The 72,089-nt window shown below is 46.3% G+C and overlaps 1 protein-coding gene across 2 annotated transcripts; it reads left to right on the forward strand.

The window, feature by feature from the left end:
* Positions 1 to 7,433: 7,433 nt before the first annotated feature.
* Positions 7,434 to 12,941, forward strand: LOC124649590 (transcription initiation factor IIA subunit 1-like). 2 transcript variants are annotated; one of them, XM_047189193.1, is made up of 11 exons: positions 7,434 to 7,608; positions 7,700 to 7,879; positions 7,975 to 8,142; positions 8,226 to 8,277; positions 8,382 to 8,440; positions 9,387 to 9,512; positions 11,341 to 11,472; positions 11,550 to 11,604; positions 11,684 to 11,865; positions 11,964 to 12,047; positions 12,658 to 12,941. In XM_047189193.1, the coding sequence occupies exons 1-11, from the start codon at positions 7,489 to 7,491 to the stop codon at positions 12,679 to 12,681; spliced, it is 1,182 nt and encodes a 393-aa protein (XP_047045149.1). In that variant the 5' UTR covers positions 7,434 to 7,488; the 3' UTR covers positions 12,682 to 12,941. The 2 variants fall into 2 exon arrangements, with proteins under 2 accessions (XP_047045149.1, XP_047045148.1); XM_047189192.1 differs by having other exon boundaries at positions 7,436 to 7,608; positions 8,223 to 8,277.
* Positions 12,942 to 72,089: the final 59,148 nt, after the last annotated feature.

Genomic DNA, 72,089 nt, shown 5'->3' on the forward strand with positions numbered 1-72,089 from the left:
AACCGACGCTCCAAGCAAAGCACATAAGATGTGATGGAATAAAAATATAGTTTCAGGGGAGGAACCTGATAATGTTGTCGATGAAGAAGGGGATGCCTTGGGCATCCCCAAGCTTAGACGCTTGAGTCTTCTTAAAATATGCAGGGGTGAACCACCGGGGCATCCCCAAGCTTAGAGATTTCACTTTGCTTGATCATATTGTATCATCTCCCTCTCTTGATCCTTGAAAACTTCCTCCACACCAAACTCGAAACAACTCATTAGAGGGTTAGTGCATAATAAAAATTCACATGTTCAGAGGTGACATAATCATTCTTAACACTTCTGGACATTGCACAAAGCTACTGGACATTAATGAAACAAAGAAATTCATCCATCATAGCAAAAGGGGCAATGCGAAATAAAAGGCAGAATCTGTCAAAACAGAACAGTCCGTAAAGACGGATTTTATTGAGGCACCAGACTTGCTCAAATGAAAATGCTCAAATTGAATGAAAGTTGCGTACATATCTGAGGATTACGCACGTGAATTTTCATATTTTTCTGAGCTACCTACAGAGAGGCAGGTCGAAATTCGTGACAGCAAAGAAATCTGTTTCTGGCAGTAATCCAAATCTAGTATGAACCTTACTATCAAAGACTTTACTTGGCACAACAATGCACAAACTAAGATAAGGAGAGGTTGCTACATTAGTAAACAACTTCCAAGACTCAAATATAAAATAAAAGTACTGTAGTAAAAACATGGGTTGTCTCCCATAAGCGCTTTTCTTTAACGCCTTTCAGCTAGGCGCAGAAAGTGTTTATCAAGTGTTATCAAGAGATGATGCATCGACAGCAGGGTTTGGAGTTTTCTCAACCATGCATAGTATTTTGGATACATAAGTTTCAGCGGCTCCCTTTTCATTAGTCTTGGGCTTGCTACTCTCATCAAACAAATTTTCGTGAACAAGCCAAGCGTAATTATCATCTAGAGCTTCATGCATCGCTAGGAGCTTACATGGTATTGGTGCTTTAATCTCCCCACCATTATTAACACTATTAGTGTACTTAATTCTATCCATATCCATTTTTTCAAGTGTTCTTTTAAAATCGGTGATCGTACCAAGCCTCTCATGCTTACTAAAAACTTTTCTAGCTTCTTTAGCTATATCCGCAAATTCTCGCACTAAGACTTTTAGAACAAAATCTCTCTTCTCTCCCCGCTCCATATCGAAAGTGTAAGAAACATGTGTTGTATCATGGGGTTGAGACTAATAAATCTAGCTTCCATCATGCGTACCAAACAAACAGAGGCATATTCATAAGTAGGGACAGCTTTTGCAAGGGGTATATCTTTAAGATCTTCATGCATACTAACATGGGTGAAAAATTCTTCTATATTATCTCTTCCAATTATAGACCCTTGTCCCACAGGTATATCGTTTATAGTAAAATTAAAAGGAAACATGTTGAAATAAGTAAAGCGAATGCAAGTAACTAATTTTTTTTGTGTTTTTAATATAGAGTGCAAGACAGTAAATAAAGTAGAACTAGCAACTAATTTTTTTGTGTTTTGATTTAGTGCAGCAAACAAGAAAGTAAATAAAATAAAGCAAGACAAAAACAAAGTAAAGAGATTGGATTGTGGAGACTCCCCTTGCAGCATGTCTTGATCTCCCCGGTAACGGCGCCGTAAAAATACTATGCATGGAAATTAAAAGGGACGGAAAGTCTAGTTTGTTGTTTCTTAGTCGGAAACGTACATTGAGAAAGTTCTTCATCGTTTTAATATGCATGATGCAAAGTCGAGTTACTACTCCTATTGCTTCTCATTTCAAGTTGTCGACTTTACAATGTCCTAGCTCGAAGATGATATTGAGTACATGTCTCGAGTTCCCTATTCTAGTGCTGTTGGTTCCTTGATGTATGCCATGGTTTGTTCTCGTCCTGATCTGTCATATGCTATGAGTTTGGTAAGTCGATATATGGCTAATCCTGGTAAAGAACATTGGAAAGCTGTTCAGTGGATTTTCAGGTACCTTCGCGGCACATCAAAAGCTTGCTTGAGGTTTGGAAGGATTGGTGAGGGGCTCGCCGGATATGTGGATTCAGATTATGCTGGCGATTTGGATAAGAGAAGGTCCCTCACAGAGTTATGTGTTTACTCGTTGGTGGATGTGCTCGTTAGCTGGAAGGCTACTTTGCAGGATGTCGTTGCACAATCTACTACCGAGGCTGAGTACATGGCTATTGCTGAGGCGAGTAAAGAGGCTCGTTTGGCTGAAAGGTTTATATGCTGAGCTTTGTGGAGATAATTCTTGCATTAAGTTGTTCAGTGACAGTCAAAGTGCTATTTATCTTACTAAAGATCAGATGTTCCATGAGAGGACAAAGCACATTGATATTAATTAAGTACCACGCAATCAGAGATGTGGTTGCAAAAGGTAAAGTGAAGGTATGCAAGATTAGTACTCATGATAATCCTGCTGATATGATGACTAAGCCTGTCCTCGTGTCCAAGTTTGAGCTTTGCTCAAGCTTGGTTGGTATAACTGTTTAGTCCAAGTGGCTATTGGCGTCAGCAAGTGTTTTCTTTGTTGATTCAGGTGATTGTTGAAGTTCATGCTACAAGGAATTTGTCTCAAGGTGGAGTTTGTTATATTGTGATCCAAATTCCAAGAAGAGGCTAACTTCTGACGAGCGGAGAGAGGGTACGGATCGTTTCCACCGTCTATATATATTCCCTGTAAGCCGCCGCTAGGGTTTTGGTCACATCATTGTACACCCACGGTGTTTGTAAACACCATCGAAATAGTGAAGTTTTGCTGGCTGGCGCCCGTGGTTTTTCCCTTGTGTGTTGCAAGGGTTTTCCACGTTAAAATCTCGTGTCCCTGCAATGTTTTACTTTTCGTTCTTCGTTTATTGTGCATCTCGATTATAACACTTGTCACATAGCAGTCCATTAGCCAACCACGTATCAGTCCAGAATTTAGTGTTGCGCCCATTATTCACTTTGTTCTCAGCATCCAATTTGAAAAGATGCTTTACCCTTTGGATGTTGTTCCAAACTTGGGACCCTTTTTGTGGCATGGCCATGAAAATGTCCCCATCCTGAGTTACTTGGAACGAACAAGATCTGCCCAGAGGCCTTGCTTGTTCTGGCTAAGCTTCCAAACTCATTTTAGAAGCAGATCCACATTCGTGAGCTTAGTGTTAATAATCCCCAAACCTCGGAGGTCCTTAGGTTTGCACATCGTAGCCCATTGACCATATGACGTTTCCTCTTGTCCCCCACCCCCTCCCAAATGAACCTGCATCCGAACTTGTCCATACTCGAAGTTTTATTCAGATATATGCATGTTTAAACATCAGTTTTGTGGACCGCTGGGATTATGTTGTTGTAGAAAAAAAGCCACACAGAACATCCACATATGAGCTCAGTTGCACTTTTGTGGCCCTCACATGTAGCAAACCCAAATAGAAATCCAAAGACAAAAAACCACTAATAAACTGTAAAATATGCAAGACCTGGTTTGAAAATTCGGATCGCTTGATTAAAATGTCACATGGAGTCTAGACCCTTCGATTTAAATAAATAAAAATAATATTTAATAAAAATGACTCGTAGCAATGCACGAGAATTTTTTCTAGCAGGAATCCAACAATAGGAAAACACTCACTAGTAAAATGTAAAATATGCAAGCCCTTGTTAGAAGAGTAGGACTACCATATTGGAATATCACATGGAGTCTAGACTCTTCAATCAAATTAAATAATGTACAATTCAAATTTCATCAAATTTCAATAGATATTATTTCATTTCTTTAGTCACAAAATCTTATTAATTTTTCCTATTAACCACTTTCAAGATTCCACCAAATTCTAGGAGGCTTTGTGCATGAGTCTAATATGGTGTCCATATTAATGCATGACATGAGTATCTATAATTTATATGTGGTGTGTCCAAACACCAATTGGTGGTTTCAAACTTATATTTGTTTTAAAGTTAAAATATTTACACTTTTACGGTTGTTGTGGGAAACAATAATAGCCAGGATCCCTCCTATGCCTATATGGAACTTACGTGAATGACCTTCATGCAAAGTAAATAAAAAAATCAAACCAAGTCAAGTCAACATAGGCCTAGGCCATTGGTCCATAAAAACATAGGCCTAGGGCAAATGCATGGTCAACTAGTCAAAAAAAAAGGAACAAATGATAATCCCAAAGGTGAAGCCTCGTGAAGAAAGACATACATTGGGTGTGATGATAGATGGCCTAGCTCACCATGGACATGGACTAGACTCTCTCCCCTCAAAATGCCTCCTAGACTGGGAATTAAATTTTAGCGGTGTATCGTTTCCATTTACTACAACCAACCTTTAGTCTGTTTGTCAAGGACTCCTGCTGATGTGGGCATTACCCTTCGGGTAACTGGTATTACGCTACCTCCTACAGCCCGACCAGGGGCCCATGAAGATTATCCATCGACCAAGGTGGGCCGTTATGTCGGTTCCAAAGAAGGATTCTTGAAGAACAAGGCAAGAAGACGAAGAGAACAAGGAAAGTTTAGACATGGACTCTTTGTAACCTAGTCGTACCCGGACAGACCTCTCGAGACCTGACTCACAATATAAGGGCCAAGAGAGGGTCTGCCGAGGGACACACAATCAACTTAGCCATAACCACCGTAGGTCTAGAGCTAGGACATGCGAAACCTTAGCCTCTCGACGATATCATAGTCAAAGCCTTCGGCACCCCATTGTAACCCGATATTCTCAATAATCAAGATCAGACAAGCAGGAAGTAAGGGTTTTACCTCACCGAGGGCCCCGAACCTGGGTAAACTCTCTCCCCGTTTGTTTGGTATCTGATGTCTCGAGTTAGCCTGCAGGATTCCGTCAACCCTAAGCCCCAAAAGGTCGGCATTACCGAGGAGCACCCTCGACACCTGCCTTATATAACTCTTAAAGGGATGGGAGCTCAAACACATCCAACTCAAATACATAGAAGGGGTAAGAGAGCTTCAAGACTGTTCGAGAAGTTCTAGTTTCAGAACTGAGAAGTCTGGCGATGCTCGAAATAACAGCGGGATGAGAATTGGGGTAAGCCTAGGGGTATCCCATCCGGCTAAAGTTGACAACCAAGCCCCTCTATAAACTTTCCTTACACGAGAGTTAGATCACGCTCTAGCAAGGCGTGCATACATATATAAAAGACAATCGGTGTGCCAATACTCGTTAAGTGTACGACAACCTTCGTCATTAGGGCGTCATATATACATGCCCCGTACTCACTAATTTTTGGCGCGACTATGTACTCTTTTGTTCTTCCGATGAACATCAATAATAATCATTTTTTGTGTTTCTGGTATTTGTTTACTTGACTATGGGTATTCATTAACAAGGTTGCATCCTACTATATTATTTATTTGGAATATATTAATCATCCAGTTGTTCATATTTACTTTGTTTAATTTTATTTATTGTGTTGTAATTACTTGATTAAAAAATAGGATAACTACTATAAATGAAAAATATACGGCAACCAATATTTGAAGAAAATTATTTTTCCCTGGTGCATCACTTACCCATGTTCATTAGTACCTTTCTATGGGACCACCCAACCAAATAATTACTCATTAACCAATCAATAGTCTCTTTAAGAGAGTAATTGTATAATTTTCTTTTCACGCAACTTTGGAGTCAAATTGTCTTTTGTAGTACACTAAATTGTTTGTGATGTTGGGTAATTACTGTGTTGACTAGCCGTCATGATGTCGATCCACTTATGAATAGAATATAGAAGATACAATTACGAGTACATAACAAGAATATAAAGAAATACATTCCCATTCCAAAATTAGTTATAAACTTTGTCAGCCCATATTTATTTTTAAGAGGGTGTACCCCTTCTTGTGCCAATACACATCGCACAATATGGTACTAAAAGTTCCTCAAAATCTCATGTGTCGGTAGGCGCAAGCTATTAAGCTAGGCCTACGAAGAAACTTCGACTTCACATTTTTATGGTACTTCATTTTGTCTACAATATTCACTATTAAGTAGAATATTGAGCATTTGTAATTAGAAAAATTAACACCATATTGGACATTTCACAAAATGATACACCGCACTAACAAATAACAATAAAATCACTCCACTAAAACAAAACATGAAATTCATGCAACATACTCAAATAACTGTAGTGGTTATATGAAAATATCAACCAAACCATCATAACTCTTGATCTTTGCTCAAGAAACCTTTACTATGGAACCAAACACATAAACAAAAATGAGATATTTGGTTCGAGAATCATGTCGTACTAGGATATTTTGATGACCTTTATTGCGGTGTTGGTTGGGGTGGATCCATTTAATAATTTCTGGGAGCCTTATCCTTATGACTTATGAAGGGCATATGCGTGATACACCAAAAATACATGATTCTTCTAAAACCAAGCAAAATGAGTTAGAATCAATTTTTCAATTCATTGCCAGATTCCCCTAATCAGATTTCCCAAAAAAATACACATCAAATAGGAACCAACCAAGGACACAAGAAATAAAAGCACCTATAATGGTATCACCTACACAACAAAATAAATATTGTCCTATATAAACATGTGCTGAAGTGGCAAGTGATTCAATGACAATGACACATACATATTACAAGAACAAGCAACATATCTCTAAGGAGGACATCAAAGGATAGCAAACACATCGATGGATCTTTGCAGGAATAGTACCTTAATTTTATGGATGTTCGTGGTCGTAGGAACGAGATATGCACGAGCACCAAAATCAGGTTAAGAGTGGAAATATGTTTGACATTGTAAAACATGAGAAAGGTCTTAGGAAAAGAGTAGAGGATTAACATCGAATAGTCTGAAAATTACAATACAGATTGAAGAGGCAACTTGGAAGGGTAAGAACACATCTAAGGTCCATACCCCCAAAAAGTAGAACAAGTATCAACAATATGTAGACATAGTGAGAACTAACAAATTGCTCCTTAGGTCCTAATAGAACAAGTTAAATATGAATTTGCAGAGCACAGTGACTACAAAACGTGCGGATTATATGAAATTTGGTTATTATTCTAGTAAAAGAATTGTTCATAAATAAAAAAAGATTAATAATCTTTCTATTTTGACGATAAAAAGAAATCTAAAGCAACCTAAAACACTCCAAATCGCAACTTAGGAAGGGGCAAGCCGGAGAAACCGACCTTGAACGAAGACGAGTCGTTTTCGAGAACTCGCGGAGAGGCGGTATAGTGGGCGGAGTCAGTGGCGGAGAGGGAGAGGGGGCTACAAATACCCCCCGCCCACGCCACGTGACGCCACCGGATGCAAACCTATTTATATAGTATCCTTAATTCCCCATCTCTCTCGTCCGCCTCCTCCTCCCCTCCCCTTCCTCCTCTCCCCGACCTCCCCCAACCCGCCTCGCCGTCGCCCCCTCCCCGCAAACCCTAACCCTAGGCGCCCTGCGCCGCCTCCATGGCCAGCAGCAACGTCTCCGCCGTCTACATCTCCGTCATCGAGGACGTCGTCGCCAACGTCCGCGAGGACTTCATCACCTACGGCGTCGGCGACGCCGTCCTCAACGAGCTCCAGGCTGTAAGTCCCCCCGACCCCCAATCCCCTCCAATTGCCGCTCGATTTCCGCGATTTTGACGCCTGCCTCCCCGATCCGGCCCCAAAACCCTAGCTATGGGAAATGAAGATGCTCCACTGCGGCGCAATCTCGGGGACCATCGACCGCACCAGGGCCCCCGCCGCGCCCGCCCCCGCCGCCGGCGCCACCCCGCCCGTGCACGACCTCAACGTGCCCTACGAGGCCACCTCCGAGGAATACGCCACCCCCACCGCCGACATGCTCTTCCCACCGGTGAGCACCAAATCCCCTCTTATATTCCCCCCTCCCCAAATCGGCAGCGATCTCTCCGGGTTCTAACGGGGTTAGCCCTCTTTCGTTCGTTGCAGACACCCCTCCAGACCCCGATTCAGACGCCTCTTCCGGGAACAGAGGCCGGTATGTACAACATACCCACCGGGCCCTCCGACTACGCCCCTTCGCCCATCAGCGACATGCGAAACGGCATGTCCATGAACGGGGCTGATCCCAAGACCGGCCGCCCAAACCCTTTCATGGTAAACTGAATTTATATATTCTTGATGTTTTCCTTTCCTTTAAGCACAGTATTTTCATGTTTGTAAGTTTTGCTTTGCAGCAGTCACCTTCGCCCTGGATGAACCAGAGACCGCTGGGGGTGGATGTCAACGTTGGTATGTGTTTATGCCATCCTTTTGTTCTTGGCATGCCACTGGTCAGACCAATGTTGATCGAGGAAAGCAAATGATACTTGGACTATTTTGGTTGATGTATACAGCTTATGAGGAGAGCCGGGAGGACCCTGACAGGATGGTGCAACCACAGCCACTGACTCAGGTATAGATCAACTAACGGCACATATTTGATTCTCCTGCTGCAATCAGTTCCAGTTTTCTTCACCACTGGTTAATAAGTGTCTGTTATTAGAAACATTGCCCCTGATGCTTACTCGTGTTTCTAGATTCCTAAAACACATTGGTTACTGGCTATGTGTCAACCTTATATGGGCGATTTTGGTCTTGAAAGAATAACAGAACACATGCTTATTACCACTACCTTTAAAAGATAATATTTAGGATTTTTTCCTGGAGATTACCCTTTCATCCTACATTGTGCTCTTACATCACTTCAGTGTTTTGAAATAGTGGAATCATGCATTATTATTTTTCACCCGTAAGCACAGTATTTTAATTGGGTACCATATTCCTCTTTTATGTTGTATTGGGTGCACTAAGCAAGAACAATCTAATCTATCTAAGCACTAAATCATCCCTTTGAATTAGCTTATTGCCCTGACCTTTGAGATGTCAAATATACTGAAGGAAGAGAGATCCTGTTTTTTTTTTTCCGTTGAAAAAAGTTTATTGCCCAGACCTTTGAGTTGTGATGGACAAACTAAAATCAAGTAAGTTTAGCTCTGTATATTAGAACAATGGTCAATATTTTGGTAACGCATTCTGCATTGATGGCGATGCATGTGGTCATTTGGCAGGGAAATCGTACCAGTTCTATTTGTATATTTCCTCAGCATGAATACTGCAGAGAAGTGATTTTAGCACCCAAACAGGGATGCAGGGATCAACTACCTGTACATTTACCACCCAAACATGTAAAATCAAATTATGCATGGATTGCAGTTCTTGATCATGCATTTTATCTTTGTTTGAACACAAGTTGACTGCACTATCAGCTGCTTACAAGAAGTAAATTTAGCCTGTTCAGAATCCTGATTTTCATTGTATTTTTAATAATGTATTTATACTTGGTTCATTTCATTTTGTAGGATTTTCTGATGATGTCTTCTGGAAAGCGCAAGAGGGATGAATATCCTGGTCAGCTCCCTTCTGGTTCTTTCGTGCCACAACAGGATGGAAGTGCTGATCAGGTTCTCGAATTTGTGGTGTCAAAGGTACTGTTCAAAATCACATATAAACCATTTTTTTTACCTTTAATGGTACTACATATTGCTAGCTAGAGGCGGGATTATGGATGATATAGAGGAACTACTCTGATTTTCGTTAGCATACATATTAGATAATTTATAAGTGTCAAGTGCATGGATCATGTAAAGTAGTTAAAACTGTAAATTAGATAAAACAAAGAAAAAGGTAATTGCACATGTGAGGTTTCTATTTTAAAGATATTTTGCCTCTTTTGGTACTGTAAGATGAGACTATTGGTTTTCAAGTTTACTTCCCAGATATGAGACTTGGTTTTCAAGTTTACTTCCCAAAGTTCCACCCTCTTAGCGGTTGCCAAGCATAAATAAAATAGGGGCTGTGCAGGGTAGAAGAACGGGGTTTCACAAATGTAGAGGACTTGCTGTCATAAGAAAATATGACAAACTAAAAAGTAATGCCTAAGTTACCTGGCCCATTGTGCTTGCCAACGCACAATATGGCCAAGTCATGACCTTAGTCACCACTTACCAGTTATCACCACTCTGACTGACCCCTGCCACTTATTTTTAAGAGCACATGAAGAAAAGAATCTCATTTCACTATGATCGGAGAAAGCACACATAAAACCTCACACAAAATCCTAGTAGCAACTACTGGGATTTGCCCAGAGGAACCAACTTGACATAGGGGTAGTAAGACGAGGAGACTGCACAGCCATGATATAAATATGTGACTAAGTTCAACGAGTTTGTTTCTCGATAGTTTATTTTAGACTATATGTGAAACCTCACACAAAGAAGTACCCCATGATATGATTCTTCCACCAACCCGCACCAGAAGAAATGTTGAATTCTTCTCTTTTAGTGTCTGCCGGTTTATGTAATGTTAGAGAACAGTTTTCTTGGTCCCTGAGTTGGAATATAAGTAGCCAGGTTTTACAGGAAAATCACTATTTATATACTCCCTCAGATCCAAATTAATTGACTCAACGTTATCTAGATATATGCATGTATCTACAGCTAAAACATGTTGACATGCATCCGTATCTAGACAAAATAGAGTCAATTAATTTTGATCGGAGGAAGTAGTATATACACAACCGTCTCACACGTGAAGGTCATGTTCTCTTTCTTACATGCGTGTGTAAAATTTCTGAGAGTATATTGTGAATGTCTATGCTATTTCTATATGAACAATTTTCGTTTTCCTTAACTAGTTTGTATATTCTAGCTTTATATTAGTCTATATGCCACCTGAATAACATAACAATACGTCACATGTTTGCTGCCTAATTATTCTTAAGTGTGTGCTAATTTTTCATATGCTAACCTAATAGTATGCATGTAGATGCGAAAAGCAGTTATAGTAGTGAACAACTATTGTTGTAGATGGACTTTGACTAAGCTCGTAAGCACTTTGCATATGGATATGCTTACCGTATCTTACTGGGATGTCGCACAAATGTTTTCTCGAAGTGCTTGTTCAGTCAAGAAAACTGTATGCTGAACTTTGAACTCATGACAGAGTTGTACCTAATCTGTTTGATACTGGTTTTGTAATGACTGAATTAGAACAGCAGTGGGATGAAAGGATGGTTTTCAATCTGTAGTGTCAAAGGATGGTTCATTGTACACAAATAGGCACATACTTATGGATCTTTACACTGATCAATCATGTTAGTTCGTGAGCTGATTTGATATTTTGCTATTCTATTAGTACCAAAGCTAAATGTTTTAGACCTTATTGTAAAAACTCTTTATACTGGGTTTCCAATTTTCTGTTTTTTCATGTTTTGTCTCGGAAGTTCTCATCGTCCCTTTTTTGGTCTTTATTTAGGATAACGCAGCAAAGGTATGGAATTCAATCATGAACAGGCAAGAGTCAGCAACTAATGTGTCTTTGATCAAACGAACAACAATGAGTCCAGTTCTTCCTCAACGGGACGGGATGCAAGATGATTATAATGATGTATATATCATTCTAAACCTCAATCAGTTTATCTTAGATCTTCAAAATCTGTGACTAACTGTGATCCTTTTTTTTAGCAATTCTTCTTCCCTGGAGTTCCAACAGAAGACTACAATACCCCTGGGGAATCTTGTAAGTTTCCTCATAACATACGGGGTTGATATATCATTTCTATGTGTTGCTGATCCTGGCAATATTTTGATGTTGTTAGCTGAGTATCGAACTCCCACGCCTGCTGTTGTAACACCACAGCCAAGAAACGATACAGGGGATGAAGATGATGATGAACCACCTCTTAATGAAGATGACGACGATGATGATGAGACAGATGACTTCACAGAAGATAATGATGAACCTAACACACAACACCTTGTCCTTGCACAATTTGACAAAGTAATAGTAGTACCTTTTAATATAATATTGACAGTGCAGAATTAGCTTTACCTTATGTTTCAGTCTCCCATGTCTAATTTCTTAACTTGGTTACATAGGTGACGAGGACAAAGAATCGCTGGAAGTGCACATTGAAGGATGGTATCATGCATTTGAATGGCAGAGATGTTCTATTCAACAAGGTGGGTTCGATTATCTTTTGCTCAAACTTGTGAATGCATGTTTTTCTGACCTTTTGAACCTATTGTGATATAAACATGTCTGAGCAATTGGATGGTTTTTTCTAGCTACTGATCACATATATGTAAAATAAATACTCACTCAAAGTATAGAACATATTTTGACTATTCAAGTAATAAAAATTTACTGAAAATAACATCAGTTTGGAGCTCAAGTTTTCTAAGAACTTACGCTACATCAATACATGAACTCTATATGCTGTTAAAAGATGTACAGCGAAACAGTGGTTTAAAATTGCTGCACTTCTGGGTTGATTCAGTATAACAATTTACTGGTAGTTAAGAGGAAAGTTGCTGATGTTTGAATAGGCTGTTAAACCTATATAATAGTTGAGTTCATGAAATCGCCATTTATGCACATTAATTTTGCCTGACAACTTTGAACTCTTGACTTTTGTCTTCTCCTGTGGAAAGTACTTTTGTCATAAGTATACACGTCTGTGCTGTTGACTGGAAAACCTACATATGGAGTACCTATAAGGTTTCAATGTGCTTAACTTGCTGCATATATAAAGCTCCTGTAGCTGACGTTGATTTTACTATGATGTTGCAGGCCTCAGGGGAGTTTGATTTTTGAATTTTGCAGTAAAGATGATATTTTAGGAAATCCTGTATCGACTCTCTGTCTTTTAACATAAGAATGGGGAGGTGACAAAGCTGGTGCAGTGGCGAGTTTGGCACTATGATCATGTGTCGTGTTTTGCTGTTGAGGCTTGCTTGGCCCAGTTAGGTTGTTACCGTAACTGTCACTGTAAAAATGATACAGTTGGGACTTTTGTGGACATTTTTCTTGAGATGGTCACTTGAAGCTGCTGCGGAACTATCATATCTGATATAGATCCTCCGTTTCTTGTCCTGTTAGGTGAATTAATACCTAGTTCGCTGTACAAACTAGTGTGATGTTGTCTACTCATTGATTTAGTACTACTTGCAGCAATTGGCTGGATAAAGATACAGACAGTGAACACATTTTAAAACCAAAATAGGAAGCCCAATGTCGTTGTTCCCTTGCAGAAAACGAAAGCAGAGATCTAAACTGGAATGCGTTTTCCCTTAACTGATTCATACTTCCTTCAGACATTTTGTATAAATGAAAGAAGTCTACATAACCCCCCTATGTTTTGGATTTGGGACACTAACCCCCCCTAACTATTAAGTAGGTCACAGGACCCCCTTAAGTATGAGATACCAGTCAAATCCCCCCTCATACCGGTAATAGCTGTTTTGGTAGTGGTTTTTGTCCACGTGGGCACGGGCGTATCATGCATCGATTCAACACAAAATCAATCACACTAAAGCTGGCCTTGGGCTTGGATTGTCACGTGGGTGAGACGGAGGAGAGGGACTGCGCGAGCGCGGCATGCATCTGGAACGCGACGATGTAGTCCGACGCCTCGGACAGGAGCCGGGAAGGGAAGCTTTCGTCACCCAGGGATCAGCCACCCCAGCTCCTTTGCTTTCCTCACGAGCGCCGGCGCGCGCGCGGAGGTCGGGCTGGAGGAGGAAGCACCCGCCGATGGATGGTCGCCGTGGTGTCGAGGCCCTGGCGCAGATACGCACACGGTGCCCGCGGCCACGGCTGCGGGAGGCGTGGAGGATGGCGCGGCTCCACGGCGAGCGCGCGGTTGACTGCGTCGCGAATCTAGCGCACAGAGGTGGACGGTGTTGGGGCTGCGTTTCCGCAGCCCCTCTGTCGCTCTCTCTCACACTCGCACGTACAGAGGTACAAGAAGTATACAGGAGATGACTCAAGTTTCCGGCCGCACTTACAGCCACGGCGCACAAAGCAAACGCTTGTTCTTTTCAACTCAGCTAGCTCAAACCACTGATCAGTACACGGAGTATTTATACCCAGGAACGCATCACGCAGCCCGTCGAGCAAGCACCCCGCTTGCTCGCTCTCCGGCCGCCCGAGCCCCTTCACGATGCTCCCTCACCCAAGCTCCACCTATTCGTCTCTGATGCGCCGCCAGCCAGCGCAAGTTCACGGCCGCGCGCCCCTACCGCCTGTGCTTATCTCCGCGCGCCTCGTTCACCCGCGCTGGCATCGCCTTCACTTCGTCCACCGCATACAGTGCAGCGCAGGCAGCAGCTCGCCAAGGCACGCCGTCCCACGCGTACTGGCCTCGGCTTGAGCCCGTCACCCGCGTGCACAGCAGCTCGCGCAGCAACTCGCCAATCCACGCCATCGCTAGACAGGACAGGCGTAGGCAAGAGATGGTTCGGCAGCTGCGGTGGAGGGATCGTCAAATTGAGCCGCCGATCATCAGCCCTGACCTCGTGGCCGTTGTCAGCAGCGGCGGAGGAAAGGTTCGGTGTCGCTCGGCGATGCGCCTCGACCTGGTGCTGGCAGCGGGGCGAAGTCGGCCTGCAACGAGGGGTTATTTGCTCGGTCCATCCACGCTGGCATAGCTGCCGCACGTGGCCAAAACCACTTCCACGTGGACCAAAACAGCTAACAAAACAGCCATGAGCAGCTGAAGGGGGTAATTTGCCCGGTATTTGATACTTAGGGGGGTTAAGTGCCCCAATCCAAACTTAGAGGGCTTTAGGGTTCCAAACCCAATACAAGAGCATCTCCAGTCGCGTCCCCCAAACCGTCCCCCAAACCGCGCCGGATCGAGCGTTTGGGGGACGTGTTTCGTTCGTGCCGCGTTTGGGGGACGTCGCTCCCCAGCCGCGTCCCCCAAACGCCGCCCCCAAACATTTAAAATAATTTTTCTGGCATTTTTATTTCAATTTCCACAAACTAATACATAATTTGGAACGTGGTTTACACGAAAACACAGTTTGGAACATGGTTTTCCACAAACTAATACATAGTTTGAACCATGGTGGACACAAATATAAAATATTGCAAAGAAACTAAACCTAACTAGGCCGTGCATCGAAGGTTTCGTGTGTTCGCTGCTAAGAAAGAACACTCGAGGGCACACCCGATCACTGGAAAATCCAGCGGGAGGATGGTGCCCTTGTTGGTTCTACCGATGAGGCGAACAGAGCGTAAACCTCCGTGCACGTTTTCGCTGCGAAGAAACAACACTCATTCGGTCGTCCTCCTCGTCGGTGCCGTCGTCGTCCCTGTCGACGTGGTAGTCCCGGAGGCGCGCCTCTCGTCGAAGACCTTGACGCTCATGTCCCTGTTGCCGAAGTAGGAGAACACGAGGATGAAGCCGGCTTGGAGGCTGTGGTGGCGCGCGAACTTCTCCCGGCCCGATGTTGAAGTACATCTTGCCGCGCGCGTCGTAGATCGCCTTGACGATCCACCGGCGGTAGCCGCACGAATGCTCCCGCGGATGCATCGTGCGCGGGCGTACGCCGCCGACGTACTCGGCGAAGGAGTCCGGCAGCCTCCGGATGCCGCGCGGGTCGCCCTTGAGGACGTGGACGAACTCGAACGGGACGTCCGGCTCCACGTCCATCTCCGACGATGATGAAGGCGGCGGCGTGGAAGGCGACGGCGAGCGTTCAGCTGCGCCGCGGCCACGACCACGACCACGGCCACGGCCGCGGCCGCGAGGTCCGCCTCCGCCTCTACCAGACATGGCGTCGAGTCTTGTTGAGAGATGGTGGCGGCTAGGGTTCGGGAGAGAGGCGCTAGGGTTTGTGTGTGAGAGGGACGATGAGAGGCGCCCTTTTTATAGGCCGGAGAGAGGCGGAGGAGCGGTGGCGCTCATTAACGCCGGCACGCAGAGCTAGGCGCGACGGGACGCGTCGGCCGTGCCCTCTCGCGGGAACCGCACCGTCGCTGCGCGCCAATAACTTCCGTCGCGAGGTAGGCGACGGTTGGGTTTAAATTAATTGTGCCGGCCGACGGGTCGGCCCCGCCACTCCCCGCCTCGCTTTCGTTGTGTCCGGCGTCCCCGGTGCGTCCCCGTGGGACGGGGACGGGCTCGGGGCGCCGGACACCGAATGGGGGCGCGCCGGACGAAAAAGGGCTTTGGGGGACGCGGCTGGAACGCTTTTTTTGTCCGGCGCGCCCCAAATCGCTTTGGGGGACGGTTTGGGGGACGCGACTGGAGATGCTCTTAAGGGGGTAATCTGGACTTCTTTCTTGTATAAATGTATTTACACAATATTCCTCAATACTTACGTAGACCAGAATAAAGGGCGGGCATCATGCATCCTATTAGAGCATCTCTGATAGATGGTGCAAAAGGGGGCCAAAAATAGTCTACATTTGAGCTAGCACCAAAATTTGCCCCTTTGGCTGCATATTTGCAGCACCCTGTGGCTGCTGCAAAATAGAGTTTCACGCTTTGCCTCAACTGCCTGGCTGAAGTTTCATTTCTCCTGCCCGCTGCTGGCCCTTTCCCCTGAGGCCCTGATCGTTGCAAGCGGTAAATTGAGCCACTTCGCTGCCCCTTTCGCTTCTTCCGGCGTTGTTGCTGCGTGCCTAGCTGCCTCATTGACATAGTGGTGTTGTGTGTTGCCACAACGCAGCTCGTGGTCCTCTGTCCTCTCCCTGCCGTTAGCTTGTTGCTCATGATCTAAGTTGGGCTAAATTCGTCTCCTATCTCACTCGTTCCTGACCCCACACCTGCGAGACCAAGACCTTGTGGGTATCCTTCATCGGTAGAAAGGAAGTAGTTTATCAACCGGATTGACTATGCACCGATTGATCATTTGTTCTTGAGTTCATATCCTGCTCACTCAAATAGCGATTAATTCTCCTAGTGGACCAAGGCTTAGCCTGGTGGTTGAGACGGGGCTGATGCGTCCCACCTCGTCTAGGTTTGAGTCTTCGCACTCGCAACCTGGTGATGTATGCACCAATTTCTTAATGAAAATACCGAGATGCCCTCCCCCTCGTATTTTTTTGATTAATCCGCCTCACAGGAGCGGTTTGTTCATAGTTGATGCATCTGCCAGTTAGTACCGTAAATGCTGCTCTGGGCTTGCAATTATATGCTATTGGGATCTGCTCCTGTTAGACCACATGTTCCCTATACACTAGTCAAACCTTTCCCTTCCTGTTTCCAAACTACGTCTAGCGTGTTTCTGAACTAAACAAGGGACCTCGCCTGCGTAGGCAAGATATGTGTGATTTTGCAGATCGTTACTGATAATGTGTGGTGGAGGGATCCATTACAAGGATGATCATGAACTATTGTGATATTTTTGAATAAGTACTATTTGTGTTTTATTTGTTTCAAAATTATTTGAGATAAAGTTCACATTATGTATTTCATATACGTATGCAATTGTGGAGAAAAAGTAGAGGTGCATGGTGCCCTATTTTACATCAACTGACGTGGTAGACTTATCCTAAAATACATCATCTTGAAAAACACAAACTGTTTGGTGCCTTTAATTTTCTTAGGTATCCTATTTTACATCATCTATTAGAGAAGCTCTTACTTTCACAACACGATGTTGGAACGGGCCTGGTCCTTTCCCCCCTTGCTCTGTTAGGATACAGCCGGTCTCAACCGGAAAGTGTCTTTGACACATGGGCACCAATTCTCTTCACACTTTTAGATTTTTTAAAATTTTAAAATATCATGTTTCTAAGTATCAAAAAATTATGACGTTCAATAATAGATAGATTTATACGGGTGGAGTGTATGCAAAAAAGTCCCTTAAAAAATACTCTGTATTCTAAACTATATAAAAAAGACAAATTTCTGATAGTAAATGGTAGTAAAATAGTATTACAATAGTGTATCCCTTTGTTAGAAATTTGTTTTTTTGTATTTCCCAAAATTTTAAGTATTTTTACCGGGGTTTTTTGCATACACTTCTGATGAACATATCTATCTACATATTTAACGCCATAATTTTTAAAAACATATAAGTCTGAGGTTTTAAAATTTTCAAAAGCTGAAAGTGGAGGAAGCACTAGTGCCCATATACACCAAATCCCTGTCCCGTCTCAACTCTCTTATGCCCCCTTGCTCTATTTAAGGGCACATGCCGTCTCAACTCTGTGTCCTCACATGGGTTAGATGGGAATGCGGGCGGGGCAAGTGCAAGATACATGTTAGCGTGAATTTGTGTATAGTGAATATTATAAATTTCAAAACTACTATTTTTTATTTAGATTTTCTCTTTTTGTGTAGCTCAAATTACGAAAAAACCATGCTCATAGAATGCATCATTGACTACCCCAAACATTTTTTTAGAATATTTTAGAGCTTCAAATACAATTTTGTTTTTTTTATAAAATAAAGCGCTCTCTTGAGCTTGGCCTTCATTTGTCCAGACTCATTTTCAGCCGTCTAATTTCTGGGAACAAGACGGCGCAAATATGAAACTAGATTTTACTATGTTATGGCATACGTGGTTGTCCCTTTCCCTTTTTTTGAAAAAATAAAATGCATGTATCTAATGACTTGGAAATCGCACCATCAATATTTATCGCTCTAGGTGAACATGTTTTTTTCCTTTTGCGTAGGCTGCAATTAACTTTTTTCGGCTGAAAGACGCTTACAAATAAATACATACACTCACTTCTATGAAAGCACGCACACACACTATCCTTTGAGCATATTCGAAAGATTGAGTCCAAAAAACAAAGTGCCTCACTACTGATGTAAAAGTTGCCTTCCACTACGAAAATATTCTACCTTTGTAAGACCCTAGGTGTTGGGGTTTGATACCTGGTGAGTTAGAGGTACCACTATCCTTCTAACCATGCAACCATAGGTTGGTCGCGAGCAATCAAAATTGTCGGTTTTATATAGCAACAAGGAAAGTTTAAAAGATACACCGCAATATTATTCTTTTCGTTCTGCGAGAAACACAAGTACACAACATTATCCATGCCACGTCAAGCACACTCGCACGTGACGTGAGCGATACACTCGAGCATCCTTGCCTAGCCGATCTTGGGGACCTTGACGACCTCGTTGTTGGAGGTGTTGATGAAGACTCGGACGCGTTTGGTGTTGACATCTGCGGTCACCATGGAGTCGGCGGACACCACGATCACCTCCACATCCGGCCTGTCTCTCATGATCTTGTGCTTGGCCACCACAGCCTTCAACCCCACCAGCTCCGGCCACGACGATTTCGCCGGTTCACACATTCTTGCAGAAACGCTGAATCCAAGACCTGAAGGTTTTCAGAAAATGTAGCGACATCGGGTTGTCAGTGAAGATGGAAATGTACAGAATCACACGCGCCCAATCTGAAGAGGACATGCTAACCTGTGCTTGTTCGTTGCTTGAACCCCTGTGGTTTGGCTTGCTGTGTCCAGTTTGGTTTATGGATTGGATCTGGATGGAAATGGTATTTATAGTCTAGCTTGGAGTAGATCGGGCGAGGCATCTTTGACAATGCGATGCTTCAGCATGTGATCCTTCTCTATCTGTTCTTAGAAGGTATTGACATTTTATTCGATCAACGCTTCGTTCTCGATCTTGCTTGCTCCGGCCGGATGATTTTCCATGTGCATCGATCTTTACGGAGGGACGAGCGCGGCCATCCTGGACCGAGTCAGTGGAGTTCGGAGCTTATAAACAAAGATAAGTCTCCGACTACTAGTGACTTGTCCACACAGATCGATAAAAAATCCACAAATTGTAGGCTTCGTTCAGGATCAATGCATATCCCATGTTAGCTAGGTGCCGCTGACTTCTGACTTTTGAGGGAGAGTTTACCGGTTCAGAAAATGACATTTTAGATGGTAATGTATAGTTTAGTTTTAGAGTTAGTGATAATCGTTGTATTATATTAGAATGAGTTCCATTTTTCAAGACATTTTCTAAAATTATATCTCGGTGGGTTTTCATCACAAACATGTAGATAACCCAAATGGGTATTGGTAAAACCTGAGGGATAACTATTTGTTTGCTAATGTTGAGTAACATATTGTATAGGCATAGGTTCCCGTGTTTTCTCAGGGTTGTACCAACATGTGTCCGCCTATATATACATGAGCAGCCGGCCCTATTGGTGCTGTGCAATCTCCAATAACCTTTCTACATGGTATCAGAGACCCTTCGGGTCCTGCCCTAGCCGCCGCCCTCCTCTCCCCTTGGGGCGCCGCCGGCCACCCCCTCCCAACCCTAGCCAACGCCCCCTCCTCCCTAGGGCGCCGCCGGCCACCACCTCCATCAACCCTAGCCGCCGCCCCCTCCTCTCTAGGGCGCCGCCGGCCTCCACCTCCCCTAACCCTAGCCGCCGCCCTTCTCATCTCGGGCGCCGCCGGCCCTCACCACCACCACCACTTCCGCCATGGAGCGCTTCGACTCCTCCGGCTCCGGTTTCAACTCCTCCGGCTCCGGCAGCAGCAACCCCTTCGCCGGCCCCTCCGTCGCCGTCATCCGCGACATCCCCATCGTCGAGCGCGTGCCGCTGAAGCTCTCCACCACCGCTGCCAACTTCTTCCTGTGGAAGACGTACTTTGGGCTGCTCTTCCGCGAGTATGATCTCCTTGATCACGTCGACGGCACCATCGACCTCCTCGCCATGCCGCACGACCCCGAGTGGCTCGCCATCTAAGCCACCATCATCCGCTGGTTCTACCAGACCGTCTCCAACGACATCTTTCGCACCGTCGTCCGCGACGGCGACTCCGCCCACACGTTCTGGGCTAAGATCACCGGCCTCTTCACCGACAACAAAATCCAGCGGGTCACCTTCCTCCAGCGAGGAGTTCTTCGGCACCCACCGGAACGACTTGTCTCTCGATGACTACGCCCTCAAGCTGAAGAGTCTCTCCGATGAGCTCCGTGACTTGGAGTTCCCGATCGATGACAAGATCATGCTCTCCACCCTGTCGGCGGGTCTCGGCGAGGATCTCAGCAACGCCGCCTCCAAGCTCACGCTCCTCACCACGCCCACCTTCAAGCAGGCCGTAGCCTACCTGCGCCTCGAGGAGCGCCGCCTCAAGCATCTCCGGGCTCGGGCGGCCCACACCGCCTTCGCCGCTGGCTTCTCCCGCGGTGCCCAGACTCCCGCGCCCCGCGCCCCTACGGCTCGCCCCATGGGTCCGTCGCCGGGTTTCCCCGCCGCCGGCCTGCCGCCCGGTCAGACCGGACCGTGGACCGGCCAGTCCGGTCACCAGGCTGGCCAGACCGGCCCCTTGACTGGGCACGCCGGCGCTCAGGCCGGCCAGACCGGCCCCTGGACCGGGCAGCCGGCTCCTTCTGGCGGTAGCCGCCGCGGCCGTCGTCGCCGTGGCGGTGGCAACGGTGGGGCCACTGCCACCGCCCCCGCGCCTCGTCCCCCGCAGTACACGGCCCCTCCGCCATGGAATGCCGGTCACAACTCGTGGACCGGGGTCGTTCACGCCTACTCCATGCCCGTGCCATGCGCCCCCTACCCGGGCATTATGGGGCCACGTCCAGCCTCCCACCAGGCGTTCTACGCGGCGCCCCAGCCTGCCCCGGCCTACACCGCCCCCCCCGGGTGCGACCCCGTGGGATCCCGCGCTCCTGACCGCCCTCCAGAGCGGCCCCTCTGCTGGGGTGTATGGTGGCGGTGGCGACTGGTTCATGGACACCGGCGCTTCCGCGCATATGGTTGCGCACCCCGGTAACCTCTCATTTTCCACACCCGCTTCCACTTCCTCTCGCATCATCGTTGGCAACGGTCATGCTCTTCCTATTACTCATACTGGTTCTGTCTCTTTTCCTTCCACTTCCACTCCTCTCTCTCTCTCCATAACGTTCTTGTCTCTCCTGACTTGATTAAAAATCTTGTTTCTGTTAAGTCTTTCTGTCGTGATAACCCTGTGACTATGGAATTTGACGCTTTTGGTTTCTCTGTCAAGGATGGTCGTACCCGGATGCTCCTCCACCGATGTGACAGCCCCGGCGATCTCTACCCCGTTGGCGCGGCCTCCACCACCACCGGCCGCCCACTCGCCCTCTCCGCCGGTGTCGACCTTTGGCACGCCCGTCTTGGCCATCCTAGCTCCGCCACTCCGCGTCAAATAATGCAAGGCTTCTCCTTTACTTGTAATAAAACGGATGCCCACTCTTGTGAAGCATGTCGTCTAGGCAAACATGTTCTCCTTCCGTTTAGTTCATCCTCCACAGTCGCGTCTTTTCCTTTTCAACTTATTCATAGTGATGTTTGGACCTCGCCGGTTCCGAGTAACTCTGGTTATAACTATTATCTTGTGATTCTTGATGATTACTCGCATTTTGTATGGACTTTTCCACTTCGCCGTAAGTCAGATGTTGCCACCACCCTCACCGCCTTCTTCGCCTTCGTCTCCACTCAGTTTGGTCGCCCCATTCACGCCTTACAAACTGACAACGGCAAGGAGTTCGACAACATCACCATTCGCTCACTTCTCGCCACCCACATCGCCATCTTCCGCCTCACGTGTCCGTACACTTCTTCGCAGAACGGCCGTGCCGAACGGATGCTTCGTACCCTCAACGACTGCGTCCGCACCCTTCTGTTCCACGCCTCCATGCCCCCGCGATTCTGGCCGGATGCCCTTGCCACGGCGACTCTCCTTGTCAACATCCGCCCGTGTCGTGTGCATTGGTCCTACACGCCGCATCATCTCCTCTACGGTGCGCCGCCCGCCTATGATGACCTTCGCATCTTCGGCTCCCGGTGTTATCCTAACACTGCTGCCACCGCCGCGCATAAGCCTGCGCCGCGCTCCCTCCCTTGTGTGTTTCTCGGCTACCCCGCCAACACCAAGGGCTACCGCTGTTACGACCCGGTCTCCCATCGTGTCCTCACTTCCCGGCACGTGTACTTTGACGAGTTGGTTTTTCCGTTTCAGCAGGGACTCATGGCGACACCTCCGACGACGCCCCCGGCGCCCGCTGGCCCTCTTGCGGCCGCGCGTCGACGACTGACCGCGGCGGCCCCCTCTGCGTCGGCCCCGCCTGGTCCCTCGGCATCCCCGTCGCCCGCGGCGCCCCCGGCGCCCCCGTCGCCCGCACCCGCGACACCCGAGGCGCCCCCGGCGCCCCCGTCGCCCGCGCCATCGCCCGCGGCGTCCCCTTCGGCCGCCTCTTCGTCGTCTGCCTCGTCGCCCGCCTCGCCACCCGTTGCTGCGGCTCCTGAGCCCATGCTCACCCGCGCCCGCGCAGGCGTGCGGCGGCCGTCTACACGCTACCCCGCCGACCAGTACGTCTGCGCGGTGTCTCCGTCTACCGCGTCTTCCTTCTGGGCCAGCGGCAACAGCATCTTGCCGCACGACGGCGGCGCCCCTTTCACCAGCCGACCCGGCCCAGCACCCGGTCCGACCGGCCCCCCGGCCGGCCAACCCGGCCTGCCGCCCGGCGCGCTGCCCGGTTCTCCGCCCGGACCTCCGCCCGGCCTGCCGCCCGGCGCGCCGCCCGGTTCTACGCCCGGCCTGCCGACCGGCCAGACCGGCCCCCCGGCCGGCCGACCTGGCCTGCCGCCCGATCCGACCGGCTCCGCGACCGGCCCGGCGACCGCTCCTTCGCCGGTGCCCACCTCGGCTCGTGCTGCCTTGCGCGACCCGCATTGGCGCGCCGCCATGCAGGAGGAGTACGACGCGCTGTAGCGTAATAGGACCTAGGAGCTCGTTCCCCAGCCTCCTCGCGCCAACGTCATCACCGACAAATGGGTCTTCAAGCACAAGCTCGGCTCCGACGGTACTCTCGAGCGCTACAAGGCGCGCTGGGTTGTGCGCGGTTTTCGGCAGCGCGCTGGCATCGACTTCACAGATACGTTTGCCCCGGTTATCAAACCGGGCACGATCCGCACAGTGTTGCACCTCGCCGCGTCTCGTGCGTGGCCGGTGCATCAGATGGACGTCTCCAACGCCTTCCTTCATGGCCATCTGCAAGAACAGGTGTACTGTCAGCAGCCCATCGGCTTCGTCGACACCGAGCGCCCCGATGACGTGTGCTTGCTCTCTCGGTCCCTGTATGGAGTGAAGCAGGCGCCCCGCGCCTGGTACCAGCGCATCGCCGGCTTTCTACATCAGCTTGGCTTCCGCTCCACGCGCTCCAATGCGTCGTTGTTCGTCTACCGGACCGGCAACGACATGGCATACTTGTTGCTGTACGTCGACGACATCATCCTGACGGCCTCCACCGCTGGTCTTCTTCGACAGCTCACCGACCGTCTTCGCGCTGAGTTCGCGTTGAAGGATCTTGGCCCGCTCCACTACTTTCTCGGCATCGAGGTTGTCCAACGTGCGGACGGGTTCTTCCTCCATCAGCGGAAGTATGCCCACGAGCTTCTCGAGCGTGCATGGATGCTTAGCTGCAACCCCGCGCCTACTCCTGTCGACACGAAGGCCAAGCTCTCCGCCAGTGATGGGTCACTGGCGTCCGACGCGCCGTTCTATCGCTTCATCGTCTATGCTCTTCAGTACTTGACGTTGACGCGACCGAAGCTCCAGTACGCTGTGCAGCAGGTGTGCTTGCACATGCATGCTCCTCGGGATGCTCATTGGGCCGCGGTGAAGCGGATTCTGCGCTACGTATGTGGTACCATGGGCTACGACTTGTCGTTGCATGCTTCGCCCTCGACGTCGACTGACCTTGTCGCCTACTCGGACGCGGACTGGGCGGGTTGCCCGGATACGCGCCGCTCCACCAGCGGCTACTACGTCTACCTCGGCTCGTCGCTTGTCTCTTGGTCCTCCAAGAGGCAGCCTACCATGTCTCGCTCCAGTGCTGAGGCCGAGTACCGCGCCGTGGCTAACGCTGTGGCTGAGTGCACATGGCTTCGTCAGCTTCTGTCCGAGCTCTCTTGTCCTGTTGACAAGGCTACGGTGGTATTCTGCGACAACGTGTCGGCTGTCTACCTCTCCGCCAACCCCGTTCATCATCGGCGCACCAAGCACATCGAGTTGGACATCCACTTTGTTCGTGAGCAAGTTGCCCTCGGTCGCGTTCGAGTTCTTCACGTACCGACGTCTCAGCAGTTTGCCGATATCATGACGAAGGGATTGCCATCCACGACTTTTCCTGAGTTTCGCTCCAGTCTGTGTGTCGGTGCCGACCCTTCGACTGCGGGGGGGGGGGGGGGGGGGGGGGGGTGTTGAGTAACATATTGTATCGGCATAGGTCCCCGTGTTTTCTCAGGGTTGTACCTGTAATTGTACATGTGTCCACCTATATATACATGAGCAGCCGGCTCTATTGGTGCAACCTTTCTACAACTGAGGCAGAGTAGTGATGTTTAGGTAGCTCTGCGCATTGACCAAGTCTAGGTAGCATGCAGTTGTGCCACAAGTAAGTCATGTGCCAGAGGAAGGAGGCCCCTTGGTTGGATGGTTCAAAACCATAGGACATCGTGCCGCTCATCTTCATGAGCTCATGACGGGAAAAATCGAACATCAAGAGAGCCTCGCATCAAGATTGAGGAACTTACCACCGCATACATTGGACATTATGTTATCCTTTGGACCAAATTTGAAGATATCAACCTTGTTGAGCATGTTGAGGACGATATTATTTGGAAACTAATGGCGAATGGTTAATACTCGGCAGCCTCCGCTTAGAAGGCCCGGTTCTTTAGGGCAATCTCCACCGACATGAACAAAATGGTATGGAAAATTTGGGCACCTCCAAAGACCAAGTCCTTCGCATGGATTGCTTTATAAAATAGGCTTTGGACGACGAATAGATTAGAGAAGAGAGGGTGACCAAACGATGGTGCTTGTCCCTTATGCAAACAAACTATGGACTCGGCTGCACACTCGTTCTCGCAATGCTGGTTCACTATTAGACTTTGGAGTCTCATCAAGGCGTGGCTCGGAGCTTTCGTCCATGAACTCATGATTGACCAACTATTGCGCTTGAAGATTGGTGACGTCGGATGACGGCCGCCCCTCTCCAAACCGAAAAGCGATGGGCTTCCTTACCTTGCTTGTTACTTGGGAAATTTGGAACGAAAGAATGCAAAAATCTTCCATAACAAGCAAGCTCCCATGATGGTCATCCTAGAGAAAATAAAGAAGAAAGCAAAACTGTAGGTCTCCTCAGGAGCAAAACGTTTGAGCGAAGTTATGCCGGGAGAGTAATCCGTTTGTATCAACTCTTCAGAGTGCCTTTTGTTGTAACTTGCAAAACTTCTTTTTAATTGATCGAATGAGGCAAAGCTTTTGCTCCTGTTTTTTTTTTAAGATACAACAGAACCTACTCAATGGGGGAGAGAGCAATGACGGTCTATGAGGAAAAGACAGTAAAATTATATATATTCGTGATGCATGGAAATCATATTTCTAAGTTCCGAAACTTTCCAAAAAATCATCGCACATAGATTATAGAATTAGGTTTGTGCCTAAAAAGTTTGAGACTTTAATATAATTATTTGTGATTTGTAAAAATAACAAAAAAGATTGTAGACAGCATAATAAGTTTCAAAATTTCTGACTTAACCTAAAAATAAGGTATGACTCCCAAAATGTTTGGTCCAGATGTCTGGAGCCACAGACCAGATGATAATCCTCGCATGGGTGATCCTACAATCAGTTCCGAACTAATTTCTGTACCCCCACAATACAAAACGTAGCACGAAAGAGAAAGTGTTTCCAATGCATAACAACTGAACCTTGTCTGGTATAGGTCACAATAATAAACTTTATTCCAATCGAAAAGACCACATTATTCATGTATTGATATACGTAGGTGCATGCATAATATTGTTGCTAACACGCGGCAGGCATGAATCATGTCGAGCACACTCGCAGGACATGGTCAATCGAGCATATTAGCCTAGCCGATGGTGGGGACCTTGGCGACATAACCGGAGGAGTTGATGAAGACGCGGACACGCTTGGGGTTGTAGTCGGCGGTCACGAAGGAACCAACGGGCAGCACGATCACGCGCACGTCCGGCCGGTCACGAAGGATCTTCTGCTTCGCCGCGGCAGACGTCGCCCGTAGCAGCTCCGGCCACGATGATTTGGCATCACCCATCTTCGCAAAATCCAAGAACCTGAAAATCTGCAGCTAAAATAGCCACGACGACGGTGCTCAGCGAGACCCATACAAATCGCATGCATATACACAAATCTAAATAACATAGGAAAACATGTACTCTTGGTTGCAAATGCAAACCTGTATCTGAAGGTGGAACCTGTGGTTTGGTTTGCTGATCCTGCTTTGGGTTTCCTTCCCGAGCGGGATACAGATGGTATTTATAGGACTCCCAAGTTTGAAAATGGGAACCTGCAAGGAGCAAGCATCTTTGAAAATGCCACATCATTGCCATGCTTCAACATTTGAGACTTTTTGCAGCTTTGCATAAGACTGGCACGCATACTGTTCTTCTGCATGCACACGGCTCCTTTCGCTGGAGGGACAGCGGGATGCCATGAGTTCTGGATGCACACGACTCCAGACGGTCGTTCAGGATATCTTGTACCAAGCTGGCTGGCGGCATACTAGGAGGCTACAGTGATGTGTAGTGACACTATGTCTTATTTGTTTTGCTGGTTGATTCTTGTATCAACTGCAGGTGATGGTTGAGTTGTGAGAACTGTAAAATTAAATATTACAGTTTTTTAATAAAATACCGTGTACATCATCATGATGCAAAAGTCGGGGTTTAATTCCCCATTTCGAAAAAGAAAAAAAAATACTCCCTCCGATTCATATTAATTGACTTCAATATGAATGTATCTAGAACTAAAATGTGTCTAGATACATGCATATTAGAGTCAATTAATATGAACCAGAGGGAGTACTGTTCTTCTGCATGTGGCTGTGCATGACGCACGTTTTTTTAGATAAAAGGCATTGAAGTGCCCGACTTTGAATTAACAAAGCCAACAACGGCGAGTACGATACACAGTGCTGAACCCAGCTTACAAAACGACACCACACACCCACACGAACTACCGAAGAAGCTACAACCGGAAGCGCGACCAACAAGCTCAGCCAAAGCGCCTACGAAGACTCGAAGAAGAGCCGGAGTCTACAGTGTCGGGCCGGAGCTCACCCGAGAGCGAGCCATTTTCACGCACGCCTCAACAACACTCCTTCGTCATAGAAGCGCCACCGGAAGCCGACCACCACCGGGGACCGACCCAAGTTGCTCACAAACCGAACAGCAGCGCCAAGGAAGCTCGACAAGGGAAGGGCACGGAGCAAGCCTTGCCGAGGATCGCCGAAGAATCACCTACGTCACAACCATCGGTGAGTCTCGCGTTGTGGACTCCAAGACGGTGTCTTCAAGAAGAGTACGACACCGGAGTGCCGCCACCGCCCGATCCAAGGATCTTGGGTTTTCACCCGGACGAAGTAGAGGGACGGAGATTAGCCTCACGACGCCTTCAACAAGGGAACACCGTCCGCGGACGCCGCCGCCGTGGCCCGAGGGGCAAAGGTTTCCCTTTGGCACCATCACCATCCTCTACACCCCACAGCACTCAACTCGCCGACCACCACGCCGCCCTCACGGCCGTGGTCACCGGCCAGCACCAGAGTCATTGGCTCGCCCGCCAACCAACATGACTCCCACCTTCCAGGGCCGCCGCCCCGGCTTCCCAACTCGACACCGGGCGGAAAGGAAAAAAGAGGAGGAGCGTCGCATCGAGGCCGCCGGACGCCGAACGAGGGGCAGGTCGGCCATCGCCCCCGACACCGCAACCGGGGATCACCACCTGCAGCCCCCATGGCTGCCGGAGATCTGCAGATCTGGGCGAAGATGGGCTCGAAACGGGCCCGGGGCCCCTGCCCCGACCCGGACTCGAGGCGGCCAGATCCCTCTAGGCCGCAGCACCCCACCACGCCGGAGCTCCACCGCTTCACGCCGGATGGGCGCCGCGCCGTCGCACGCCGCGTCAGGCACCTACCCGCGTCGCCCTCATCTTCCTCCGCCCGCCCAGGCCAGAGTTCGCGCCGCCCGCCACCATGGCCGCTCCGGAGAACTGCCGCCGTCGCGAGCGCGCCCAGCCGTCGATGTCTCCACGCCGTCGTCGAAGGACCGCGCCGCCGCGCCCACCGCACCGCGCGGCGCCCTCGCCAGCCGCCGAGGCCCGCGCCTCCACCACCGAGCGAGGGAGAAGAAGGGCCCGCCGCCGCCTGCGCCGCGCGGGCTTTGCCCGGCGACGCCCTCAGGCGGCGGCGAGGGAGGGGGAGGGGTGTGGAGGGGGTCGAGGGGGCGGCGCCGGCAGGGGCCCTCGGTCGCTCGCGGGAGCGACGCGAGAGCCAACCCTAGGGGGTTTGCATGACGCACGTTCGCGGCTGGCTTTGACAAATTGACAGGGTCCGGCCTTCTGACATGCATAATGCACGGCCGGCTTGATCATGATAGTTCGGCACAGATATTGGAAGAATTGTACGCCTCTGCATGCAACAACCAACGGCATCAAAGGATTTTCAGTACGGAAGACACTTTCTTTTAACTGGTAGATTTTTTTTTGGCATAAATTTGCTTTGGGGCACGGGTTACCGGCAGCCATGTATTTTTTATACCGTTAAAATTTTGGTCGTTTCTACTTAGCCAATGTTGTATTGTGATCCAAATTCATATACTAAAGGGAGGCTAACTTCTGACGAGCGGAGCGAGGCACCGCCTATATATACATCTTGTAAGCCGCCGGCTAGGGTTTATCAGATTATAAGATAACCCACGGCGTTTGTAAACACCTCCCGATATAGTGAAGTTTTGCTGGCTGGCGCCCGTGGTTTTTTCCCTTCTGTGTTGGAAGGGGTTTTCCACGTTAAATCTTGTGTCCCCTGCGTGTGTTCTTGTTTCGTTCTTCGTTATTTGCTTGTCGCTTTTATAACAAGTGGTATCAGAGCCCGTGTTTCAATCTAGGGTTTTGCGACATGTCTTCTTTGAAGTTCGATCTACCGCAGCTGGATTACACCACGAGATTTTCTTTGTGGCAAGTGAAGATGAGGGCGATCCTTACCCAATCTTCTGATCTGGATGAAGCTCTTGATGGATTTGGCAAGAAAGATGCCAAGACCTGGACCGACGATGAAAAGAGGAAAGATCGTAAGGCCTTTTCTTTAATTCAGCTTCATCTATCCAACAATATCTTGCAGGAAGTGCTGGCTGAGAAATCCGCAGCGGCGCTGTGGTTGAAACTGGAATCGATCTGCATGTCCAAAGATCTAACCAGTAAGATGCACGTGAAGATGAAGTTGTTCTCGCACAAGCTGCAAGAAGGTGCGTCAATGATGAATCACCTATCGATCTTTAAAGAGATCGTTTCTGATTTGCTGTCCATGGAGGTAAAGTATGATGATGAGGATCTAGCTCTTATACTGTTAGTCTCGTTGCCTAATTCTTTTGCGAATTTTCGAGACACCTTGTTATACAGTCGTGATGAACTAACCCTTGCCGAAGTTTATGAGGCCCTCCAGCAGAGGGAAAATATGAAATCTATGGTGCAGGCAGAGGGTTCGTCATCTAAGGCAGAAGCACTGCAGGTCCGTGGCAGGACCGAGAACAGAAACAACAACTACAACAGAGATAAGAGCAAGACCGACAGAGGTCGCTCAAAGTCCAAGGGACGTGATGGTAAGTTCTGCAAGTATTGTAAGAAAACTAGCCACAATATTGATGATTGTTGGAAGTTGCAGAACAAAGAGAAAAGAAACGGCACTTACCAACCGAAAAACAAATCTGAGGGTGATGGTAAGGCTGCTGTTGTTTCCAGTGATAATTCTGATGGCGATTGCCTAGTTGTGTTTGCTGGTTGTGTTTCTGGTAATGATGAGTGGATCCTTGATTCTGCATGTTCGTTTCATATTTGCTGTAACAAAGACTGGTTCAGTTCTTATGAGTTTGTGCAGAGTGGAGATGTTGTGCGTATGGGAGATAACAACCCACGTGAGATCGTGGGCATTGGCTCCGTTCAGATCAAGATGCATGATGGCATGACACGCACTCTGACAGATGTGAGACACATACCTGGTATGGCCAGAAATCTGATCTCTCTCAGTACCCTTGATGTTGATGGGTACAAACACTCCGGTTCTCGCGGAGTTCTGAAGGTATCAAAAGGTTCTCTCGTTCACATGATAGGTGATATGAATTCTGCAAAGTTATATGTTCTTAGAGGTAGCACTTTGTCTGGTATTGCTGCTGCTGTTATTCCTGATGAACCTGGTAAAACTAATCTGTGGCATATGCGTCTTGGACATATGAGTGAACATGGCATGGCAGAATTGCACGGGAGAGACCTGCTAGATGGCTGCAATTTGAGTAAGTTTGAGTTACGTGAGCACTTGCATTTTTGGTAAGCATAAAAGAGTTAAATTCAATGCTTCCGTTCATACCACCAAAGGGATTTTAGATTATGTGCATGCTGATGTGTGGGGACCTTCCCGCAAGACTTCTCTTGGTGGTGCAAATTACATGCTTACTATCATAGATGATTACTCCAGAAAAGTGTGGCCTTTCTTTCTGAAACATAAATCTGATGTGTTTGATGCTTTTAGAAAGTGGAAAGTTATGGTAGAGAAGCAAACGAAAAGAAAGTTAAATTGCTTCGTGCTCGACAATGGCATGGAGTTTTGTTCTACTGTTTTCAATGATTATTGCAGCGATGAAGGCATTGTCAGGCACCACACCATTCCATATACTCCTCAGCAGAATGGTGTGGCGGAGAGGATGAATAGAACCATCATCTCCAAGGCTCGCTGCATGTTGTCCAATGCTGGTATGCATAGACGTTTCTGGGCTGAAGCAGCCTCCACCGCCTGTTACTTGATAAACAGGTCACCTTGTATTCCGCTTGATAAGAAAACTCCTATTGAGGTATGGTCTGGTTCACCTGCTGATTATTCATAGTTGAGAGTTTTCGGTTGCACTGCTTATGCTCATGTTGATAATGGAAAGCTAGAGCCCGAGGCTGTTAAGTGTGTTTTTCTTGGTTATGGTTCGGGAGTTAAGGCATACAAGTTATGGAATCCTGAAACTAAGAAAGTTTTGCATAGCAGGAATGTTGTCTTTAATGAGGCTGTTATGTTTTATAAGAGTTCATCTACGGATGTTACTCGATGCTTGTTGATTTTTCCGATAATTCGATGATGAACAACGGAGGATTAGCGTGCGAGGTGGAGCACGTGGAGGAGAAAGAAAATGATGTTGCTGAAAATGATAACACCTGTTGTTCAGCACTCACCACCTGTTTTGCAGCAAACAAATAGTTCCATTGCTGCTGATAGACCGAGGCGTAACAAAGGTCCACGTCCTCGTTTAATTGAAGAATGTAATCTTGTTGCTCATGCTTTGAGTTGTGCTGAACAGGTGGAGCATGGTACTGAACCTGCTACATATACTGAGGCCGTTGCATCCGTTGACCACGTGAAGTGGATTTCTGCTATGCAAGAGGAGATGCAATCGCTTGACAAGAATGGCACATGGGATGTTGTGCCCTTGCCTAAACAAAAGAAGGCTGTCCGCTGTAAGTGGATATTTAAAAGAAAGGAAGGTTTGTCTCCTAGTGAGCCTCCGAGGTTTAAGGCAAGGTTAGTAGCAAAAGGTTTCAGCCAAATTCCAGGTATTGATTATAATGATGTATTCTCTCCGGTTGTGAAGCATAGTTCCATTCGTGCATTCTTTGGTATTGTGGCTATGCGTGATCTTGAGCTTGAGCAGCTAGATGTAAAGACTGCTTTTCTGCATGGTGAGCTTGAGGAGGAGATATACATGGACCAACCTGAAGGTTTTGTTGTGCCTGGTAAGGAGGATCTTGTTTGCAAGTTGAAGAGGTCCCTTTATGGTCCGAAACAGTCTCCAAGACAGTGGTACAAAAGGTTTGATTCATTTATGCTTGCACATGAGTTTAAGAGATCTAAGTATGATAGTTGTGTTTATATCAAGTTTGTTAATGGATCACCAATATACTTGTCTGTTATATGTTGATGATATGTTGATTGCTGCCAAGAGCAAGAAAGAGATCACTATTTTGAAAGCACAATTAAGTAGTGAGTTTGAGATGAAGGATCTTGGTGCTTGCTAAGAAAATACTAGGTATGGAAATTACAAGAGACAGAAAATCTAGTGTGTTATTTCTTAGTCGGCAAAATTACATTCAGAAAGTTCTTCATCGTTTTAATATGCATGATGCAAAGTCTGTTAGTACACCAATTGCTTCTCACTTCAAATTGTCAGCGTTGCAATGTCCTACTACTGATGAAGATATTGAGTACATGTCTCGAGTTCCATATTCTAGTGCTGTTGGTTCCTTGATGTATGCCATGGTTTGTTCTCGTCCTGATTTATCCTATGCTATGAGTTTGGTCAGTCGATATCTTGCTGATCCTGGAAAAGAACATTGGAGAGCTGTTCAGTGGATTTTCAGGTACCTTCGTGGCACATCGAAAGCTTGTTTGAAGTTTGGCAAGATCGGTGAGGGACTCGTTGGCTATGTGGATTCAGACTTTGCTGCCGATTTGGATAAGAGAAGATCCCTCACAGGTTATGTGTTCACTGTTGGTGGATGTGCTGTGAGTTGGAAGGCAACGTTACAATCTGTTGTTGCCCAATCCACGACCGAAGCAGAATATATAGCAATTAATGAAGCTGGCAAAGAGTCTGTTTGGTTGAAAGGTTTGTATGCTAAGCTTTGTGGAGATGATTCTTGCATTAACTTGTTTTCGACGAGTCAAAGTGCAATATACCTTACTAAAGATCAAATGTTCCATGAGAGGACAAAGCACATTGATATCAAGTACCATTATATTCGCGACATTGTTGCTAAAGGTAAACTGAAGGTACGCAAGATAAGTACTCATGATAATCCTGCTGATATGATGACAAAGCCAGTTCCTGTTTCCAAGTTTGAGCTTTGCTCGAGCTTGGTTGGTATAACTGTTTAGCCCAAGTGGCTGTTGGCGCCAGCAAGTGCTTTTCCTTTGTCTGTTCAGGAGATTGTTGAAGTTCATGCTACAAGATGGAATTTGTCTCAAGGTGGAGTTTGTTGTATTGTGATCCAAATTCATATACTAAAGGGAGGCTAACTTCTGACGAGCGGAGCGAGGCCCGTCGCCGGATCGTTGTACGGTACGGATCGTTGGCACCGCCTATATATAAATCTTGTAAGCCGCCGGCTAGGGTTTATCAGATTATAAGATAACCCACGGCGTTTGTAAACACCTCCCGATATAGTGAAGTTTTGCTGGCTGGCGCCCGTGGTTTTTTCCCCTTCTGTGTTGGAAGGGGTTTTCCACGTTAAATCTTGTGTCCCCTGCGTGTGTTCTTGTTTCGTTCTTCGTTATTTGCTTGTCGCTTTTATAACAGCCAAAACAATCATATATGGCAAGACACCCACCTAATCCTCCCAAGAGATAATAGTTTTCCTTTCCACCCCGCTTATCCTTTTTCTTAGTCGATCCTTAACGTGTTATCTTTTGGTGTATATAAGTGTCGGATAATGTATCGAAATATTCAAATATCTCATAGGAAATTGGACTTGATCACAACCAAATAGTTCGAAGCAGCCTTGTCTTAGGCCTCCTCGAAACAAAATAATTTAGTTTTGTGAAAACTTATTTGAAGTTCAGAAAGCCGCTCAGATACGTATAAATCTTATTTCCCCCAGTTTAATTTTTGAATCATACACATATTTTAATAAAAACATCTCATTTGTTTTCGCGAAACAAAGTACAAACGCAAACGCTCACATACACACGCATACACTCACCCGTATAAACGCACACACTCACACCCTATCCCTATGAGCACATCCGGAAGGCTGAGCCGGCGGATTGGATCTTAAAATTGACGAAGTTACCACAGACGCCTCGCTGTCGACAGTAATGTCGCCTCCCACTGAATAAATATTTCGCATTTATGAGACGCACAAATGTCAAATCTAAGGTTTAAACTCTAGTGGGCTAGGGTACAATCACCCTCCTAACCACCCAACCTCAGGTTGGTTCTCATCGACCATCAATTTTGTCAACGAAACAAGAGATATATGTCATGAAAGTTATACAATGGATTCATATGTATATAATGTTTGCAATGATATTATTTTTATGACATATAATTCATATTTTTCTGAATAAATTGATGGTCATTTGTTTTAAAATCTACCTGCGTGCATGAGAGTACTTTGTTCTCGATCATGCTAGCGCTGGCTGGATTCTTCTCCATGTGCAATGTTATTCATTATTTCGCGACAACCACAACATTATTATGCCCGTACAACACACTCGCGTGACATGATCAATTCACTAGAGCATCCTTTGGCTAACAGACTTTGGGAACCTTGACGACTGCTGCTGCTGCTGCAGTACGTGTTGATGAAGACACAGACGCGCTTGGTGTTGACATCGGCGTTCACCACGGAATCGACGGGCACCAGTGCACCACAATCACCTCCACGTCTGGCCGGTCTCTCATGATTTTCTGCTTCGCCGTCTCAGCCTTCGCCCCAGCAGATCCGGCGACAACGATTTCACGTCACACATTCTCGCCCGAAATGCAGAATCAAAGATCTGAAGTTTTCAGAAAATGTAGGGACACCGGGTTGTCAGTGAAGATGAAAATACAGTACAAAGAATCACAAGCACGCAACCTGAAGAGCACATGCAATGCAAACTCTGTGGTTCAGCTTGCTGTAGGTTTATGGATTGGATCCGGAGATGGTATTTATAGGCTAGGTGGGAGTAGATCGGGCGAGGTGTTTTGACAATGGGATGCTTTAGCATGTGAGCTTTCGCAACCTTTGCCTAGACTAGACACTACGGGAACAACCTGCTACGCCGACGGTCCCGCACCGTCGGCACAATATACTTCACCGTCGGCACAGGCTCTGCCGACGGTCACCGTCGGCGTAGCCTCGTCGGCACAGCAGGCGTCGGGTCTGCGAAGGCACCGTCGGCGTACCAGCACACCGTCGGCACAGGCGTACGCCGATGGCTGGACGGCGGCCGTCGGCCGCCCCACCGTCGGCACACCCAACCCGCCGTCACGCCAGCTGCCATCAACGCGCCCAGCTGTGCCACACAGTTTCACCTTTTTTTTCCCAGAACCGGCGGCAAACCGTGACAATTTGAACTGGAAAAACGCGCGAAACTGGGCCAGCTGTGCCGACGGTGTCACCGTCGGCACAGACCCTGCCATTTGGCACAGCTATGGGTCTATGCCGACGGTGACACCGTCGGCACAGTCGGCCCAGTTTTTTTTTCAGATTTTTGCCATTTTGGCTCAATTAGCTCAGAAAATCGCACAAAATGCACATATTATAACAGTGAATGTCCAGTAACATATATAGCACCATAGAGCACAAAGATATCACCATATAACACCAAATCTCACAAATATAGCATCAAATCCCACAAATAGCACAAATATAGCATACAAGACCATCATGAAGCACAAATATAGCACAAATCCACTACAAAGATGGAATGTGTCATCATGTAGCTAGTACAATGTAGCAACTATGAAGGTGCACCACCGGGAGGGTACCACTGATCCAGCTCGTCGGTGGTGAAGCGAGGGAAAGTTGCTTCGACGGTGCTCGGGGAGGTAGAACCACGATGAGAGCCACCGGAAGTAGTACCATGCCGCGGGAGGCCAGAAGCACCAGGAGAATGACGACCGGGGTGCAACGGTGTACCATTCCCGGATTCTCCCAATCCCTACATGTTTGAGGGAGTTAGCAACTTAGCCATGTAACACCAAGTTAGCAACTTAGCCAAGTTAGCAACTTACTGGGGTCAACTGACGCTGACGCTTGTACATGCAATAGAACTCCTCCTTCGATGGGAACACTGGCGTCGGCCCCGGATGAGGTGGCTCTGGCTGTGTTTCCTCTCGCACTCCAGTCATCATAAACCGAGTCAAAGTCTGCAAGAAAGGAGAGAGATATGTCAGGTTCAAACAAGGGGACTTATGATGTTTTGCAACCATAGAGATTGAAACTTACCGCCATCTGGTTGCTCGACCACTGGAAGTATGTATCTTTCACAAGGTCATGCTCCTTAACCTTCTCGAGATACTCCTCATAAGCTGCTGCATAGGCCTCCTCGAGATGAGCCTACAGTTTCAGAAATAATGCTTCTCATCAACATAGTCATTCAGGAACAAGAGCCAAAACAGAGAATGGAGATGTGGATGACTTACATCTACCTCTGCACCAGAACGGCATGTAGTCCGCGAGGAGGTACCGTAGCTGCCGGAGGGGAGGATAGCCTTGATCTGCGTGAAGTTCCTCTCAGGCTTGAAACCCCCAGCAAGGCATAGAGGACGGCCATGCGGCTGGCCGGACCCCGCCAGCATCATCGCCGTCTCATCGATCGGCTCGCTCATAGGGTCCTCCACCTCTGGATGGAGCTTGGCGAACTCCTCGCAGTATTTTTCCTTGTTCTCTTTGGCCTTGCCGAAGTACTTGGCAGGCGCGGGCCGAGGCTCGTTCGGACCGGGCGTCACCAGCTTCATGTGCTCCCACGCTTCCATCTCACCAAGATCCCTCCCGAGCTTCTTCCCCTGCATCACAAAACAAATGTTATGCATATCATCGAAAAACAAATAAATGTAGCTTGTTCCAGCTTTATATGTACCAGACGAAGCCGATAGCGATCGGTGCTGCTGCTCCCCGCAGTGTGTGTTCCCTGAGTCCCGCGGTTTGCCTTGTTCCAGTCGCTCACGACCTTGAAATCGGGGTTTTCGCCGACCCAATTCCTGACCAACTCCATGAAGGCGGCCCTCTTATTATTATCAGCCCAATGTGGTACAACCTGCAAAATCAAAACTCATTTGAAGAACAAACAATATAATTGCAAATTAGCCGCAGTACATAGAATCGCATTGACAATTACTTACCGACAAGAAGTCCTCTATCTTCATAGGCAGGGCGAGTCCCTGCACAAACTCAGGCTTTGTGTACCTTACGCCCTGCTCAGCATAGAAGTGGCCGATGCACGTGATCCTCTGGTTGTACCACTGCTGCCGTGTCAACTTCCGACACATGGCACGGAGGATCACGTCTGCCCTCTCCTTATTCTCAGTCGCCACCCTATAATTGCGCTGCAATCAAGCATAACAGAAAGTGTGAGAGGCATGAGTAATCACGGTGGGGTTATCAACTACATATGAACGAAACCCAAAGAGTATGCATTACGTACCCAAAACTTCTTGATCACGGCGTCGGCGGCGGAAGTAAAGCCCGGGTAAGGCGCTATATCATAGTCTTCCCAACTGTAGGCTAGCTTGGACTCTCCCCCAAGGACCGGAGTGTAGATCCCCGGCCAGTACTTCCTAATAGCAGCTCCAATCAGGCTCCCTGGCACACGGATCTTCCCCGTATATGTGAAATTGCTGCACAATTATCAAATATTAGAAAATGCTAAGTGTCATAACCAAAATGAAATCACCTTACTACTTACTCTATCTTTCCGGTGACATGGGCATACCCTTCGGGTACCCATTATTAGTATACCTGGCTCGGCCCAATATGGAGAAGACCAAATATGGAGAAGGCCCAACAAGGCAACCCGAAGAAGTAGTCGACTAGGACTCTTGTAAAACCCTAGGCTGGTTGCATATATAAAGCTAGCCAGGGCACCCGAAATAAGGGAGACAACATATAGACATAGAGAGAAATAACATAGCTCCGCATATGGCGACACCATGTAAACATATTGTGATCATATAGTGGATTGCTAGCAGCACGTAGGGATCCTCCACCGAGGGGACCCGAAGCTGGGTACGTCGTGTGCCTAATCTCGTCCCCGGAATCTCCATCGTCGCTCTCTCCCGAAACCCTAGTCTACAATACGTAGGCATTGCCGAGGTATTCCCTCGTCAATTGGCGCCGTCTGTGGGGATCGCGACGACTGGATTTTGTTATCCGGGCGGGATCCGTCAAGTTCATCATCAACAATCCTCAGAATTTCGAGTTCATCGGCAGCTTCATCAACGAGATCGGAAAATCCGAAATTTTGGATCTAATCTGGTAAACTAACGCGCGTGTGAAGTGCGTCATTGGCGGGAGCAAAGACGTGCATCTGCGAACAGCCATCAACGTGTGAGCACAAGATTTCTCGACGAACAAGATCGTGGATGCGTTGATCCGATTGCAATATTCCGTTCGCCTGCATACGCGGTCAACTCCATCACCAACTTCGTGGCGGCAGCTAACCCAAGGAAATCGGCGAAGGCCGCGCGGCCGTGCCAAAATCAGCTTACGCGCTGGCTCCTTCCACCCTTGGTGCCACCTGCGCAGATGCATCTCCAAGAAATAACCAGAAGCTAGCAGCTGGATCAACTCCAAAGTGAAGATAGTCCGCTCGTTCGTGTGCCGCAGCCAAATAACCAGGTCCCATCGTTCTAATCTTTGTTTGTTGTTCATCAAATATTTTATTGCATAGGCTAACTGAACTGTTTAATTGCACGAGCTAGTCACATCTAATCCACCATGGAGACTACCTCCTTTAACCGTACAAACATACACATGTCTTCTTTTTCTTAGATTATTTAATCAGACATGGATGCTAATCTCTGGCCGTATTTGATCTGTGCATAATAAATTGACAAAAATCATGTCACGGTCGACGGACTGCACGGCGGCACTCAACGGGGTCTACGCGTCTTCTACGACCCGCTGGCAGGACTCGCCCAAAGCGGACTCGCCATAGTGCAATCGCCCGCTGCCTACTCGCCGGGCTCGAGGACTGTATTTCGTTATCTGAGCGAGATCCATCGCCATCAATAATTTTAAAAATTCCGAGTTCATGAGCAACATCAACAACACGATCAGGAGATTGGAAAATTCGGATTCAATCCGATGAGCTACGGGGGCTAGGAGCAATGCCGGACAGCTACTCCCGCACGTTCCGTCGCGGCCGCCAGCTGCGCAACGACCACTGCAGTACACGGAGTTTAATCATCATAAGCTATTATCGAGATTCAAGGAGAGCACAACCTTTGGTGCCATCGACTGGAGGAGCAACCAAATAGTAGAAGATCAAATTAGGCACGGCAGCCAGGCCGCATTGACGCAGCATAACCCAATCCAGAGGAGTCCTAGTGCAAAAAAAAAAAAAAAAAAAAAATTATCGGGTGCACATGTATCAGTCTATTTGACAATGCCTACTTTCACGCAACAGAGATTCCAGGTGATATCAATTTCAATTTTTAATTTTTTGCTCGTTAATTGTTTGAAGAAATACTCTCGCATGTGCTATACTCTGTGCTTGCAGTCTTAATTGCAAAATAGCGAAAATTCTGTTCGTCGATGACCGTCAGCCGATGTGCTTAAAATTATCTCCGCCGCACACTCAACATACTCGGGTGTTCACCCGTCGCGGATCCGCCAGTTCGAGTGCGTCCTCTTCATCGACTCTGTCAGCCACATCTACTACTTCCGGCTAAGTGTCGCGTAACTACCGACTGCGTTCGAGGCATGACTTGCGTTCACATCGGCTTCACCGCACCTGATAAAAAGCTAAGTTTTTCCTCTTCCTCCAAGATTTATTTATTTATTTACTTTTGCCATACCCGAATATTCGTGGGTTGTGCCATTGTAATATTACAGCAAATACATCCGACACTCGGGGATGCGCCATTACATCGTTAGCGCAAAATATACTCGGTTACTCGGTGAATTATTTTCTTCAGCTTAGTGGATTTATCTTCTTCGGCTCTGGATATATCTTCTCCGTCTTAGTGGATTTACTTTCTTCGGATCAGTGGATTTATCTTCTTCGGCATACTAGATTTATTTTCTTCGGGTTATCATTGGTTTCCTCTTATACAAATATTACCCGAGGCGTCAATGGATACATCTTCTTTGGTTATTACTGGGATTCTTTTCTTCGGGTCAATGGATTCATCCTCTATGATATCAATGGATTCATCTTCTACGGCTATTACTGGATTTATTTTCTTTGAGACAATGGATTCATCCTCTATGATATCGGCGGATTCATCTTTAATATATGCTCTATATTTAATGGCGTAATCTTCAATATGGATTCATCTCAAATACTTCATCTTGGATTCATCTTCATGGGCTCATATTATATTATGGACAATGGCTTCATCCTAAATGGCTTTACCCTATATGGCGCCGTGACTCTATCAACTTCTTTCGATATCATAGCAAACACTCGGGGGCTTGACCATGACTTCGCCCCGAGTAGCAACTGTGACATGGCGTCTAAGCAACAATTATGACATCACCTCAGCAGTGCTCGGGGGCTTGGCTATTTCTTCATCAAAACAATTTGGCGGCATTTATTTTCGTTAATTTGGTGATTTTTTACTTCGGCTTGATTTTTTCGCTGCACTCGAAAACTTCACCGCATTGACTCCATCAAGATCAATAAGCTAAGTGTTCCTTTGTGTTACATAAAGTTGATTATCATTTACTTTCGCCGCACCCGACATTTGGGGGCTGTGCGGCATATATTCACTTTACATATCATCGAATCTGAGCATCTGACACCGCATGCGAAAAAGAGAGTCAAGGAAAAGATAGAAAAAGTTTATTTATTTTGTGCAGGGGAAAGCAAATTTCAAAGTATATAAGAGAGAACCCGACAAAATTGTCTACAGGGAGAACTCGACGAAATTGTCTTCAAGAAAGAACAGGACCCAAAGAATTATCTTCAGGGAGGTCCCGAAGAATTATCTTCAGGGAGGTCCCGAAGAATTATCCTCAAAGAGGACCCGAAGAATTGTCCTCAAGGAGGACCCGAAGAAATTTTCCTGAGAGAGGAACTCGGCGAAATTTTCATCAAGGAGAAACCAAAAAAAAAAAAAAAGGAGGAGAAAAAAAAAAGAGGATGGACAAATCTTCGGGTCCATTGACTCGTCATATTATTCCGAGCAAGAGCATCGGTGATGTATCCAACAATATAGAAGAACCAATATATTCGGCTGTCTCATCAAGCCCGAGAGAAAAATAGAAGAACCCGCAAAATGGGTCATTGCGTCAGCCGAACAAGGCACTCGACAATATATTCTCAGAACGCCAAAGTTGCGATCAATTTCGAATGCCGCAAATTTGCGAAGGTAAGACCCCAGATCCGTTCTGCTGGGCGTGGCATCGCCGAAGACTGCGCTCTGCTACTTTTATCCGTATCAACAGATACGAAGAAAAATCCTAACGGACGCGTTAGGTACCCGATAAAATATGACTGGGACTCGACAGAATGGTAAGACCTTAAGCGGCACCTGTCGAGTTAACACCAGTATCCCGAGGTCATGTCCAGGGATGTGATCTTGAAGTAGGTTTTTGCGGATTGCCACTAGAGCAGTTAACTAGTACCTGATCCGTCAGATGAACTAGCCCCAACTACCATTATCCCTGTACAATATAGATATTGATGTCAAATAAATATAGCAACGGCCTGGAGTCGATAAAAAGAGGGGCTGCGCCAAGTTCTTTATCGAGTAGTACAACTCGAGCCTATGCTTAGGTGCAAGCACCTGCTCATAGGCTCGGGGGCTACTCTTATCGAGAGTATTGTTCACCCTCCCGATAAGAAAGAGGAAAAATTGTAGAGTCAATTACAAGCAAGTTGAGCCTACACCCAAGTGCAAACACTTGGCTGTAGCCTCGGGGGCTACTCCCATCGGGAGCGCTGGTCGCGCACCCGATAGAAAGATAACTTCGACAACATCTATGACAATCAAGGTTTGTAGACTCAACTCGATTCTACGACTCGAGTGGAGCCTACTCCCATCGGGAGCACATGGATTTCATCAAGTCTTCCAGAAATATAGTTAAGTTCTTCATCGAGTAGTACAACTTGAGTCTATGCCCAAGTGCAAGCACTTGCCCATAGACTCGGGGGCTACTCCCATCGGGAGGCGCTGCCGCGCACCCGATAATTTCAAGAATCGTCGACATCATCTACGCTACACATGATCTGCGACATGGACCTCGCCTTGTATTTTCTTCGACTCCGGAGATGGTTATGCTTGGAGTTTCTACGCAAGTCTTCGACTTCCCTATAAAATCGGGGGCTACTGACATGGGCATACCCTTCGGGTACCCATTATTAGTATACCTGGCTCGGCCCAATATGGAGAAGACCAAATATGGAGAAGGCCCAACAAGGCAACCCGAAGAAGTAGTCGACTAGGACTCTTGTAAAATCCTAGGCTGGTTGCATATATAAAGCTAGCCAGGGCACCCGAAATAAGGGAGACAACATATAGACATAGAGAGAAATAACATAGCTCCGCATATGGCGACACCATGTAAACATATTGTGATCATATAGTGGATTGCTAGCAGCACGTAGGGATCCTCCACCGAGGGGACCCGAAGCCGGGTACGTCGTGTGCCTAATCTCGTCCCCGGAATCTCCATCGTCGCTCTCTCCCGAAACCCTAGTCTACAATACGTAGGCATTGCCGAGGTATTCCCTCGTCATCCGGGCACAAGGAGCCACTTGTCATCCTCCGTAGCAGGTTCCTTACTCTCATGGGGAACCTGCGCTTCCCCACGAATCCGCAACTTCTTCGGAGCCATCTCCGTCGAAGCCTCCTCCTCCTCTGTCTCCTCCTCCTCCCTAGTCTCCTCCTCCTCCTCCCTAGTGTCCTCCTCCTCGTCCATAGACTGGGAAGCCACTGAGCCAGAAGCAGAGGGAATGTCAGCTAGAAGGAGCTGTGCATCCCCCTCGTCCTCCACGTCCTCCCCCTCGTCCTCCAGCTCGTCCTCCCCCTCGTCCTCCAGCTCGTGCTCCAGCTCGTCCACCCCCTCGTCCTCCCGGTCCCCCGTCTGTGTCTTCGTAACGCCGGGTGGGAACAAGGGGTCTTCCACTCCGTCTAGAAGCACCCGGCCCTGGCTTCCGCTGCTGCATCTGATCAAGCAAGGAGCTCGATGATGCCTTCCGTTGGCTCATATTGGGCAATTACCTGCATAAGAAAAGAGAAAATAATTAATAAGCATGTTGAAAAAGAGTAAACACTAAGCATAATGACAAATGTAGGTATTAAGCATAATGATAATGTAGGTACTAAGCATAATGACAATGTAGGTACTAAGCATAAAAGACCCTCACCATTCATCACCACTCTCATCTCTAGGCATTGGGTTCTCAGCCTCACTATCACTATCAGTATCATATGAGTATTCATGGTCGGCATTGGGTTCCGGTTGAGTCTCGACAATGTTGTCTTTGTTCGCATGGCGCTTGGTGAGCATAGCTATGTCCTTTAGGTCCACCACGGTCTCACCACGCATTTGTACATCGTTGTGGAGATCCTGAAGACCTATGTCTATTTGAAGGTCCCCGAACTGCTCTTCCTCTTGATAGAAAATTCCCTCATATGTTACCGGGTCAATGTTGTTGTAATCGTCCTCGGAGGGGATGGGTAGCTTACCATGTGGCGATACTCGGAACACGACTTCCCAGCCCATGAGTTCCTCATTCTGACATGGGTAGGACAAATAATAAACTTGCTTGGTTTGGTGAGCCACAATATAGACGTCGGCTCCGCTGTAGGTGGTTGAAGGCCTAACTTCAACTAACCCAATGGAGGGGTGCTTCTCATTCCACCGTGTGGGTCAAACCGATGGCATTTGAACACAAAGAGCTTGAGTTCTATGTTTGCGTTGTTGAACGTCAACTCGTATACCTTTTGTAACCTTCCATAGTAATCAAGATCATCGGCTCCGCGGGTGTAGACCCCAGTATTTATTGTTTTTGCATTAGGTTGGTTCTTCTGGTGAAACTCCGTATGGAAGCGATACCCATTTACATCATACTTCTCATGCGTATGGACTCTACGGTTAAAACCCTGGAAAACGCATCTCAACTCGTCTGTCATCTCAACGTTGGGATCAGCTCCCTACAAGTTCAGTTCAGATTATTTTGTGCATTAGTTACGTGTAATAAGACAAGTCACGGATTGCAAAGTAAGAGGAACATTTGAGAAATTACTTTTCCATGGAACCGAGTTCACGAAGCTTTTATTTAAGGGCGGGGCACCCTCTTCGGAAGAGTGTACCATCTGCGTGGGAGTGGGACCATTTCTTCCTGACCACATTTCATCATGGAATTGGCTGAAAGGAGAAAATATGTATTAGACCAAAACCAAGTTACTGGTTGCAAAGTAATTGCTTCATCATTTTACCTCATGAAATCGACCACTTCCTCCATGTTCATAAGCACGTAAAGCATTATGCAATCCTTCTCTTCTGGCGAAATGTTCTCCACTTTTGAGGCACCGGCCTTGCCACCGGGATATTGGAAGAGCAAGAGCTTTGGGTCACGCTTGGGCTCGTCGGAATTGTACCGAACGACCAGGTTATGCTTAGTGGGCACATCATTGGCATAGTACAATGTCGTGGCGTCTGCCATCTCCTTGAGGAGAGTTGCCTCAGCTATGCATGCTTCAATCTTATTTTTGTTTCCACATTTGTACCGAATATACTTGAACTCCCTCTCAATACAAAACTGCCAACGATACTGCACCGGTCCCCCCAAGAGTGCCTCGTTGGCAAGATGCACAATGAGATGTAAAATCGGAGTGAAGAAGCCTGGGGGGAATATCATCTCTAACTTGCATAGCATGTCAGGCACTTGCCCCTGCAGCTTCTCAATCACCTCGGTACATATCTGCTTAGCACAGACCGTGCGGAAAAAATGACTCACTGATACGTCTCCGACGTATCGATAATTTCTTATGTTCCATGCCACATTATTGATGATATCTACATGTTTTATGCACACTTTATGTCATATTCGTGCACTTTCTGGAACTAACCTATTAACAAGATGCCGAAGAGCCAGTTGCTGTTTTCTGCTGTTTTTGGTTTCGAAATCCTAGTAAAGAAATATTCTCGGAATTGGACGAAATCAACGCCCGTGGTCCTATTTTGCCACGAAGCTTCCGGAAGACCGAAGGAGAGTCGAAGTGGGGCCACGAGGTGGCCGGACGCCGGGGCGGCCGAGGCCCCGGCCGCGTCGGCCTCGTCGTCCGGGCCCCTCGTGCCGCCTCTTTACCCGCCCTTCCGCCTACAAATAGCCTCCGTCGCGAAACCCCGACACCGAGAGCCACGATACGGAAAACCTTACCGAGACGCCACCGCCGCCAATCCCATCTCGGGGATTCCGGAGATCTCCTCCGGCACCCTGCCGGAGAGGGGATTCATCTCCGGGAGGACTCTTCACCGCCATGGTCGCCTCCGGAGTGATGAGTGAGTAGTTCACCCTCGGACTATGGGTCCATAGAAGTAGCTAGATGGTTGTCTTCTCCTCATTGTGCTTCATTGTTGGATCTTGTGAGCTGCCTAACATGATCAAGATCATCTATCCGTAATTCTATATGTTGTGTTTGTCGGGATCCGATGGATAGAGAATACTATGTTATGTTAATTATCAAGTTATTACCTATGTGTTGTTTATGATCTTGCATGCTCTCCGTTATTAGTAGAGGCTCTGGCCAAGTTTTTGCTCTTAACTCCAAGAGGGAGTATTTATGCTCGATAGTGGGTTCATGCCTCAATTAAATCTGGGACAGTGACGAAAGTTCTAAGGTTGTGGATGTGTTGTTGCCACTAGGGATAAAACATTGATGCTATGTCTAAGGATGTAGTTATTGATTACATTACGCACCATACTTAATGCAATTGTCTCGTTGTTTTGCAACTTAATACTGGAAGGGGTTCGGATGATAACCTCGAAGGTGGACTTTTAGGCATAGATGCATGTCTGGATAGCGGTCTATGTACTTTGTCGTAATGCCCAATTAAATCTCACTATATTTATCATGTCATGTATGTGCATTGTTATGCCCTCTCTATTTGTCAATTGCCCGATCGTAATTTGTTCACCCAACATGCTTTTATCTTATGGGAGAGACACCTCTAGTGAACCGTGGACCCCGGTCCTATTCTTTACATCACATACAATCTACTTGCAATACTTGTTTTACTCGTTTTCTGCAAACAATCATCTTCCACACAATACAGCTTAATCCTTTGTTACAGCAAGCTCGGTGAGATTGACAACCTCACTCTGTTTCGTTGGGGCAAAGTACTTTGGTTGTGTTGCGCAGTTCCACGTTGGCGCCGGAATCTCTCGGTGTTGCGCCGCACTACATCCCGCCACCATCAACCTTCAACGTGCTTCTTGACTCCTACTGGTTCGATTAAACCTTGGTTTCTTATCGAGGGAAACTTGCCGCTGTACGCATCACACCTTCCTCTTGGGGTTCCCAACGGACGTGTCAACTACACGCATCAAGCAAATTTCTCGGCGCCGTTGCCGGGGAGATCAAGACACGCTGCAAGGGGAGTCTCCACTTCCCAATCTCTTTACTTTGTTTTTGTCTTGCTTTATTTTATTTACTACTTTGTTTGCTGCATTATATCAAAACACAAAAAAATTAGTTGCTAGCTTTACTTTATCTACTGTCTTGCTTTCTATATCAAAAACACACAAAAATTAGTTACTTGCATTTACTTTATCTAGTTTGCTTTATTTACTATTGCTAAAATGAGTAATCCTGAAGTTGAAGTTCGTTCGTTTAAGCAACAAGGGGGAGAATGTTTAAAAGATGCTTGGTATAGAATTAGTGATGCTCATAGTAGGTGCACTAAGAAACACTCCACCACTCTCCTACTCAGGAATTTTTATGTTGGTATCTCTAGCTGGAATAGATATGTTCTTGATTGTCTCGCGGGAGGTAACTTCCTAGGCGCTCCCGCTTTAGAAGCTAGTTGCATTATTGAGAGTTTATTTGGAACACCACCTTTTAATGAAACTAAAATTGAAACCTCTCTTGAGGATGTTATGAAAAAATTGAAAACCATAGAGAAAAATTTTCCGAGTGTTGAAACTAAATTGGAGATGTTACTTGATAAAACTGATAAACTTGATAAATCCTTAGGAGGAATTGATGAAAGAATTAGTGTCCTAGGAACTTGTGTTGTACATGATGATCAAATCAATAGGATTGGTGAACTTGAAAAAGCTATGGAAACCTTGGGTTCAACCTTTTCATCTATAAAGTTTAGAGAAAAAGCTTATGTGGGTAAGGAGCAAAAGTTTATGTATGTCTCTAAAGTGCCTAAACCAAATAAATATTATTATAGGCCTAAAATTGACAAAGCCCTTAGTACCACTACAGATGGGGGAGCTTATGATATCAATGCCTCATCTTTTGATAACACTTGATACACACTTTCTGCGCCTAGCTGAAAGGCGTTAAAGAAAAGCGCTTATGGGAGACAACCCATGTTTTTACTACAGTACTTTGTTTTATATTTGAGTCTTGGAAGTTGTTTACTACTGTAGCAACCTCTCCTTATCTTAGTTTTGTGTTTTGTTGTGCCAAGTAAAGTCTTTGATAGTAAAGTGAATACTAGATTTGGATTACTGCGCAGTTTCAGATTTCTTTGTTGTCACGAATTTCGACCTGCCTCCCTGTAGGTAGCTCAGAAAATTAAGCCAATTTACGTGCGTGATCCTCGGATATGTACGCAACTTTCATTCAATTTGGGCATTTTCATTTGAGCAAGTCTGGTGCCTCAATAAAATCCATCTTTACGGACTGTTCTGTTTTGACAGATTCTGCCTTTTTATTTCGCATTGCCTCTTTTGCTATGTTGGATGAATTTCTTTGATCCATTAATGTCCAGTAGCTTTATGCAATATCCAGAAGTGTTAAGAATGATTGTGTCACCTCTGAACATGTTAATTTTTATTGTGCACTAACCCTCTAATGAGTTGTTTCGAGTTTGGTGTGGAGGAAGTTTTCAAGGATCAAGAGAGGAGTATGATACAATATGATCAAGGAGAGTGAAAGATCTAAGCTTGGGGATGCCCCGGTGGTTCACCCCTGCATATTCTAAGAAGACTCGAGCGTCTAAGCTTGGGGATGCCCAAGGCATCCCCTTCTTCATCGACAACATTATCAGGTTCCTCCCCTGAAACTATATTTTTATTCCGTCACATCTTATGTGCTTTGCTTGGAGCGTCGGTTTGTTTTTGTTTGAATAAAATGGATCCTAGAATTCACTGTATGGGAGAGAGACACGCTCCGCTGTTGCATATGGACAAATATGTCCTTAGGCTTTACTCATAGTATCCATGGCGAAGGTTGAATCTTCTTCGTTAAATTGTTATATGGTTTGAATCGGGAAATGCTACATGTAGTAATTCTAAAATGTCTTGAATAATTTGATACTTGGCAATTGTTGTGCTCATGTTTAAGCTCTTACATCATATACTTTGCACCCATTAATGAAGAAACACCTAGAGCTTGCTAATTTGGTTTGCATATTTGGTCTCTCTAAGGTCTAGATAATATCTAGTATTGAGTTTTGAACAACAAGGAAGACGGTGTAGAGTCTTATAATGTTTACAATATGTATTTTATGTGAGTTTTGCTGCACCGTTCATCCTTGTGTTTGTTTCAAAATAACCTTGCTAGCCTAAACCTTGTATCGAGAGGGAATACTTCTCATGCATCCAAAATCCTTGAGCCAACCACTATGCCATTTGTGTCCACCATACCTACCTACTACATGGTATTTCTCCGCCATTCCAAAGTAAATTGCTTGAGTGCTACCTTTAAAATTCCATTATTCGCCTTTACAATATATAGCTCATGGGACAAATAGCTTAAAAACTATTGTGGTACTGAATATGTACTTATGCACTTTATCTCTTATTAAGTTGCTTGTTGTGCGATAACCATGTTTCTGGGGACGCCAACAACTATTCTTTGTTGAATATCATGTGAGTTGCTATGCATGTCCGTCTTGTCTGAAGTAAGAGAGATCTACCACCTTAATGGTTGGAGCATGCATATTGTTAGAGAAGAACATTGGGCCGCTAACTAAAGCCATGATTCATGGTGGAAGTTTCAGTTTTGGACATATATCCTCAATCTAACATGAGAATAATAATTGTTGCCACATGCTTATGCATTAAAGAGGAGTCCATTATCTGTTGTCCATGTTGTCCCGGTATGGATGTCTAAGTTGAGAATAATCAAAAGCGAGAAATCCAAAATGCGAGCTTTCTCCTTAGACCTTTGTACATGCGGCATGGAGGTACCCCATTGTGACACTTGGTTAAAACATGTGTACTGCGATGATCTGGTAGTCCAAGTTAATTAGGACAAGGTGCGGGCACTATTAGTATACTATGCATGAGGCTTGCAACTTCTAAGATATAATTTACATAACTCATATGCTTTATTACTACCGTTGACAAAATTGTTTCATGTTTTCAAAATAAAAGCTCTAGCACAAATATAGCAATCGATGCTTTCCTCTTTGAAGGACCATTCTTTTTACTTTTATGTTGAGTCAGTTCACCTATTTCTCTCCACCTGAAGAAGCAAACACTTGTGTGAACTGTGCATTGATTCCTACATACTTGCATATTGCACTTGTTATATTACTCTATGTTGACAATTATCCAAGAGATATACATGTTACAAGTTGAAAGCAACCGCTGAAACTTAATCTTCCTTTGTGTTGTTTCAATACCTTTACTTTGATTTATTGCTTTATGAGTTAACTCTTATGCAAGACTTATTGATGCTTGTCTTGAAGTACTATTCATGAAAAGTCTTTGCTTTATGATTCACTTGTTTACTCATGTCATTACCATTGTTTTGATTGCTGCATTCATTACATATGTTTACAAATAGTATGATCAAGGTTATGATGGCATGTCACCTCAGAAATTATCTTTGTTATCGTTTTACCTGCTCGGGACGAGCAGAACTAAGCTTGGGGATGCTGATACGTCTCCGACGTATCGATAATTTCTTATGTTCCATGCCACATTATTGATGATATCTACATGTTTATGCACACTTTATGTCATATTCGTGCACTTTCTGGAACTAACCTATTAACAAGATGCCGAAGAGCCGATTGCTCGTTTTCCGATGTTTTTGGTTTCGAAATCCTAGTAAAGAAATATTCTCGGAATTGGACGAAATCAACGCCCAGGGTCCTATTTTGCCACGAAGCTTCCGGAAGACCGAAGGAGAGTCGAAGTGGGGCCACGAGGTGGCCGGACGCCGGGCGGCCCGGGCCCCGGCCGCGCCGGCTCTGTCGTCCGGGCCCCTCGTGCCGCCTCTTTACCTGCCCTTCCGCCTACAAATAGCCTCCGTCGCGAAACCCCCGCATCCAGAGAGCCACGATACGGAAAACCTTACCGAGACGCCGCCGCCGCCAATCCCATCTCGGGGGATTCCGGAGATCTCCTCCGGCACCCTGCCGGAGAGGGATTCATCTCCCGGAGGACTCTTCACCGCCATGGTCGCCTCCGGAGTGATGAGTGAGTAGTTCACCCCTGGACTATGGGTCCATAGCGGTAGCTAGATGGTTGTCTTCTCCTCATTGTGCTTCATTGTTGGATCTTGTGAGCTGCCTAACATGATCAAGATCATCTATCTGTAATTCTATATGTTGTGTTTGTCGGGATCCGATGGATAGAGAATACTATGTTATGTTAATTATGAAGTTATTACCTATGTGTTGTTTATGATCTTGCATGCTCTCCGTTATTAGTAGAGGCTCTGGCCAAGCTTTTGCTCTTAACTCCAAGAGGGAGTATTCATGCTCGATAGTGGGTTCATGCCTCCATTAAATCTGGGACGAGTGATGAAAGTTCTAAGGTTGTGGATGTGCTCGTTGCCACTAGGGATAAAACATTGATGCTATGTCTAAGGATGTAGTTATTGATTACATTACGCACCATACTTAATGCAATTGTCTGTTGTTTTGCAACTTAATACTGGAAGGGGTTCGGATGATAACCTGAAGGTGGACTTTTTAGGCATAGATGCATGCTGGATAGCGGTCTATGTACTTTGTCGTAATGCCCAATTAAATCTCACTATATTTATCATGTCATGTATGTGCATTGTTATGCCCTCTCTATTTGTCAATTGCCCGACTGTAATTTGTTCACCCAACATGCTTTTATCTTATGGGAGAGACACCTCTAGTGAACTGTGGACCCCGGTCCTATTCTTTACATCGCATACAATCTACTGCAATACTTGTTTTACTTGTTTTACTGCAAACAATCATCTTCCACACAATACGGTTAATCCTTTGTTACAGCAAGCCGGTGAGATTGACAACCTCACTGTTTTGTTGGGGCAAAGTACTTTGGTTGTGTTGTGCAGGTTCCACGTTGGCGCCGAATCTCCGGTGTTGCGCCGCACTACATCCCGCCGCCATCAACCTTCAACGTGCTTCTTGACTCCTACTGGTTCGATTAAACCTTGGTTTCTTACTGAGGGAAACTTGCCGCTGTGCGCATCACACCTTCCTCTTGGGGTTCCCAACGGACGTGTCAATTACACGCATCAAGCACCTCCCCAAGCACTCGCCAGACATGATCGGGGAGATACCCTCGAAGCATCACCGACATCAGCCTCTCAATCCATATATGATAGTAGTGACTCTTGAGCCCGTTTATTTTTCCTGTAGCAAGATTGACTCCCTTACTCATATTCGAACAATAACCATCAGGGAACATCACGTCATATTTGAGCCACTTAAATGCCTCCTTCTTGTCGGCGCTATCAAGGCAGTACTTGGCATGCGGCTTTAACCAACCTTTTCGATTGCCCTCAGGAGGCTGCATGTGTAGAACCACCCTGTCACATATCTCCTCAATATCGACTCTAGCTGAAACATTATCCCTTGACTTGCCTAGTATGTTGCAGCAGGTGTTAAGGAATGCCTCCCCGCAATTCTTTTCGGTGTGCATCATATCGATATTATGGGGAAGTTCAAGGTCCTTGTAATACTCGAGCTCTGTTATGCCTGCTTTGTGAGTCCGGCTTGTGCGTTATACCATATCCCTCAAATTGATGGCCGGGTTCCTTACTAGGCTGGAGAGCACGTAGCTCAGCATCAACAGTTGCACCATCGAACTTTGGTATTTTTTTATGTTCAAGCACAACTACGCCTTTCGTGAAGTTCTTCTTGTCAGATCTGAACCGATGCCCTGGTCTGAGGAACTTGCGGTATTTGTCAAAGGCAACATATTTGTGTCCAGCTTTTAGGTGCCTGAATTCTAGTTCGTGCCTGCACACTGGGCATGGAAACTTACCAGCTGTACTATGCCCACAGAATAGGGCGTACCCGGGTAGGTCATGCATCGAATAGTGGAACCAAACTTTCATGATGAAGTTTCTCTTTGATGCTCGGTCGTATGTGATACGTCTCCGACGTATCGATAATTTCTTATGTTCCATGCCACATTATTGATGATATCTACATGTTTTATGCATACTTTATGTCATATTTATGCATTTTCCGGCACTAACCTATTAACGAGATGCCGCGAGCCGATTACTATTTTCTCGCTGTTTTTGGTTTCGAAATCCTAGTAAGGAAATATTCTCGGAATTGGACGAAATCAACGCCCAGGGGCCGATTTTGCCACGAAGCTTCCAGAAGACCGAAGAGAAGACGAAGTGGGGCCACGGGGCGCCGCCACACTAGGGCGGCTCGGCCCAGGGGGGGCCCGCGCGGCCCTAGCGTGTAGGGCCCCCGTGACCCCTCCGAGGCTGCCCTTCCGCCTACATATAGTCTTCGTCGCGAAACCCCCAGTACCGAGAGTCACGATACGGAAAACCTTCCAGAGACGCCGCCGCCGCCAATCCCATCTCGGGGGATTCAGGAGATCGCCTCCGGCACCCTGCCGGAGAGGGGAATCATCTCCCGGAGGACTCTTCACCGCCATGGTCGCCTCCGGAGTGATGAGTGAGTAGTTCACCCCTGGACTATGGGTCCATAGCGGTAGCTAGATGGTCGTCTTCTCCTTATGTGCTTCATTATCGGATCTTGTGAGCTGCCTAACATGATCAAGATCATCTATCTGTAATGCTATATGTTGTGTTTGTTGGGATCCGATGGATAGAGGATACTATGTTATGTTGATTATCAATCTATTACCTATGTGTTGTTTATGATCTTGCATGCTCTCCGTTATTAGTAGAGGCTCTGCCAAGTTTTTACTCTTAACTCCAAGAGGGAGTATTTATGCTCGATAGTGGGTTCATGCCTCCATTAAATCCGGGACGGTGACGGAAAGTTCTAAGGTTGTGGATGTGCTCGTTGCCACTAGGGATAAAACATTGATGCTATGTCCGAGGATGTAGTTATTGATTACATTACGCACCATACTTAATGCAATTGTCTGTTGTTTGCAACTTAATACTGGAAGGGGTTCAGATGATAACCCGAAGGTGGACTTTTTAGGCATAGATGCATGCTGGATAACGGTCTATGTACTTTGTCGTAATGCCCAATTAAATCTCACTACACTCATCATATCATGTATGTGCATGGTCATGCCCTCTCTATTTGTCAATTGCCCAACTGTAATTTGTTCACCCAACATGCTATTTATCTTATGGGAGAGACACCTCTAGTGAACTGTGGACCCCGGTCCATTCTTTTACATTGAATACAATCTACTGCAATACTTGTTCTACTCGTTTTCTCGCAAACAATCATCATCCACACTATACATCTAATCCTTTGTTACAGCAAGCCGGTGAGATTGACAACCTCACTCGTTTCGTTGGGGCAAAGTACTTTGGTTGTGTTGTGCAGGTTCCACGTTGGCGCCGGAATCCTCGGTGTTGCGCCGCACTACACTCCTCCGCCATCAACCTTCAACGTGCTTCTTGGCTCCTCCTGGTTCGATAAACCTTGGTTTCTTTCTCGAGGGAAAACTTGCTACTCGTACGCATCACACCTTCCTCTTGGGGTTCCCAACGGACGTGTCGATCGCACGCATCAAGCTCTTTTTCCGGCGCCGTTGCCGGGGAGATCAAGACACGCTCGCAAGGGGAGTCTCCACAATCCAATCTCTTTACTTTGTTTTGTCTTGCTTTATTTTATTTACTTTCTTGTTTGCTGCATTATATCAAAACACAAAAAAATTAGTTGCTAGCTTTACTTTATTTACTTGTCTTGCACTCTATATCAAAAACACAAAAAATTAGTTACTTGCATTTATTTTATCTAGTTTGCTTTATTTACTACTGCTAAAATGGGCACTCCTGAAAATACTAAGTTGTGTGACTTCACAACCACAAATAATAATGATTTCTTATGCACACCTAATGCTCCACATGTTTCTGCACCTCCTACTAATAATGGTAAAATAATTGGTGTTGGCAATGTTTCCACTTCTAATGCAAAGCCCGCAAAACTGCCAGGAACTGCTAAAACTGCTGAAATTTTTTCCAACATTGGGGATGATGATCCCATTGCTTTAGATTATAATGGTTTGGATTTTGATGATTGCCACATCTCTGAAGTTATAAAGTTCTTACAAAAACTTGCTAAGAGTCCTAATGCTAGTGCTATAAACTTGGCTTTCATAAAACATATTACAAATGCTCTCATAAAAGCTAGAGAAGAGTAACTAGAACGTGAAGCTTCTATTCCTAGGAAGCTATAGGATGGTTGGGAGCCCATCATTAAGATGAAGGTAAATGACTTTGATTGTAATGCTTTATGTGATCTTGGTGCAAGTATTTCCGTTATGCCTAAGAAAATTTATGATATGCTTGACTTGCCACCATTGAAAAATTGTTATTTGGATGTTAATCTTGTTGATAATGCTATAAAGAAACCTTTGGGGAGAATTGATAATGTTTGCATTACCGTTAACAATAACCTTTTTCCCGTTGATTTTTTTGTCTTGGATATTGAATGCAATGCATCTTGTCCCATTATATTGGGAAAACCTTTTCTTCGAACTGTTGGAGCTATCATTGATATGAAGGAAGGTAATATTAGATATCAATTTTCTCTCAAGAAAGGTATGGAACACTTCCCTAGAAAGAGAATGAAGTTACCTTTTGATTCTATTATTAGAACAAGTTATGATGTTGATACTTCGTCTCTTGATAATACTTGATACACACTTTCGCGCCTAGCCGAAAGGCGTTAAAGAAAAGCGCATATGGGAGACAACCCATGTTTTTACTACAAGTACTTTTATTTTATATTTGAGTCTTGGAAGTTGTTACTACTGTAGCAACCTCTCCTTATCTTAGTTTTGTGCATTGTTGTGCCAAGTAAAGTCGTTGATAGTAAGGTTCATACTAGATTTGGATTACTGCGCAGAAACAGATTTCTTTGATGTCACGAATTTCGACCTGCCTCTCTGTAGGTAGCTCACAAAAATATGCCAATTTACGTGCGTGATCCTCAGATATGTACGCAACTTTCATTCAATTTTAGCAAGTCTGGTGCCTCAATAAAATCCGTCTTTACGGACTGTTCTGTTTTGACAGATTCTGCCTTTTATTTCGCATTGCCTCTTTTGCTATGTTGGATGAATTTCTTTGTTCCATTAATGTCCAGTAGCTTTGTGCAATGTCCAAAAGTGTTAAGAATGATTATGTCACCTCTGAACATGTGAATTTTTAATATGTACTAACCCTCTAATGAGTTGTTTCGAGTTTGGTGTGGAGGAAGTTTTCAAGGATCAAGAGAGGAGGATGATACGATATGATCAAGGAGAGTGAAAGATCTAAGCTTGGGGATGCCCCGGTGGTTCACCCCTGCATATTTTAAGAAGACTCAAGCGTCTAAGCTTGGGGATGCCCAAGGCATCCCCTTCTTCATCGACAACCTTATCAGGTTCCTCCCCTGAAACTATATTTTTATTCCATCACATCTTATTTGCTTTGCTTGGAGCGTCGGTTTGTTTTTGTTTTTGTTTTTGTTTGAATAAAATGGATCCTAGCATTCATTGTGTGGGAGAGAGACACGCTCCGCTTGTTGCATATGGACAAATATGTCCTTAGGTTTTACTCATAGTATTCATGGCGAAGGTTGAATCTTCTTCGTTAAATTGTTATATGGTTGGAATCGGGAAATGCTACATGTAGTAATTCTAAAATGTCTTGAATAATTTGATACTTGGCAATTGTTGTGCTCATGTTTAAGCTCTTGCATCATATACTTTGCACCCATTAATGAAGAAATACATAGAGCTTGCTAAAATTTGGTTTGCATATTTGGTCTCTCTAAAGTCTAGATAATTTCTAGTATTGAGTTTGAACAACAAGGAAGACGGTGTAGAGTCTTATAATGTTTACAATATGTCTTTTATGTGAGTTTTGCTGCAGCGGTTCATCCTTGTGTTTGTTTCAAATAACCTTGCTACCCTAAACCTTGTATCGAGAGGGAATACTTCTCATGCATCCAAAATCCTTGAGCCAACCACTATGCCATTTGTGTCCACCATACCTACCTACTACATGGTATTTCTCCGCCATTCCAAAGTAAATTGCTTGAGTGCTACCTTTAAAATTTCTATCCTTTACCTTTGCAATATATAGCTCATGGGACAAATAGCCTAAAAACTGTTGTGGTATTGAATATGTACTTATGCACTTTATCTCTTATTAACTTGCTTGTTGTGCGATAACCATGTTCCTGGGGACACCATCAACTATTCTTTGTTGAATATCATGTGAGTTGCTATGCATGTCCGTCTTGTCTCGAAGTAAGGGAGATTTACCACTCATTTAATGGTTAGAGCATGCATAATGTTAGAGAAGAACATTGGGCCGCTAACTAAAGCCATGATCCATGGTGGAAGTTTCAGTTTTGGACATATATCCTCAATCTCATATGAGAACATTAATTGTTGCTAATTGCTTATGCATTAAAGAGGAGTCTATTATCTGTTGTCTATGTTGTCCCGGTATGGATGTCTAAGTTGAGAATAATCAAAAGCGAGAAATCCAATGCGAGCTTTCTCCTTAGACCTTTGTACAGGCGACATAGAGGTACCCCTTTGTGACACTTGGTTAAAACATGTGTATTGCGATGATAATCCCGGTAATTCGAGCTAATTAGGACAAGGTGCGGGCACTATTAGTATACTATGCATGAGGCTTGCAACTTGTAAGATATAATTTACATGATACATATGCTTTATTACTACCGTTGACAAAATTGTTTCATGTTTTCAAAATAAAAGCTCTAGCACAAATATAGCAATCGATGCTTTCCTCTTTGAAGGACCTTTCTTTTACTTTTATGTTGAGTCAGTTCACCTATTTCTCTCCACCTCAAGAAGCAAACACTTGTGTGAACTCGTGCATTGATTCCTACATACTTGCATATTGCACTTGTTATATTACTTTACATTGACAATATCCATGAGATATACATGTTATAAGTTGAAAGCAACCGCTGAAACTTAATCTTCCTTTGTGTTGCTTCAATACCTTTACTTTGATTTATTGCTTTATGAGTTAACTCTTATGCAAGACTTATTGATGCTTGTCTTGAAGTGCTATTCATGAAAAGTCTTTGCTTTATGATTCATTTGTTTACTCATGTCATTACCATTGTTTTCATCGCTGCATTCATTACATATGCTTACAATAGTATGATCAAGGTTATGATGGCATGTCACTCCGTAAATTATCTTTGTTATCGTTTACTCGCTCGGGACGAGCAGGAACTAAGCTTGGGGATGCTGATACGTCTCCGACGTATCGATAATTTCTTATGTTCCATGCCACATTATTGATGATATCTACATGTTTTATGCATACTTTATGTCATATTTATGCATTTTCCGGCACTAACCTATTAACGAGATGCCGAAGAGCCAGCTTGCTGTTTTCTCGCTGTTTTTGGTTTCGTAAATCCTAGTAAGGAAATATTCTCGGAATTGGACGAAATCAACGCCCGTGGGCCTATTTTGCCACGAAGCTTCCGGAAGACCGAAGAGAAGACGAAGTGGGGCCACGGGGCGCCGCCACACTAGGGCGGCGCGGCCCGGGGGGCCCGCGCAGCCCTAGCGTGTGGGGCCCCCGTGACCCCTCCGAGGCTGCCCTTCCGCCTACATATAGTCTTCGTCGCGAAACCCCCGCACCGAGAGCCACGATACGGAAAACCTTCCGGAGACGCCGCCGCCGCCAATCCCATCTCGGGGGATTCAGGGAGATCGCCTCCGGCACCCCGCCGGAGAGGGGAATCATCTCCAGGAGGACTCTTCACCGCCATGGTCGCCTCCGGAGTGATGAGTGAGTAGTTCACCCTCGGACTATGGGTCCATAGCAGTAGCTAGATGGTCGTCTTCTCCTTATGTGCTTCATTGTCGGATCTTGTGAGCTGCCTAACATGATCAAGATCATCTATCTGTAATGCTATATGTTGTGTTTGTTGGGATCCGATGGATAGAGAATACTATGTTATGTTGATTATCAATCTATTACGTATGTGTTGTTTATGATCTTGCATGCTCTCCGTTATTAGTAGAGGCTCGGCCAAGTTTTTACTCTTAACTCCAAGAGGGAGTATTTATGCTCGATAGTGGGTTCATGCCTCCATTAAATCCGGGACGGTGACGGAAAGTTCTAAGGTTGTGGATGTGCTCGTTGCCACTAGGGATAAAACATTGATGCTATGTCCGAGGATGTAGTTATTGATTACATTACGCACCATACTTAATGCAATTGTCTCGTTGTTTGCAACTTAATACCGGAAGGGGTTCGGATGATAACCCGAAGGTGGACTTTTTAGGCATAGATGCATGCCGGATAACGGTCTATGTACTTTGTCGTAATGCCCAATTAAATCTCACTACACTCATCATATCATGTATGTGCATGGTCATGCCCTCTCTATTTGTCAATTGCCCAACTGTAATTTGTTCACCCAACATGCTATTTATCTTATGGGAGAGACACCTCTAGTGAACTGTGGACCCCGGTCCATTCTTTTACATTGAATACAATCTATCGCAATACTTGTTCTACTCGTTTTCTCGCAAACAATCATCATCCACACTATACATCTAATCCTTTGTTACAGCAAGCCGGTGAGATTGACAACCTCACTGTTTCGTTGGGGCAAAGTACTTTGGTTGTGTTGTGCAGGTTCCACGTTGGCGCCGGAATCCCTGGTGTTGCGCCGCACTACACTCCTCCGCCATCAACCTTCAAAGTGCTTCTTGGCTCCTCCTGGTTCGATAAACCTTGGTTTCTTTCTGAGGGAAAACTTGCTACTGTACGCATCACACCTTCCTCTTGGGGTTCCCAACGGACGTGTCGACCGCACGCATCGGCATGTCAATGTACCGTGATGCCACGAGTGGTGCAAATCATCCACAAGTGGTTGCATTAAGACACTCAATTTCTTCCCTGGATATTCAGGCCCTGGAAGGATCATCGACAAGAATATGTTCTTCCTTTGCATTACGACTCCAGGAGGGAGATTGAGCGGAATAACAAACACGGGCCAGCAGCTGTACGAGGCAGTCGACATAGCATATGGGTTGAATCCATCGGTTGGTATCGCAATTCTAACATTCCGAGCCTCACTTGCCTCATTTGGGTGCTTTTCATCGAAGTGCTTCCATGATTGACCATCAGATGGATGTAACCCGTTTGAACTCGTCCTCCAATCTTTTCCCGGTCTTATGCCATGTCATCTGTTTGGCAGTCTCCTCGAACATGTAAAGCCGCTGGATTCTTTTGATGAATGGGAGATAACGAAGAATCTTTATGGCTACTTTTGTCTGCCTCTTCTGACCATTGCCTACATCTACCTCATGATACCTAGAGTGACCACACTTGGCACAAGTACTTGTCATCGCATAGTCTTTCCAAAACAAAAGGCAAAGTTTTGGACAGACATCATATGTTACATAATCCATTTTCAATGCTTTCAAGATTTTCTTCGTTTCGTACATGGTCTTGGGCAAGCAATGATCTTCAGGCAACATGTTACCTACTGTGTTCAGAGTCTTTTCAAAGGATGCTCGAGTACTCTCAAACATGCACTTGTCGGCTAGCAACTGCGTGATGCCATCAAGTTGAGACATTTTTGCACTCGGGCATAGAGGCCTCCTAGCCGAGGCCATCATATCAATGAAGGCCCTCGCGGTTGGCTCAGGTTCCTCCTCTGGAAGTTCCTCCGGTTGTGGCGGTCCCTCCGGTTCAGGCGGTTCCTCCTGTTCAGGCGGTTCCTCCGGTTCAGACTGTTCGTCCCATGGTAAATCTGGCATGTCAGCATCCCGAAGATCATCTAGCAAGTTTAAGATGCCATCGTTCTCATTGCCATCGATCCGTTGCCACATCACCTCACCTCTATCACGTTCGTGCCGAGAAAAGTCGACCGGCGGGTCGTAGTCACGCATATACCCATTCCACCAAAGGTGTTTAGTCATCTCTACAATATCCTTAGGATGATGCCTCCTACGGTACATCGCAAGGGCAACGGGGACGAACGACCCCTTCGAACCACGAGCTAACTCCTTCACTAAGAAATTGGTCTTCCATTTCCATTCATCCGTCACGTGAGTCGAACTAACACGGCCACCGTACATCCACTCATTATCAGCCATCCTTATTTATTGCGAGACAAACAACAAATAGTATCATGAAATTGAATGCATCATATTTTTATTTTTCTACCGGCGAAAACGCGTGCATCAACCTACATCTCTACTAGGTGGGCTCCTAGCAGCCTCGGACTCGTAGTTGGGCACGCTCTCCATGCTTCTCGGGTGCGAGACAGAATTTTGGCAGCACCTCCCCGCTGCTCTCCCGATACACGTCTCGGCAAAAAGCCGAGAGGATGTGCATCCGGAGAACAACATGGAGGCGCTGACGAAATCCTGTCTCGCACCCGAGAAGAACGTGGAAAACGTACCCAACTACGGGCCCGGCGACTGTCCCGTAAATGCCACAAGCGTTACGGTTCAAAATATGCTGACCACTAATGCATATTTATCCGCGTAACGCTTGCGGACGGGAATTGACACCTAGGTTATGTGACTTGACGGAGAAATTAAAACTAATGACATAAAAAATGCGGAGGGGGAGTCGGCAATTCAGCTCACCCTCGACTGTAGATGAAGTAGTCGAACAACCGGCGATGTCGACGGCCGTAGCGATGCGCCGCAAGATCCGGGGTCGTCACGCGGGGTGCTCACTACGAGGCCTAGTTTACAAAACAAAACAAAATGTCAATGCAAATTCAATTTATAATGCGGGGTCGTCACGTGGGGTAATTCGTAATACTAAACACATTGTTAATACTAACGCGGGTCATTCCTCCTCCGTACATCTGCCAAACAACTTGCTAATTCCTAATGCTAAAAAGCTTTAAAAAAAGAAACAAAAAGAGGGCAGGGGCTTACCATATGGACGGGGGTGGCAGTGGCGGGGGCTGGCGACGGGGCCGCGGGCGCGGCGGGGCCGGGCGACGGGCGAGGCAGTGGGGCCGGCGATGAGGGCTGCGGGCGCGGCGGGGCCGGCGACGGGGCTGCGGGCGCGGCGGGGCCGGCGACGGGCGGAGGCGGGAGCGGCAGGGCCGGCGACGCGGCGGCTGCGGGCGCGAAGTGGAGGAGGCCGGAGTGGGCGGCCGCGGGAGCGGCGGCGCCGGCGATGGGCGGCCGCGGGCGCGACGTGGAGGAGGCCGGAGCGGGTGGCGATGGGAAGGAGGAGCGGGCGGCAGCAGGGGAAGCTCGGCGGCGGGGGAAACTCGGCGGCGCGGGTTAATTTGGGGAGGATATGTGTGGTTGGGTCCGCGCGTGTGGTGGTGGCCTGTTTGACCGATTCGGTCGGCCGTGCCGACGGCTAGGACTCCGTGCCGACGGTGACCGTCGGCACGCTTAGGGTTTTTTCTTTTTTCTTCTTATTTTTCTTCTTATTTTTTCTTTTTATTTTTTAAAATAAATATTGTCACAATTTACTGCAAATAATAAGAATAGAATAGATCCGATGTCCGAGAAGCCGGACCCCAACCCTAACCCTAAACACTAACTCTAACCCTAACCCCATGTCCGAGAAACCGGACACACCCGGAGGGGGTAGCATTGGATATAGAACCATCTCAAATCACTTTTGTGCATTCCATGTGGACACACACAAGTTTTGGGGCCATTCCCTAGATCCGATGCTCGATTTCTGACGAAACCCTAGTTCTGTTGACCGCGCCGTCTACCCCTTTGACTGCATCCCATCGGGGGTCCCCCGGTGGGCGTATGCCTCCATTTGAGCTTGGTTAGGTCATATGTACATGTGGAAACAAGGACCATCCCATATGATCCAAGGTTTCTCTCCGGTTCACCTCCGAGGGAGTTCCCCCCTAGACATGCAGAATCTGCCTAATTGTAGGAACCCCCTGTCCGAGAAGCCGGACACACCCGGGGGGGTAGCATTGGATATAGAACCATCTCACATCACTTTTGTGCATTCCATGTGGACACACACAAGTTTTGGGGCCATTCCCTAGATCCGATGCTAGATTTCTCACGAAATCCTAGTTCTGTTGACCGCGCCGTCTACCCCTTTGACTGCATCCCATCGGGGGTCCCCCGGTGGGCGTATGCCACCATTTGAGCTTGGTTAGGTCATATGTAAATGTGGAAACAAGGACCATCCCATATGACCCAAGGTTTCTCTCCGGTTCACCTCCGAGGGAGTTCCCCCCTAGACATGCGGGACTCTGCCTAAGTGTAGGAACCCCCGTCCGAGAAGCCGGACACACCGGGGGGTAGCATTGGATATAGAACCATCTCAAATCACTTTTGTGCATTCCATGTGGACACACACAAGTTTTGGGGCCATTCCCTAGATCCGATGCTCGATTTCTGACGAAACCTTAGTTCTGTTGACCGCGCCGTCTACCCCTTTGATCGCATCCCATCGGGGTCCCCCGGTGGGCGTATGCCTCCATTTGATCTTGGTTAGGTCATATGTACATGTGGTAACAAGGACCATCCCATATTATCCCAAGTTTCTCTCCGGTTCACCTCCGAGGGAGTTCCCCCCTAGACATGCAGAATCTGCCTAAGTGTAGAACCCCATGTCCGATAAGCCGGACACACCGTGAGGGGGTAGCATTGGATATAGAACCATCTCAAATCACTTTTGTGCATTCCATGTGGACACACACAAGTTTTGGGGACATTCCCTAGATCCGATGCTAGATTTCTCACGAAATCCTAGTTCTGTTGACCGCGCCGTCTACCCCTTTGATCGCATCCCATCGGGGGTCCCCCGGTAAGCGTATGCCACCATTTGAGCTTGGTTAGGTCATATGTACATGTGGAAACAAGGGCCATCCCATATGACCCAAGGTTTCTCTCTGGTTCACCTCCGAGGGAGTTCCCCCCTAGACATGCAGAATCTGCCTAAGTGTAGGAACCCCCTGTCCGAGAGGCCGGACACACCCGGGGGGTAGCATTGGATATAGAACCATCTCAAATCACTTTTGTGCATTCCATGTGGACACACACAAGTTTTGGGGCCATTCCCTAGATCCGATGCTCGATTTCTGACGAAACCCTAGTTCTGTTGACCGCGCTAGTCTACCCCTTTGACTGCATCCCATCGGGGGTCCCCCGGTGGGCGTATGCCTCCATTTGATCTTGGTTAGGTCATAGGTACATGTGGTAACAAGGACCATCCCATATTATCCCAAGTTTCTCTCCGGTTCACCTCCGAGGGAGTTCCCCCCTAGACATGCAGAATATGCCTAAGTGTAGAACCCCATGTCCGATAAGCCGGACACACCCGGAGGGGGTAGCATTGGATATAGAACCATCTAAAATCACTTTTGTGCATTCCATGTGGACACACACAAGTTTTGGGGCCATTCCCTAGATCCGATGCTCGATTTCTGACGAAACCCTAGTTCTGTTGACCGTGCCGTCTACCCCTTTGACTGCATCCCATCGGGGGTCCCCCGGTGGGCGTATGCCTCCATTTTAGCTTGGTTAGGTCATAGGTACATGTGGTAACAAGGACCATCCCATATGATCCCAAGTTTCTCTCCGGTTCACCTCCGAGGGAGTTCCCCCCTAGACATGCGGACTCGCCTAAGTGTAGGAACCCCCGTCCGAGAAGCCGGACACACCCGGGGTAGCATTGGATATAGATCCATCTCAAATCACTTTTGTGCATTCCATGTGGACACACACAAGTTTTGGGGCTATTCCCTAGATCCGATGCTCGATTTGTGACGAAACCCTAGTTCTGTTGACCGCGCCGTCTACCCCTTTGACTGCATCCCATCGTGGGTCCCCCGGTGGGCGTATGCCTCCATTTGAGCTTGGTTAGGTCATATGTACATGTGGTAACAAGTATCATCCCATATGACCCAAGGTTTCTCTCCGGTTCACCTCCGAGGGAGTCCCCCCCTAGACATGCAGAATCTGCCGGGCGAATAGCTCCTATGCGATGTCGTTGGAGAAACGCGTCCAGAATGCGACGTTGTTGGTGGAAATAGCTCTCGTGCGACAGCTAAGATGGCCCAAATAGCCTATGTGCGACAGTCGGCCCGGACACGAGTTAGTGGTAGTATTATGTGATCGTCGTGGGTCCCACAACTTATACACATCAGCCGAGGGGCCTCAAGCACCGGTCCCACAACTTATACACATCAGCCCGAGGGGGCCTCAAGCGCGGGACCCACCAGTTGTCCACGTCACGGCGTGGGACCCACAACTAACAACAGAAAACAGAGCCGCCACTCCCCGGAGCCATCCAACGCCACCATTTCGACCGTTGCCCGCATCTTCCACCCCTCTTCCCTCTTCTTCTCGGGCTCCGGCGACAAATCGCGGCGGAAGATGTCGAGCGCTTCATCCTCCCAATCCCGCTGGCCGCAATATGGTCCAGTGCCGATGACGAGTTGCCCGGATTGCCCCCGTACCGCCCCCCTGAAGCGGCGTGTCACCATGTTCGACACGCACGGCAATCTTGGGCGCGAGTATGTCAAGTGCGACAAAGCAAGGCGTAGCCGGGGAAGGTCGGATCTTGGTTATACCTCTCCCAATTTCATTTTGGTGTGTCCAATTTCTGCTTTTTGTGCCGATTTGGGGATTAGGGTTCATATTTCCGATTTGGGAATTAGGGTTCATCGTTCTGATTTGGGAATTGGTTTCGGGATCTACGCAGCTTGCAAGCATTTTGAGTGGTTGGACGAGTACATCGATAGGATTCAAGGTCAAGGCGCATCCCCGGGGCTGATGTCTGGACAAATCTGTAGCTCCCACCACCGGCGGGCTTGCTTCAACTCGTTGGGAATGGGGAAGAATTCAAGGTAGCTGAGTTGAATGAGCTGAAGCAGATGCACAAGCAGATAAAGAAACTCGTGGTTCTGAAGAAGCAGGATAATATGATGGCTGCATTCTTTTATATTTGTGTAATTGCTCTTGGGATTCCTTATGTGCTTATCATTAGTCGATAGACGATGCAGTTAGATATGAATGAAAGGGCACATGGTCTTGTTTGATTTCCATCTAGATGACCGTGAAGAATGAGTTGCAATTTAGTTTTTGTGCAATGTTAATTACCGTTCAACATGCACTGTTTTTGTGATAGAAGAACAAAGTGCATTGTTATGTAGCCTTCAATATAAGGCAATGAGCAAATTGTATTATAAAGTTTTGTAAATAAAATGAGTAACATTCAAATTTGAGCACAGAAAATGAGAAGCAAAATAAAAAATAAAAAAGAAATAGATGAAAAGAAGTGGAGGAAAAGAGAAGCGGCCTGGGCCTGGCCCGGCCTATTAAGCTAAATGTAAAGCGGGCTGCGTCTGTAAACGAAAAAAAAGGGTAAGGATTGAGACCTAACCCTGTGGCCCGGCCTGTTAAGTTAAATGTAAAGCACGGCCTGGGTTTTTCATTTCATATCACTCTTTTCTCAGTTGTAGATGTTTAAGGGTTAGGATTGAGCAATGTGATGCACAAATGTCTTACCAAATGCATAAATGTTTGACCACATGAAAATTAAATAAAAATACTCATAAAACATGGAAATTAAATAGAATAGATAAAGTGGGGCATATATGCCCAAGCAAGCACACGGTACAAACTCACACGATACAAACTCACACGATAAAAAACACACACAACGACAATAGATAATAAAAACTAGAAAACATTAAAAGAAGACGCGACGCCGTCATCCTTGGCTCCTCCTTGGCTTGGCTCCTCCTTGGCTTGGCTCCTCCGGTGGTCACTCCTCCTCCTCCTCGATGGTGATGGTGGGCGGGTAGTGGAAGTTGTAGGGGAGGGAGTGCATGTTCCCGAGAGAGGGAAGATTGCACGGAAATTGGTGAAGATATTGTAGGTTGTGAATGCGATGAACTCGCATCCACACCAAAACACCTTCCCAAGAAGGAAGAAGGCGTCGTGGGGGTTGACGAAGCGGACGGTGAGGCCGATCGGGAGTTGACCGTTGTCCCCGTCGAAGTACCCGTCGAGGTGGAACATGGGCGGCGCGCCGCGAGGAAGGTTGAGGTGGCGGTAACCTTGCGAGAGGAATACCTCCGCAAGTTCCCTACCGATCCTCCACCTAGAAATGGTCCACACACGGAGTTGGTTCTCCACAATCACTCCCGCCGGGAACTCGCGCTCCGGGACGGTCGCGGGAGACGGTAGGTTGGGTGGGTGAACGCCATGGGCTTGGTGATGGTGGCAAGGGCACGGATAGGACGGTTGCGGCTTGAGAGAAGGAGAGTAGTGGTGAGTGGTGAAGAGGAAGGGGATGGGTGCCCTTAAATAGCCAGAGGAAGGGGAGTGGACGGGGGCATCGTGTGAAAGAGAAGGAGAAGGGGAGGGGGCGTGTGAGAAAATTAAATGGATGAGCATGACCCGTGGTCGTTTGCATGCCCGTGTTTGCTGAAACGATGGCACGTCTGCCTGCACTGCCCGCCAATGTGAGCTGCTCGCCCGCTGAAAAGAGAGCACGCCGCCCCCCGCAATGCGACACCGACACGGGCCTGAGACGTAATAAATAGCTACGGTACTACGCGGGCAGGGCTGAAAAAAGATGCCCTTCTGATTTGCTTGTGTATGTTTGTACATGACCGTTTGCACTTAAAGTAGAGTATTAAGAAAATGAATCGACTAAAATAAAATGAGTTTGCAAAATAGACACGAAAATGAGTTGATTTAAAGAAACTATGTTATGCTTGTATTTGGCAAACACACACGAAAAATGAGTTGAATAAACCAAAATGAGTTTTGGTATGTTTGGATTTGGCAATGACACACAAGCATGATTTGATTTTCAAGAAACTAAATATGTTATTCTTGTATTTGGCAAAGACACACCAAAATGAGTTGAATAAATCAAAATGAGTTATCATATGTTTGGATATTGCAATGACACACAAGCATGATCTAATTTCAAGAAAGTAAGTATGTTATGTTTGTACTTGGCAAAGACACACGAAAATGAGTTAAATAAATCAAAACGAGTTTTGTTATGTTTGGATTTGGCAATGACACACAAGCATAATTTGATTTTCAAGAAACTAAATATGTTATTCCAATGACACACGGCACACACAGCCCGGCCTCGTATTTTAGGGCCCCGTATTTTATGTGTAGCTTTAAAAGGAGTGGCAAGGCTGAGACTAGGAGGCTGCACTCTACAAGACAATAGCTCTGCTGCGACGCTGCATGGGGCATGCATGCCGACGTGGGCGTTCTGCTCGATGGCTCGGTCGGGCGCAGGCTCTCCAGGAGGCGACACGATTTGGCCCAGCGGACAAAAGGATCTGAGCTCAGCCCAAAGAGAGAAAAGATGGCAGCCAATCAGATTCGAGAACTAGTCCTCCCACGGATCACGCTCGCCAGCCCGCAGAATCCTTCTAGAAGAACAGATCGGACGAATGCGGTTGGTCCTCAGGGTTAGCTGACGGTCCAGATTGGCCGTTAGGGTTAGCTGGCCAGCAGATTTGAAATGAGGATAAAAAATTCAAAAAAAGATGAATCCTGCTCACATTGTCTTCTTATATCATCTAGCAACAACTCAAGTTGATAAACATGGTCTAGATACATTGTAACGAAAAAAATCATGTGTACAATGTGATATCTTCAACTCTGCCGTACGAAGTCGAGGATTTGAGAGAAGGGTTTGAACTTTGAATCATGGAATGGAACCAAAACTTAGAAATAGGTTCATTTTGGTGTAAGTAAGAAGGATCCATGCTTCATTTCTCAATTTTGTGTTTTGACCATGTTTTAATGCTAGTCAAACCATAGCTTTGACCAGATTTGAAATGAGGATAAAAAATTCAAAAAAATTCAAAAAAATATGAATCCTGCTCACATTGTCTTCTTATATCATCTAGCAACAACTCAAGTTGATAAACATGGTCTAGATACATTGTAACGAAAAAATCATGTGTACAATGTGATATCTTGAACTTTGCCGTACGAAGTCGAGGATTTGAGAGAAGGGTTTGAACTTTGAATCATGGAATGGAACCAAAACTTGGAAATAGGTTCATTTTGGTGTAAGTAAGAAGGATCCATGCTTCATTTCTCAATTTTGTGTTTTGACCATGTTTTAATGCTAGTCAAACCATAGCTTTGACCAGATTTGAAATGAGGATAAAAAATTCAAAAAAATATGAATCCTGCTCACATTGTCTTCTTATATCATCTAGCAAGAACTCAAGTTGATAAACATGGTCTAGATACATTGTAACGAAAAAATCATGTGTACAATGTGATATCTTGAACTTTGCCGTACGAAGTCGAGGATTTGAGAGAAGGGTTTGAACTTTGAATCATGGAATGGAACCAAAACTTGGAAATAGGTTCATTTTGGTGTAAGTAAGAAGGATCCATGCTTCATTTCTCAATTTTGTGTTTTGACCATGTTTTAATGCTAGTCAAACCATAGCTTTGACCAGATTTGAAATGAGGATAAAAAATTCAAAAAAATTCAAAAAAATATGAATCCTGCTCACATTGTCTTCTTATATCATCTAGCAACAACTCAAGTAACATAAGATGATTTAGACAAGGTTGAAAAAAAGTTGCTTAGAAATGGGGTCGTTTACCCTCACCCGGAGGCCGTTTTTGAACACATCTTTCATGAAACTGATGAAAATTAGTTACTCCACAAAATTGTCCAATTGATTAACAAGTTATAACAAACTAGTGCATAACATTCAAATAGCATTGCGACATCAAAAATGATGTCAACTTTCAAATTTGGTTCAAATTTGAAATTGGTTCAAATTTGAAATCTATTCAAATTACAAATAATAAGTTTCCACACCATAGCACATAAGTTTAAAACCATTACATCAAACTATTTCTTCGCTTCTTCCTACCACTTCTCATTGCAGTACCATAGCATAGTTTGTTCATACTCCTAAACTTTTTGCCGCAACCACTAGGCCCCCTCATCTTTTGCACATCTGGCACAGGCACAAGCACATCAGCAGCCATAGGCAAATCTGGCACATGCATAACCTCCTGAGGCACAGGCACATCAGCAGCCACAGGCACATCCGGCATAACCTCCCGAGCTTCGGAATTCAGCACAACCTCTAGAACAGGTTCAGAATTCATCATAACCTCCGAACAGGTTCATCCGGCAACTCAATAGTCAAATCTGGTTGAGGCAACGAAGTAGCTCGAAACGAGTTCATCCGGCACTCGGTGCATTGACCAAACCTGTTTCTTTTCTTTCTATAGCCATTGAGTCTTGGCTTTTTCATTGGCCAAGCACTGTTCAACAACAAGAGGTGGGGCTTTTTCTCCACGCTTCCTCCTTAAAAAAGCATATAAATTGGAACAAGGATATAAATTAGATACTCGAAATAAGCAAATGAAACAAGGTACATAAATTGGAGAATTAACATTAACATACTTTGGTTGTACAGGAGTGTAACGGCATTTTGGGGAACCAATTCTATGCCCAAGTTCCTCACACAACTTGCACCTGTTTTTGTTACCTTTTTGAGCCCTTTTAGGCTTTTCTCGGTTTTTCCTTTTTCCCCTTCTTACTACAACCCCCTTCTCAAACCAAGCTTTGTATCTGCTCTGTTTGGGCCTCCCAGCCTTTCTTTTACTCAGAGGGGGACACAGTGTAAATTCTATATCCACCTCAGGCCACTGAGATTGGTCAGTCAAGGCTGGAATTGGAGTTGCATATGCAGCCTTAAACTTTTGTACTGAGTAATACTCATGCAAATATGGGTGCATATTTAACCTGGGTTTAGATGCCAAAAAAATTATGGCATGCTCACATGGTTTTCCAAGGTGTGTTGCCACTCTAGGCAAGTGCACTCCTGCAACTCAATGTTTACCACATGCCTCTTGACACTCCTTGCATCTTTAACTTCAGCATCAAATAAGGAGGATTTCTCAACAGATAGATGTGAAAGGTTTCTATTCTTGTTGACCACCTATTGTACCACTGCTGGAAGCTTGTCCCCTTCCAACATATCACCAAGTCTTCCTCTCAAGTACCACAAACGCATGATCATGATCCTTATTTGGTCCACCATGTCATGCACAAGAAAATCTTTTAAATCTTTCACTTTATTGTTGAAACTTTCTGCCAAGTTGTTATTGATGTGATCACATTTTATTGCAGTATTAAAACCTGATCTGTACCACAACATAGAATGGTATGTGTTCAACCAGGAAGCAAATTCATTGTCAGCACAAGCTTCCATGATCTTACCAAGGTGGTAGGAATGTGTCTCGTGCTCGTAAGCTCTTGCCGCCGGCCACATGCGCCCAAATTCATCTCCTCTAATTTTTTTTATCAGATTCATCCACATATGTCCAAAGCACTCTCTCTCGCTCAGCATGGGGGAAAACATTTTTTACAAAGCATTTTCCAGCCCTTTACATGCATCCGTGTGGATGGCCAAAGGTGAACCGGCCCTATGCATCTTTTCGGTTGCATCATGAACCATGTCCAGACTTGCCTCTGTCTCTCGATTGAAACAGTCCAATTGCAATTGGGAACATCCAGCTTGTGTCCATCCAAAGCATTGCATGCAGCCAACCGACCATTCCACTTGCCGACCGAAAAAGAAGAGTCTATGCTCAAATATGGACGACATCCTGGTTTGAATCCATCTATGCAAGGCTTCAAACACATAAAAAACTTGCTGAAGTAAACACTCGTCATCCTCTCGTAACCTCTCGTATCTATCTCCACCACACTTCCAGGTGACCTCTTCTCCACCTCGGCTTTAAAGCTATACAACATCCTAAATGTATTTGCCCGAGTCACCATACAATGATTTCATTGCCCTTTGTTTTGCCTTCCAAACTGTGGTATATTTCAGTTTGATGGGGTATAGCTTCTCCAAGTCCACTTTAAGCCTTTTTGCAGTAGTGTTTGGAGTTTTTGCAAAAATAGGAGTAATCTTCTCTGTAATCT

Source organism: Lolium rigidum, chromosome 4 (genome assembly GCF_022539505.1).
Source record: "Lolium rigidum isolate FL_2022 chromosome 4, APGP_CSIRO_Lrig_0.1, whole genome shotgun sequence".
Lineage (NCBI taxonomy): Eukaryota > Viridiplantae > Streptophyta > Magnoliopsida > Poales > Poaceae > Lolium > Lolium rigidum.

Bases quoted from the DNA above. Each gene is read 5' to 3' on its own strand.
- LOC124649590 (XM_047189192.1), top strand. From the start codon at position 7,489: ATGGCCAGCAGCAACGTCTCCGCCGTCTACATCTCCGTCATCGAGGAC. The intron at 7,880-7,974 runs GTGAGCACCAAA...CGTTCGTTGCAG, and splicing joins CCGACATGCTCTTCCCACCG to ACACCCCTCCAGACCCCGAT. The intron at 8,441-9,386 runs GTATAGATCAAC...TTCATTTTGTAG, and splicing joins AACCACAGCCACTGACTCAG to GATTTTCTGATGATGTCTTC.